At 33.1% G+C, this 72,089-nt stretch overlaps 2 protein-coding genes across 2 annotated transcripts in view; both read left to right on the top strand.

Annotated features, from left to right (window-relative positions):
- Positions 1–5,013, top strand: part of LOC126880640 (spermine oxidase-like) — a 13,243-nt gene extending 8,230 nt beyond the window's left edge. The window contains exon 4 of the mRNA XM_050644667.1: positions 3,916–5,013. Coding sequence (XP_050500624.1) covers positions 3,916–4,255 — 340 coding nt within the window. The 3' untranslated portion in view covers positions 4,256–5,013. The remainder of the gene's footprint in view (positions 1–3,915) is intronic.
- A 12,098-nt stretch (positions 5,014–17,111) lies between these two features.
- On the top strand, positions 17,112–67,381 carry LOC126880633 (spermine oxidase-like). Its single transcript, XM_050644657.1, has 4 exons — positions 17,112–17,602; positions 49,948–50,539; positions 61,758–61,957; positions 67,090–67,381. The coding sequence occupies exons 1-4, from the start codon at positions 17,142–17,144 to the stop codon at positions 67,322–67,324; spliced, it is 1,488 nt and encodes a 495-aa protein (XP_050500614.1). The 5' UTR covers positions 17,112–17,141; the 3' UTR covers positions 67,325–67,381.
- Positions 67,382–72,089: the final 4,708 nt, after the last annotated feature.

The raw sequence follows: 72,089 nt of genomic DNA, 5'->3' as shown, positions 1-72,089 counted from the left end.
GGCCTAGTTCTGTGGCCTGCTTCTAGTATTCCAGTGGTTTGTTTTTTATTTGTACGTTTCAATAAATGCCATCACTTTTTCTTGTTCCCATCCCATTTTGCCGACAAGTACAAAACACGAGACTTCGGACGAGGCTGAAACTACGCCGCGCTTATCAATGTCGAAGGTCGAATTCACGTCCACACTTCGGATTCGACTCGACTACCCTTTGATTTTACCGACAGAGCATGGAAAACCAGTCGACAGGTCGAACAACATCTTTTGTAGATCGACAAAGTCGATCGCCACGTACACATTCAGTCGAGAGTGTCGATAGACATAGTCGATCGACAATGTCGACTCAATGAGGACGCGGCTTAACTGAGCTCAAACTTTCTGTTTTGAACTGACTTTTAACGTTGCATGTTGCAATATTTAAGTTGCCGTTTAAAATAATTTAGACTATTTCCCGGAGATTCTTCGCCCTGATATGTTCTTTGGAGATATAATGGCGGCTGTTCATGCACTACTAGGGCAGTTTACCCGTCAACGACATTCACGGATAGCTCGAACAGTCGTAGATAATTGGAGAGGTTGATTGCTGACTGCTAAAGCTGTCGCTTACAACTGCTCTAGCAGTTGATTTCTGTTGCAATCTAATCACGAATTCTGACAGTCAATAGCTCGAGCAGTCAGTATATGAATTGCAACCGTGCGCGAGCTGTCGACAGCATGATGGATTTTCATTAATGAATTTTCAAACACTTGATCCCAACTGATTGAAGCTGTCCCCGCACGACTGACTTAATACTTTCCGGGACTAGTGGCCGTTTCTGTTTGTGTTTTTATTGTAGTTTCCTTGGTAAATATTGACAGAGTGATTTATCTGCTATCTCTGGTTTTCATTTTAGCCGATCCTCTAGACACTGACGCTCTTTGCAGCTGCCCACTCTGGTTCAAACGCTGAGTGCTATTTTTGGTCCATCCCGAGTATTTTATTTCCACAGTATTACCCATACCTAGAAGGTGTTCCCCTATGCGCCACCTGGGGAGGCACCCGATGAAGGCCTAGCGATCCCTACACGAAATATACACGAGAATGCTTTAGACCAGATTACTCCAGTTATATTGATAAAAAAATGATGACTGGGAATCTTTTTCGAAAGAAATGGAACATGGTTCTTATAGTCTGCAAAAGGAAATATGCACTTTCTAAGAGGTCACAGGACAAAGGTGTAGAGACTAATAGAACCAAAACACATAGAAAGTGACACATGGATTGACTATCTAAAAAAGTTCTATGCAGAGGAAGAATAAATGACGTTAAAACCAGAAACAACAAAAATTACCACATATGAAGAATTTAATATAAGTACACAGGAAGTTCTAACAACACTTGAAAAGCTTAAGAAGAGAAAAGCTGCAGGTAAGTACGAAATACCAAACGAATTACTGAAATATTGTGGATCCACAATACCAGAACAATCAACAACAATAATTAACAAAATTATAAAATACAAAAAAAGAGTTTAAAAACAGCAAGAGAACTACAGAGGAATCAACTTGTTAAATAATACCCTAAAATTACAACTAAAATTCTACAAGAATTAATGAATCAGAGAATAAGTTTAGCAGATGAAAAACAGGGTTTTCGTACTGGAAGATCGTGTACAGAGGCAATATTCGTCATAAACCAAATTACTGAGACATAAATAGAGTATAACATACCAGCATTTGTATGTCTAATTGACTTGAAGGAAATCACAAATATGTAATCTTCTGTATAATAGAGAAGCTTCTTTAGATGTCATAAAACCAATTGAAATCATCGACCAAAACAACAAAATGGAAGTCTGAAAAGATGAACAACTTACAGAACACACTTATACATATTCTAATGTTTTTATCTTATTGCATTGTAGAAATTCTTGAAGAAGGAAATAAACGTTTCCGAAAGCTCGAATATTAGATAATAATGTACTTTAAAGCACCAGTTTGACTTTTATAAATAAATCATGTACATTATATCTTTATAAAATACGTCCAACGATAATAGCCACTTCCTGTACCTATTACATTGCCAGTAGGTACAAATTTTTGCCTATAATTTTTCGGTAACCAAAATAAGTTGAACTGACTATTTCTTGTTGTATTTTTTACAATACTTCTTCTTCTTCAAATGCAAATCCACTAATGGATGTTAGCGATCACATTTTCCATTAACTCTCTGTTTCTTGCAATGCGTATCAGAGTTTGTATGTAATTTTGGCAGAGTTTCTGTCATTAGAAGGCTATGAAGGCTTCTAATCTGTTTATATCCCTCGTTTTAAGTGTCCAGCCCTCTATGCCATATAGCAGCACCGACCACACGTAGCATTTAGTACACATTAGCCTCAGTGTAAGGTCGAACTCTGAGCAGGTCAGTTCCTTGCTGAATTTTAAGAAAGCTTGTCGAGCTTGCTCAATGCGACATTTTACTTCCCTGTCCGATGCCCAGTCTTCAAACAGCCACGTTCCCAGGTATTTAAATTTGCTCACTCTTTAAATGGACTTAGTATTCAGTGTTATGGTGGAGTTTTCAAATGCATCCAAGTTTCTGGAGATGATCATGAATTTGATCTTTTTGGTATTAATCTCTGATCCCATTCGCTTACTGTATTCTTCGATTATAGTGACAAGTTGTTGAAGATCTGCTATGTTGTCACAAATTAAGACAGCATCATCAACATATCGTATGTTGTTGATTAATAGTCCATTCATTTTATTCCTATCTCTGCACCTACCAAAGACTCTTGAAATATGGCTTCCAAATAAATGTTAAATAAAAGAGGGGAAAGCCCACATCCCTGCAGAACACCCCTTCTTATATGTATGGGTTTAGATATAGAATCGTCTATTTTTAATTGTGCTGCCTGATACCAGTACAAGTTTTCAATGCATCTTATGTCTTTTTGGTCTATATCAAGCTTCTTGAGGATCTGCATTAACTTGTGATGTTGGACACGATCAAACTCTTTCTCGTAATCTAAAAAGCACAGTAATACATCTTTCCTCTGATCGTAACAATTTTGGACCAACATCTGTGTTGCTACTATTGCTTGTCTTGTTATTAAACCTTGCCTAAACCCAAACTGAGAATAATTGATGTCCCATTCACATTTTTTGTATAATGTTTGATGTAGTATTTTCAAGAATATTTTTAAAGTGTGACTCATCAGGCTAATGATTCTGTGATCCTCACATCTTTTTGCATTGACTTTTTTGGGTAGGGGAATAAATGTAAAGAGCAACCACTGTTGAGGATAGCAACACTGTTTTACAATACACAAGACATTATTTCTAACGTGCTATGTACTAAGAGTATAAGTCATAAAAAATATTTTTCGGGATTCTTCTATATTTTGAATTATATAATTAATAAGGTATTACCAAAGTAGAAAGTAAAATAGTTAATTACTAATTGATTAATCATATTTCGTCACCATTTTCATATTTAGTTGTAATAGTTATTTAATCAGTGGTAAAAAATACTTTGAAAAGTCCTAATAAAAAAAATTTCATTTTTGACTTATACTCTTAATACATAGCACTCTAGATTTGCTAATAGTAGGCAACTAATTATTCAAGCGTGTACTACTGGTAAACAAAATTTATTTTTGTAAATTTTAATTTTAATCTCGAGTAGTTGATAATTATAATTTTTTACTAATTAAAATAAAAAAGGTCGTAGAAAAAGTATAGTATTCTACTCGCATGTAATGACTATTACTCACTCTGATGAATTACGACAGTCGCCTTTGGCTCGTAACTCAAACTTCATCATCGTTAGTAATAGTCATCAATACATGCTCGTTGAATAATATACTATTTTTATATTTTGAATATACAGAAATACATTACACTTTTACATTTTTTTACCTTTATCTTTAATTTTAGAACCACCTGGTACACAAATCCACACTTTAGAGGCACCTATTCCTTTGCTTCAGTGAACTCAACTGGACATGAGGTCGAAGTTCTTCAACAACCTATTTCTGATTTTTTGGGCGTGCCTCTTTTACAGTTTGCTGGTGAAGCAACCAACCCAACACACCACTCTACCGTCCATGGTGCTGTTGAATCCGGATTTAGAGAAGCAAATAGAATAATTGAGCTTTATAATAAAACTTGTAACCTCGGAGACCTTTTTTGGATGGCGCTCGAAAGGTCACCAAGGGAGACGCTGCAAATGGCAGCCAGATGGTTGAAGCAGAGAGAGCCATGTGTTCGAAACTAGTTTTTGAAAGGGGGAATGGGTCCAGCAGAAGATATAAGTAAAGATAAGACAATATAAGGTAGACTAGAAAAGAGAGAGAAATAGATAAAAAGATAGTTGGTAAAATTACCATAGATAAGTAAAGATAGAAAAAGGGCACCACTTAACTTTTTGGGGTTACAAAGGGAAAATTAAGAAACCTTAGAAACGCAAACATGCAAGGAAAGATAATTAGGTTCTGCGACCAAATACAAAAAAGATAGGAACGGTTAATTATTAAAAATAAATGTTGCCAACACACTACATAAACACATTATAATAAATATATTCGGTGGAATTCGTCCACTTACTTACCTACAAAATATATTCAGCTGATCTTTCTCCTGGTCGAAGATATAGTGATAGATTATGCTAATCTTAGCAAATATTCAGAGATAATATTTTATCAGGGAACTTAATAATATTAGGAGTAGATAAATAAAATTCGGTAATAAACAAAAAAATAATATATTCAACAAATGATTCACCAGAAGGATGAACCCAAAAACAAGAAATGAACAGTAAACTTCAACCAAAAGGTTGAATACATACACAAATAAAAAATTGCACCAACAATTATTAATGTGTAGTTGTATACATGTGGAAATAAACAAGATGATAAAAGAAATGCCTTTACATATATCATATTATAGTAAAATCATGCACAAATAAATGATCAATAAAGAAAGGCTGGTAATATGTATAAGTTAAAAAAATTCAATAAAGCATATAAAAAATTATCTCTTTTATATTTAGGGCTTATCTCGAGATAACGGGTATTGTAAATTTATCAATGGTTCGGAAATACACAAAACAAAAGTAATTAAATTTAAATTATTCAAAGAATACAAGTAGGTTAAAAAAATTCTGTAGTACAAATACCAAAAACCAACCCGCACTTGGTTTAACAACTGTTTTTACTGAATGTTGAATGTTCTTAATTATTATTTAAGAATAGTTCTTAATAAATGAGTAAATGAAATAAATGTCGACACGAATCAAGTTCTCTGTTAACCCAGATATGAAAATATTAAATATCAAAAGGCGCCGCTAGCAAAATACTCTAACATGAGATCATAGAGAACCCATATGAAACTAGTCTTCTATACTCTAATACAGAGTATGGTATAAATGAAAATAGACGGATTCGTTTTAATCTAAAACGAAACCGTCTATTTTGATTTATACCATACTCTGTATTAGAGTACAAAAGACCCGTTTCATTTGAGTTCTCTGAGGTCGCATGTTGAAATATTTTCCTAGCGGCGCCTTTTGATATTTTCATATCTGGGTTAACAGAGAACTTGATTCGTGTCGACATTTATTTCACTTATTCCCCGTTAGAGGTCGTTCTAACCTTACTAAGATATAAATAGTTTATTTTATACCGAGAAGATCCGAAGTTTTTAACTTGGATTTGTTTTCTTGCATAGTCTTCTTGACAACGGGTAGACCTAGAAATAGCTATCGAAGGATGGCAAGAGACAGATTTAAAACAAAACGAATCCGTCTATTTTCAAATGAGTCAATGTTTATATTGAAGAATTAAATGTTCTTTTAATTGAACTGATGAATCGGTAGTTAGCCTTAACTACAGGTGAAGAAAGGTTGACTTTGAGATCCCGGAGATTAAACCCAAGATTTATCTACTTCTTGAGATAACTAAAGGTAGTATGAAGGCATGATACAATAACACAAGATATGATATGGAGCGTTCCTAATTTCGTTAAGGTCGCGCATGACGTCACGTTGTGAGTAAATCCTTTAAATTTCGAATGCATTGCCATTATGATTTTAAGATTTTAGCTTTTAATATCAGTTGTGAAACTTTCTAGAAGTGCTGTTTTCTTTAGTATGATTAAATATAATTATTGAGAACATATTCTAATAATAAAAATCAATCAGAAACATGATTTTTTTATTATACGTCTAATTATACAGTGTGGAAGGCACTTGAAGAACAAAATGATTTCTGTCCTTGTTTCGAAAAATTATAAAAAACGCTGATACTCGTCGATTTTTAAATAAATATCTGCACTTTTTAAACACAAATTTAAATTTACAAGGTGATTCATAAAAGTCAAACAGAGTCCATAAGCTTTTTTTTAATAGAACACCCTGTATATTTTTATATTATTAAAAGCTGCTTAACAACCTGATTTCAACTAACTATATCATGTAGGGTGAATTATGAACAGTACAGGATGAAATTTTGAAATTATTAACTATGGAATCCACTTATGGAATAAAATTGTTTGTGTCCTTATTTTAAAAATTATAAAAAATGCCGGAAGAGGTCAACTTTTAAATTTGAATGGGCGCTTTACAAACATAGATTTAAATTTACAGGGTGATTTACGCAAGTACAGCATAGTCCATGATCTTTAGTTTTATTAGATCACCCTGTATATTTTTATGTGCTTAGAAGCTACTTTATAAATTCATCTCAAAAAAATGTAATATTCGGGTCTATTATGAATAATACAAAGTGAAATTTTGAAAAGGTGAAATTTTTAAATTATTCATAAATTTCGTCAAGACATTATAGATACAAAACTAAAAAAAAATAAATATTATTTATACTTACTTTAAAAAATATATGTCTTTATTTAGCTAAAATACCATTATTATATAGATACTTTACTATTATTTAAAGTATCATAAATTATTAGATAATTTCAAAATTTTATGTAAGTACCTATTTAATATCTTGACGAAAATTTAACCTATATAATTTTAAAATTTCATCTTGTATTATTCATAATAGGCCCTATACAATACACTTTTTTGTGATGAAGTTGTTTAGCAAATTCGAAAAACATAAAAATATACAGGCTGTTTCATTACAATAAAGATCATGGATTATGATATACTTGTGTGGATCACCCCGTATATTTTAATTAATGTTTAAAGAGAGCATATCTAAATTTAAAAGTTGACGTCTCCTAGCGTTTTTTATAATTTTCTAAAATAAGGACACAAACAATTTTATTCCATAAGTGGATTCCATACACTGTAATTTCAAAATTTCACCCTATATTATTCATAATACACCATACATGATATGGGTCGTTGAAATCAGGCCGTTAAGTAGCTTTTAATAATATAAAAATATATAGGGTGTTCGATTAAAAATAAAGCTTATGAACTATACCAGGTTTGCGTGAATCACCCTGTTTAAATTTCAATTTAGGTTTAAAAAGCCTACATTTATATATAAAAATGAACGGGTTTCAGCGTTTTTTAAAATTTTTTAACACAAGGAAAGAAATAATTTTATTCCATAAGTGCCTTCCACCCTGTATATAATACATGTTTTATACACCAATACACCCTGTATAATACATGTACTGACGATGAAATAAAGGTAACAATAAAATTGTAATGTGTTAAATGATAAAAAAAGTTAAAGCTGCGATAGTCATGAAGCCCATCAGTTATATTTTTTTTATTACTTAAGTTCTCTTATTCATTAATTATATTTATGATCACACCTCCTAAGGACTATTCAAAATCTAACTATGAATATAATATTTTTGATAAAAGTGTAACAAATTATAAGTAAAATTCACCTTAAACACAAAAATAAACAGTGTTTACTATACGACAACACTGAATATAATGCTGATCTACTCACAGAGTGACGTAGCTACGTTGGCCCCGCCTACCTGCTCCATGTCATATCTTCTGTTATTGTATCATGGTATGAAGGTAATAAATAACTTACAATACATCTCGATACTGCTGCACTTAATTTTGACTGGTTCTAACTTGACTTTACTGTACTAACTAGGATCAAGGAAACTGAAGTATATATTTAATCGAATATGGTATTAGATTAAGATATTTCAAAGATATAAGTGTATTAAACTTAGAGAAAAATTCAATCAGAAGCTAAACGTCAAACCTCAGAGACACTCCCACCCCAAGTCCTTTCGTCTTAACAATCTTTTGGACTCTTTTTCTATAAAAAAAAGGGTGGGGATATTTCCCTTCTCAAAAAAATGACAACTTTGCTTTTAAAAAAACCAGGCTGTTTCTGGGTAATCTAAACAATATAACGGAACATCAAAAAAGGCTAAAACGGAACCTAACTGTAGTTTTCAGAAAGGAAACGAATGATCAAAAAGGAATGAAATAAGTTAAGCCGATATCGGTGGATCAAATAGAACTTAAACGGAAAATAGCTATAAAATATTGCAATAGAGATCCCCGTTTTAAAATAGAGTACCTAACGGGATTTTAGTAATAAATTTGTTGAGAGGTTTTTAACAGCTATTTCGGTACCTCTTGTACAAAACAGATTACAATAACAAGACCTATGTAAAATATGAGACTCTAGGTCTCTTTTCAAAACATCGTTGTTTCGGCAAGGCTGCAATAAAAAATGGTGTCCTTTATAGGACCGACCACATAGGCCCGTTATTCTTCCATGAACTAATTCCGACACCGAAATCGCCAGGAAAGTTAGACCATAGGCGTAGCATCAGATAGGGTGTAACCTATTCATTAATTTAATTATAAAAAAAATTTACAATCTTGATTTTTGTTTAGTATAAAAATGTATAATAAGTAAAAATAATTTTATGATTATATTATTTTGCTTTTCTTTCCCTACTGAGACAAAGAAATAAAGAATGTGAAACTTATATACCTAGACACAAACATTTTTTCCTTGTCCATCAAATGTGAACAAATTTTTTATTTTCGATTATACTAATTTTAAACTTACTGCTAAAATATCAAAACTGTGATACAAAGAATAATCTTTATTGTGTTAAACTGATTAATAGAATGCAAATTGCATATTTTGCATAAAAAATGCAAAATAGTCAAGTTATATTAATTATAATATATAGATTTGTATATTTTTATAAAATAGTGCATAAAGTGCATATAATTTGAAATTTTGGTTGTATATATACATATTTTTATATGCATGTAATAGCTTGGAAATCCCAATATTTAATTTTGTTATTCTACAACCGTGTTAAAAATGTAATTTTTAGCACTCCATAGGAGCGTTAAAAATGCTACTTTAAAGCACTAGTGCTTTAAAAATTTTAAGGCACTGCAGTTAAAAGTGAATTGCCAAATTGTGAAACGTCAAAATATTTATATTTCATTTATTAACATTAATATTAATATTACAACTTGCGCAATTTGAAAAAGGTGGTTTAACCTGCGGATGACCAAGCGGGGGAAATTGTGACCCCAGCGTATGTTTTTCTTTAATAAATTCAAAAGTATTCCTAATTTTTAACTCATTATTTTTTTATTTGACTTTAATATCATTCTAGATATCCTCATATTTTGAAATAAAAAAAATTCCCTATATTTTACGAATAAAAAATATATTCTGAAGTTGATGTTTAGTAAAATAACGTCTATTATGTGTAATTCCAAGTAGTTTTACGCTAATGACGTCGACTTTGCAAAGTAACAAGACACTTACTCAACATACATACTACACATGACACTAGTACTCATGTTGTGACTGGCTGAATGACATAAAGTCCATGCCATAAAAAAAATAAAAAAAAATTAAAAAAAAAGAAGAAAAAAACTTTATTTTTTTGTTAATTGTTATTTTTGACATTTTTGAGCTGGGGTCATTTCCCCCCCCCCCTTGGTCATCCGTGTAACAAAAAAAGGTTAGTCATCGGAAGGTTAAAAGGTTTTTAAAATTTAATTTAAACTATATTATTGCATTTTTAGCACGTTTGTAGAAAAAAACTATTAAATTTGTTAGAATATACAACAATAAAAGTAGATGTTATTATTCTATAGTTGTTATGATTTACGTATTGACAGTGTAGGTAATGACAGTATAGGTAATTGACAGTTTTAATGTAATGTCAAGAAAAATATGAAAATGGAATGTCAGTCAAGTTCAAGTAAAAGTTTTTGTAGATATGGTCCTGTAATTGAGAATGAATAAATTATAATTGTTGATATATAAGACATTTGTAGAAAAAATATTGTATGATATACGTGTTAAAAAGTACATTTTTAAGGCACTCATGTGTATTGCAGAATTCGCTTCGCTCATTCTGCAAACTTTCACATGCGTGCCTTAAAATTGTACTTTTAACACTTATATCATAAAAATAACTATGTATTATAATCTCTTGGTATTCAAATTTTTGGCATCTAGACCAGTGTATTTAGCACAAAATAAATTGATGTTTGAATACAGCACCTAGAGACTTGCAAATGTTTGCATTGTGTTCAGGATGATGTTAGGAAAAAAGTCTACTATAGAAAAATGAGTGGATACAAGAATACGCCATAAGAAGCGACCCCCGGTTCACCGGGTGCCTAAAAACCATCCAAACTTCATAAGATAACATATTTATCTTAGCAGTGACCTTGGGTACCAGGCCATGGTGTGTCCCGAAGGTCTGTTGTGATGGCGGTATTCCTATTCAGCGACCCCAAAAATAGCCTAGTACTTAATCTATTTGCATGCATTCAAGGCCGTAACCCTTCGAAACTCCAGAAGATGACGTGCCATAGCAGTGGCCGTAGGCACAAGGTGCTTCGGGGGTCAGTTCTGATGACATACTCGTATTCAGTAACCCAAAAACCCCTCGTGTAACCTGTTTGCATAAATTTAGTGCTGAAATTCCTCGAAATTCCAAAAGATGACGTGACCCTAGACACTAGGTGCTCCGGGTGTCGGTTCAGATGACGTATTCGTTTTCAGTAATCCTAAAAACCGCTTGAGTAATCTATTTTCCTTAATTTAATACCTAAAATTCTCAAAACTCCAGAAAATGACGTCCCTTCGCAGCTACACTGGGCACCAGGTGCTCCGGCAGTCGGTTCTGATGATGTATTCGTGTTCAGCGACTATCTTCGTCTTTGGGTACCGTCTTCTTAGCGAAGGTTGGCGATGACTTCTGCAAAATCTTCTCTATTTTGGGCTTTTCTTATTAGACTTTGAAAGTCTAATCCTGTCCATTCTTTGATGTTGCGCAGCCAGGTCATTTGTCGACTACCCGGACCGCGTCTTCCTTCTATTTTCCCTTCCATAATAAGTTGAAGGAAGTTATACCTGTCGTGTCTAAATATATGTCCAAGATAAGATGTTATACGTCTCTTGACAATTTCTGTGAGTTCACGTTCTCTACTCATACGCCTTAAAACTTCTTCATTTCTAACGCGGTCGGTCCATGGAATTTTCAGCATACGACGAAATACCCACATCTCAAAGCTCTCTAAACGTCGCGCGTCGTAACGAGCTGACTGTTAACGTCCAAGCTTCACGCCGTGCAACAGTACACTGTATACATAACACTTTATCATGCGGTATCATAGGGACAGACCAAGATTGCGGGCAGTGAGTAACTGTCGCATCTTTAAGAAGGTGTTTCTTGCCTGTTCTATTCTACATTTAATCTCTTGTTCTTGGTCTAAGGTTTCATGTATCCAACATCCTAGGTACTTAAACTTTTTCACTTGTTCAACGAGATTGTTTTTGACTAGGATGTTTATAACTGGTGTGTGCTTTTTTGAAATTACCATTGTTCTAGTTTTTTTACGTTCGCCTTGAGACCATATAGTTCTCCTTCTCGCACTACTTTGGTTAACAGAATTTGTAGTTCTTCTTCACTGCCAGCAATCAGTACTATATCATCGGCGTATCTGATGTTGTTCACAATTTTTCCATTGACTTTTATGCCTTCTTGTGCTTCATCTAGAGCTCATGCAAAAATTTCCTCTGAGCACAAGTTGAATAATATACAACCTTGTCTTACTCCTCTTTGGATGCTTATGGTTTCAGTATCACCCATTTCGGTTCTAACAGAGGCGTTTTAATTCCAGTAGAGTTCACGTATTGTATTAATGTCGTTTGGATCCAGGTTCTTTTTTGCAAGCATCCCATTAGCTGATAATGTTTGACTTTGTCAAAAGCCTTTTCATAGTCTATAAAGCATAAGTAGACATCTATAGAACCTATGCCGAGTAATACCAAGCATTTCCTCTATGGTGACGACCTATATTACTTGGAGTAACTCTGGACCGGTCCCTCACCTACAACAGACCACATTGCATTAAAACGAGAGGGAAAGTAACAACTAAGAACAGCATACTAAGAAAGTTTACGGGAAGTAAATGGGGTGCATCTCCTTGCGTCTTAAGAACAACGGCACGGGAATTGTGTTTCTCAACTCAAACGGGGCAATACACGTGCCCCGTTTGGGGCAGATCTTCCCGCGCCAAAAAAGTTGATACTGCGCTAAATGAGACATGCAGGATAGCAACGGGGTGCATGAAACCAACACCCCTTTCATATTGGTCTTATAAAGCCGAAAACGTTCTGATCAAATTGTAATCCGTTCGGAAAATTTTAATTTTTTATAACAAGAATTTACAGGAACCAATAATGAATAAAATAATAAAGAGATCATTAAACTGGTATGGATATCTGATGAGAATGAAACCTAGTAGACTAACAAGGATAATTCACGAAACAAGGAATATTACAAAAAAGAAAAAAGGCAGACCGAGGAAAAAATGGATACAGCAAATAGTAGAAGCAGGAAAAATTAAACAGAAAACGCTAGAAGAAATGAAACTAATAGCCAAGAGAGTAAAGAATGGAAGAGATGGGTGAATATGTAGGTAAACTAAACCCAAATCCGACACCTGAAAGGGTATAAGGAAGGGGAGAAAGAAAGAACAATTCCTCACGCAGTTAGAAAAGTCGGCCATTGCAGTGAGAAATATTTTTACTCACGAGTTCTTCTACGGTCTTCCATACTATGATCGCCGTTTCAATGGTAACATGCACAATACAAACACAATTAATGTTGTCAAATATAATATATTGAAGCAAAACTTACCAGGAATTACGTTTTAAAACTGTTCAAAAATAACTGTTAATTAGAATTTAAAAAAATAAGGTATGTAAATTTAAAGAATATTAAATACCTACATGTACCTATATGTATTTTATTTCAATTTATGCATATAGTATACCTAAAAGCACCTAAATTATTTAATTTTGAAGTTTGAACTCTTAACAAAACCACATCCATAGAAAAAGTACAGTGTACAAAACATGAGAAAATGACATATATTATTTCTCCCTCGCTTGATTTACGGCCCTCGCCTCGTGCCTCGTCTGTCAACAAAACTTCTGCGCTCGTGAGAAATATGTCTTTTTTCTCACTTGTTGTACAATCCTTCTATTTTTTCGCTAGAACGTTTTTACTTCACTGTAAATTTTTTTTAATCATGGTTTATAGTCAATCACAGGTATTTTCCCGTTTACTAGTTAATGTGAACTTATTTTTAAATGCATAATAATTTGAACCCAGCTATCAGTAGATACAAAATATTAGTAAATAATTAAAGCGTACATAACAGATAATGATTAATTTTTTTTGTACCAGATATAATTATTATCTCAAACAGCAGTTTTGAATATTTACATGTTTAGTATTTTGTAACAAGTCATCATTATTTATAACATTCAAGTCATGATACAATAAGAACGATCTGTATTCTTTGTATCATGCATTCAAGCTATATTTAGATTTAGTAATATTCTAGCAAACTTGTTTAAACAATATCCATACATATTTTTTCCACATATTTCTCGAATTTTATTATTAATTGAACAATAATTGGAGTATGTATTATTATTTTTATTTTTATGACTTCTCTTGAAACATAAATGCATTAATATTTACACAAATGTGATTCAAACAGATTTTATTAAAGAAAAACACAATGTTATTGAGAAAGTTGGGGGTCTTTTTGTGGGTTTACACGTATTTCTCCCATTTTTTTAATGTCCCAAAGAACTGAGTTACTTTAAATTATATATAGCCTATAAAAATCCTTAATTAGGTCTATTTTTAAGTCTATAAAATGGGAGAAATCCCCAAAAACTTCCTAAAAACCAGTTTATCAGTTTTTTTTTAATTGCGCACCATATGGAAAAATCTGAAAAAAAATGGGGAACATAGTTTTAATAAAATACATATAGTACAAAAAATAGACCTGCAGCCATCTCCAAAAAAAAGTTATACTTATTTAACAGAAATAAAATTAAAATGTATTTTGAGGTTACGTACACTCAACCTACGGGTCTATAAAGAATAGACATGTTTTGTCAAAGCCTTAACTATGCCTGTGATTTTTTTGAAATTTTAAAATTAATTACATCCCATCTAAAAAAATAAAAACGACAAAAAGGCATTTTTGGTGATTGGGTGGTCAGGGTGAAGAGGGAGGGGGTTAAAACTTCGCAAAACCTTATTTTTTAATCATATACAACGTAAAAAATAAAAAATTTAATTCTGGGAATGAGGGCATATTGTCTATCTTAACTGGGGTTGCCGTTTGACGTGTTTTCGCATATTTTTAGATTTTATATTGTTACGTTTTAAAAATTCCATTTTTTAATTTAATTTTCCATTTCGAACAATCGTTTTTCCGATTATAGCGCCATCTATCCATAATTCTAAAAAGTGTCTCGAATAAAATTTGATTATTTTTACGTAAAGAATCCAAATATGCAATAATAATTTGGTGGTCCCATTTAAGATTTTAAAGTAACCCCCCACCCCACCTCCGTGGAGGGGTCGTGTTTGGTACCATTCGATAGATTTTTGAAAATCATTTTTAAAGTGTATTTTACAGTTTTTCGATCTGATGTTCATTTTGGGAAATATCGCGGGGCTTAGGGGAGAATGGGGGAATGGGAGCCATCGGGTAATAAGAGCCACCCAGTTTTATTTAAATTACGCGCTTTTAAATACTTGCTGACACTGGCGACACGTTACCGACAATGCAGAAATGCAGCGACACTGTTGCAGATGTTTCAGTGTTGTTTGATTCTTGTGGGAACATAGTAGACTTTTTGCAGTAATCGTTATAATACAAGTGGTTTACGAAATTCACGGTAAGTTGGTCCCAATATGTTTTTCTCTAAAATTATTTTAGGCAAACTAAACTTAACTACTTAAAGAATAATTACATGTGATTTCTTTTTTTAATCACCTGATTTTGGTAATTGTTTTCATAGGTTAAAATTTTCTAAACAAAACGGGTAATGGGAACCATTAGGCATTAGGCGGTTAGTGGCTCCCATTACCCCATTAGTGAAAAATCAGTCTCCGGATTTCGAGCAACTGGAATTTTTCCCTTGCACCCCAACATTTTCCAGACGAAGATTTTTTGGTGAATATCACTATCCCTATGCAAGTTGTACAAGAAGCATCGCAGCAAATATGAAAAGAAATTAAAGGTCCTGATAAATCTCCTCGAGCACAGTCACCTATGGCAGGATGTTCCACACGGTCAAATGAAAATGGAGGTTGTCGTCCAACTTCATTGCCCGCAGTAAGAATGTCATCACTATCAGAGAGCGAGGGAGATTCTGTTAGCCATCAGCGAGTTCAATCTTCTAAACCAGATTGCTCCAAACAACAAAACGTATTGACTGATATTTTTAACAAATCTTCGCCGTTACCAGAAACACGAGTGCCTGCAAAGAAAAGGGCAAGAGCGAAACAACATTCTGAAATTCTTACAGTAACACCAATGAAAACAGTATTGGAAGAAAAATAATAAAATAAGCAGGATAAAAAGGAAAAACAATAAAATACTGAAAAAAAAGTAAAAACACAAATAAGAAAGCCAAAAAACCCACAAATAAAACCGATAATCGATCAAGGGTAAAACATCAAGTTTTTGAAGACTCATCGGGTGAAGAAAATGTCAGTGATAAAGACCTTTGTGATGATAACTCGGATAATGAAGATGAAACAGATGTATGTTTTATCTGCTATGATTCTGGGAAAAGTGACGAACTGTGGTATCGCTGTACAGATTGTGGTCGACGGGTACATGCAGATTGCTCGGGGGTTGACACAGCTGAAAGCTGAAGGTTATCTCTGTGACTTTTGTTTAAACAAAATGAGTTGAAAACAATTTAATACTATTTTTGTTATGAAAATTAAAAATTTAATGCAGATAAAACTTAAAATAAATTGCTGTTCCTATTACCCGACCTATTGGGGCAATTGGAGCCATTCACTATTTTTAGTAATTTTAAAAAAACTTTAACATAACTAAATAACTTGACGCAATAATAATAGCGAAGGATAAGTAATATCTTAAACTAGCTCTTAACCTGGACCGATTTTTCATATAACCTAAAATTTGTTTTTTATTAAAAAATATAGTTAAGTGGTTCCCATTCCCCCATTCTCCCCTATATTTGAAATTTTAAATTTACCCCCATTCCTCTCCGTGGGGGGTCATGTTTAGTACCACTCGATAGATTTTTGAAATATATTGAAAACGTATTTTTTAGTTTTTCGATCTGACGTTTATTTCGCGAAATATTCGCATTTTTTTGTAAAAATTTTTGACTCGCCCATTTCCTTACGTCCCGCTCAAATCGTCAGATTTTTAAAATAATCACTCTTTTGCATATACTTAATTTACCTTATCTTAACCTGACAATTTCAAGTATTTTTAGGGATAGATTCTTTTCTTCGGGTCCCCCTTAATTAACGTCCCTGTGGTAAGAGCCAATATATGACATTGGTACATCTGCAGGGTACCAGGTTTCTCCCCATATGATAACCTGACGCGCTCGAGTAACTGCAAATATCGGCTTGGGCTCCCCTACCATTATTTTTTTTTAGTTTAGCATGAATGCTACATAATTTTTTACGTGAATTATTCGTTCTTGCTCTATCTTGTTCCCATGATTATCCACCCCACATATTGGGAATCGCTGGTGTAATTTACAAAAGAGTATTTATCAAATTAGTGTTAAAGAAGCAACTTATTTATTACTTATATCAAAATTTATACTATTATATACGTGAGTTTCAAGATGCACTTGTTTTTACCAATTATTATTGTGGTATGCACCTTGATAAATATAGTGACCTGCGCAGAACAAACAAAAGTGATTATTGTTGGATCAGGACCAGCTGGTATTGCCGCTGCTAGCAAATTGTTGGAAAATGGAATCGAAGATATTTTAATATTAGAAGCCGAAAATCGGGTGGGTGGAAGGATCGACACAGAGAAATGGAATGGTAGAAATATTGACTTGGGTGCCGAATGGTGCCATGGCGAAAAAAATAATAGTGTCTGGGAAATATTGGAACAGAAAGGGCTGCTGAATCTATTAGAACGCGAAGATCTGTCTGGTGACATGTTTTTGTCTTCTCGGAAAAATATAAGCAAGGAATTTTCAAATGAACTGTCGGATCTTGTGTTACTTTACTATCAAATTAATGAAAACGTTACTCAGACAAATGTTAGTTTGGGAGAGATCATGGTTCCAAGGTAAGATCTTTTTTGCATTATTTAACATTAGTTAGCTCTTACTTCTGTAGAACTTCTTAATATCGATGAATAAATATTTTGACCCTTTATATTAAATATATTATAATTATTTTAAGATGGATGAAAACTCTATAGCTCAGAGAAATAAGGAAAAAAAATATCCTGTTGGTGACACAACCCCCTCCAGGCCGAAAACAAATTTTTTTAGTAGTATGAACATCTATAATAATAACCTATATGTTTCCTGCAGCCGATTTTGATGATATACATAGTTATAAACAAATAAATATCAAAAAACGGTAAATTTTCGCTTTTTTCGTATATTACCAAAAAAGTTAAGCATTCTAAACAAATTTGAGAGTAAGAAACTCATAAATCGTATAAAAACTTCAATAAGGCTTTTGCTGAATATGTCTGTCCTTATTGGTTGCTTATAAAATTGCAAAATAAATAATAAATTTTGAGTTTTTATAAATATTCATAACTTATGTAGAAATTAACTTAGAACCTTCTTGTTTCACGCAATGCGGAGACTTCTTGGTGCTTAAATCATACCCTAAATTTCAAAGCAGTAGGTCTAATAGTTCAAAAGTTATTTAATTTGTTTATCCCAAATTAATTTTTTTTGCAACACTTTAAGTCAGAAAATGATGAAGTTACAGTAATACTTTGGATAGTTTATGAGAAAAGTAGGTAGATTTGCACTATTAATGTAATTAAAAAAATGCCAAAAAATAATTCTAAATATTGCAAAATTATTTTTTAAGAACATGTAAATGAAAAAAGTGGGAGGGGGGCTAACTTCGCCCCTAATTGTCCTAGGCCAATTGTTTTTCTTTCTAAATGTGTATAAAAACTCAGTCTTTCTAAATATGAAAAAATAATTTTTCTACGAGTAACGGTTCAAAAGTTATTCGAATTGTTTATAAGTAAGCAAAAAATCGACATGTTTTACCAAAATAATTTTACACTGTTTTTAATAATTACTATTTGTCATTTTTTTTTAAATTAAGTTAATAATATAAATATGTTCTCTTTCATAAACTGTCCGAAGTATTACTGTCACGTCATATTTTTCTGACTTATAGTGTAGCAAAAAAAATTAATTTGGGATAAACAAATTAAATAACTTTTAAACTATTTAACCCACTGCTTTGAAATTTAAAATATAATTTAAGCACAAGAAGTCTTAGCAGTCCGTGGAATAAGAAGGTTCTAACCTAATTTTTACACAAGTTATGAACATTTATAAAATATAAAAATTTATTACTTATTTTGCAATTTTCTAAGCAACAAATAAGGATAGACATAATCAGCGAATGCCATATTGAAGTTTTTTATAATGATTTATGAGTTACTTATTCTCAAATTTGTTTAGAATGCTTCACTTTTTGGTAATAGACGAAAAAACGAAAATTTACCGTTTTTTGATCGTTATTTGTTTATAACTATGTATATCATCCAAATTGGCTGCAAATATAGATGTCCATACTATTCAAAAAATTTGGTTTCGGCCTGGAGGGGGATATGTCACGAGAAAATCTCATTTCTCTGGACTACTAGTTTTATGTTAATATTTGAAAATGTCTTTTTAATGTTTGACTACAAGAATTTTAAACAATAATAATCAAAGACTATCAATAATTCACAAATCCTCTGAAGGTGTCCAGCATTGACTTATCAGAGGTGGCAGATCCTGGAATCTTCCTCTATGCGCCCGACCCAGGTGAGGGAGTTGTCTTTGAAAAGACTTTTCGCTTTCTGTGAGGCCATAATATTGTTAATAGGTTAGCCCAGGGGTTCCCAACTGGTGGTGCGCGGGAAGATTTCAGGTGGTACGCGTCGCGTGAGCGAAATAAGCGATTACGCTTGGCCACTATCTGCGGAAGTGCCAGAGCGCTACTCGTATTTGTACGATTTGATTTTCATGAAGAAGTTATAGAAGAGTTTTTGTTCTGCAAACCAGTTATCACTGCACACATAGGAATCAAACACTACAATTTTTAATACAAGAAATGAGTATGTGCTCAAATTAGGCGTTTCTTCGTCAAAGTGTATTGGTTTACGTACAGATGGAGCAAAAATTATGTCAGGAAAATTGAGAGGGCTAGCAGCAAAAATAAAGAAGTACACATTGGGTCTACATCGAGAAGAATAAGCTGCTAACAGTGTGCCAGAAAATATGATACCCGTTTTATCACATACTTTATACTCGTAAATTCAAGCTCTTAATTCAAGATTATTCTCCTTGATGTGTGACGATATGGGTGGCAAGTTCAAAACTCTTCTGTTGCAAATATAAGTGGTTATCTCGAGAAAAAATTTTCACCCGTCTCTTTGAACTTGGACACAATAACGTATGGAAGCGAAACCTGGACTCTGAATCAGCGGGAAACAACAAAATTACTGGTACTTGAAAGAAAGATACTGCGGACTATCTATGAGCCTTGCAGAGAAGAGACAACAGGAGAATGGAGAAGAAGACACAATGATGAACTCCAGACAATATACGGAGATGAAACATAGTACGCTACATTAAATCAAACAGAATACGATGGGCGGGTCACGTACTAAGATCAAGTGACGAAAGACTTCTAAACGCCACATTCTGGGAAAGGCCCGATGGAAAAAGGTCAGTTGGTCGCCCAAGAAAGAGATGGAAGGACGCAGTAGCCAGCGATCTACGCAAAATGGGAGTACAGCAATGGGAAATAGCTGCTCAGGACCGAGAACAATGGAGGGAAATAGTAAACGCGGCCAAGACTCACATAGAGTTGTAGAGCCAAATTATGATGATGATGATGTCTCTTTGAACTGAGGTCAGAAGTTAATGCTTTTAACTGAAAAAAATAATGACGTGAACAAATTGTCATCTTATAAAGAATGTTTGAATGACAGACACAACATGCTAAACATGGGTTTTCAGGGAGTAAACACCTTCACAGTCAATGAGATTTTTTAAAGAAAACGAAATATCTCCAATACCAGATGTGCTTGCTGATATAATAATTCTTCACAGGGAATCTCTTCAAGAAAGTTTTAATAAATACGTATCTGAAGATTATTCCACACTTGACTGGATAAGAAATTCTTTTCCAAGAATCTCACCAAATGTGTTGGAATTACAGAGATCATTAATCTATCTAACAGAAAACAGTTCTATGAAAAACATTTTTAAGGAGAGATCATTAATTGACTCCTAGATCCGGTATAAATCGGGAGTATCCAATGCTCTTTCGGCAAGCTATGATATTTTTGATGCCATTTGTTACTAGTTACTTCTGTGAGACTGGTTCTCTCCATTTCATGATCCCCCCACCCAATGTTTGGTGGTACATAAAAATATTACAATATTTCAGGTGGTACGCAGTTGCTGCAAGGTTGGTAACCCCTGGATTAGACGTTCGGGGTGACATTGGCAGGAGGAGCTCAGATTTGTAGACCCTGCTGATTTTGATAGACATGGAAGCCCGGTGCAGCCTGGTCCCCAGAAACTCCGAAGACCAGGTTCTTATGAACCTGGTTCGTAAGATAGGGGTGATACAATGGACACGCCGTAGGAGGTCTAAGCGTTTGAAGGGCTCACAAATGGATTCTGCCCAGATGTACCATACCACACCATCAATATAATTAAATAATATAAATATTCCAAATGAAATATAGCGCGACATCATATCAACCTATTTTTTGCATCGCAAACAGATCATTCAAGCAAAATAATCTTTGAAAAAAATTCAGAGTTAATCTAGATTTAACTCTACTGGATTTATCTCCATATATTTTTTCATTACTATGTAATATCGAATTAGTGGTCATTCTGGCTATAATGTTTTGTTTACTTATTCTTTCAATATAGTAGTGATTAGGGTGAGTGTTGGTGAAACCATTTTTTTAGGTTTCTTCCATGATAGTCTTCTTCTCCTAATTGTTTGCCTTGAAATTTAGCAATCTAAACTTTATCCTTTCAATCTTGTAATATTTGTACACACATTCTTCGTAATATGGTCTCGTTGGATATCTTAATTATCTATCATATCCCTATGATTCGCCTATGGAGCCACATCTTAAAGGCTTTAAGTTCCATCCTGGCTTTGTTTATTAGGTCTGCTATAAATTTTTTAGAATGTTCTGTAAAAAACGGTTTCACCTGTCTTTGCTCTGGTGAATTCCTTCACTATTACAGAGATTTCTGAATTACCCATTTTCTTGTAGACGTTGTTATGACTGCCTTTGCAACGCTCCAGAAGGGTTCCGTTCCAATGAACGACACTGATGAGCTCTGCTTGATGATATGTCATAACTAGGGAGCGGATTTTATGCTAAATGCATATTGCATGCATATTTCGCATATTTGAGCACTTAACGAAATTTTGCATATTTTTAAAGAAACATGCATATTTTGTGCATATTTAAAAACATTTAAATCAAAAAAAAATTTAATTTTTTAATTCGACACAAAATATTTCCCCACACAGGCTGTCGTATCTATTAATTCGAGAACTACCTGAAGAGAGACAGTTCATTCACTGCCTTTTCATTTTTTCTTAGAAAATACCCGATCTTTACACAAAGTACTTATAGTGCTTATAGAACGCCGTTATAAAATGATTGTAGGATGTTAAAATGAATGAAGGATGGTTTACCGGGAAATCCGAATTTTATTTACTTTTATTATATTTAGTACAATTTGTATCCCAATTTAGTAGGTACCTATAATTCTGGTGATTCTTTTAAATCCCCGATTGTCAAGAGAATTTACACATTTAACCATAGATTTACGATTTTCTAACGGAAATTGAAATATTCATGCTTTAGATCAGATCCCGTCTTTAAACGGCTTTAAAACTTTGGAGGACATATTATATGCGAAATTTTTAATAGAAATTTTGAAATTTATTTTGGTGCAGAATTTTCGTCTTTAACAAGTTATTTTAATGCGCCCCAATTACTTCTGTTGCTATTAAAAGGAGTTTTTCAAGTTATAAAAATATTTTATCTGATCAAAGAAAATGTTTCCTCGTGCAAAATTTGGAAAAACACATTGTAGTGAATTATAATCGAAGATATATATATATATATATATATATATATATATATATATATATATATATATATATATATATATATATACATCCTACTATCAATTTGGCATCGATACATTATGCATTTACCATCGATTTGGCATCGTCTTGCAAAGTGGCATCTGTATATTGATGCCACTTTACACTACCTTAATAACTTTTTTCCTGCACTTGTTACCAGAAGTCTAATCAACCCGGTAGTTAGAGATTTGATTTCTTGATGTTACTTTAATATATCAGCTTTCTTTGTTTATCCCTTACTAAGTTATGTAAGTTTATTCCATAAAATGTTTGAGTCCAAAATGACGGTACAGTGAAAATATTATATACATTTAGTTCAGTGTTTTACCGTTTTGTCGCTGCCGCTATATACATGAAAACGTATATCCCACTTTCATTATCAATCATTTTGGCATCAGAAATTTGGCATCACTGTTGAATACAATATTATCCACACCGAAAAATAGGCAATTTGAGAATGTATATATTATTTTCATCAACAAATCATTCTGGCATCATGTTGTTTTCACCCAATTTTGAAAAAATGTGAAAACTTTGTATTATCCACGTCCGTCTGTCCGTCCGTCTGTCTGTAATCACAACTCCTCCGTCAATATACCAGCTAGAATGACAAATGAGGTGTCAACGGAAAGCTGATATTACAAGGATGGTACTAAAGGTGATATATTTGACCTTGGCGGTCTGTCCGTCGGTCTGTCCGACCGCGAATATACCTCCTCCATCATTATACCAGGTAGAATGACAAATGAGGTGTCAAATGAAAGCTTATAATCCAAGGATGGTACTAAAGGTGAGATATTTGACCTAGGCTGTCTTTCCGTCGGTCCGTACGACCGCGAATATAACTCCTCCGTCATTATACCAGGTAGAATGGCAAATGAGGTGTCAAATGAAAGCTTATAATCCAAGGATGGTACTGAAGGTGAGATATTTGACCTAGGCTGTCTTTCCGTCGGTCCGTCCGACCGCGAATATAACTCCTCCATCATTATACCAGCTAGAATAATAAATGAGGCGTCAAATGAAAGCTTATGATCCAAGGATGGTACTAAAGGTGAGATATTTGACCTAGGCTGTCTTTCCGTCGGTCCGTACGACCGCGAGTAGAACTTCTCCGTCATTATACCAGGTAGAATGACAAATGAGGTGTCAAATGAAAGCTTATGATTCAAGGATGGTACTAAAGGTGAGATCTTTGACCTAGGTTGTTTTTCCGTCGGTCCGTACGACCGCGAATATAACTTCTCCGTCATTATACCAGGTAGAATTACAAATGAGGTGTCAAATGAAAGCTGATCATCCAAGGATGGTACTGAAGGTGAGATATTTGACCTAGGCTGTCTTTCCGTCGGTCCGTCCGACCGCGAATATAACTCCTCCATCATTATACCAGCTAGAATAACAAATGAGGCGTCAAATGAAAGCTTATGATCCAAGGATGGTACTAAAGGTGAGATATTTGACCTAGGCTGTCTTTCCGTCGGTCCGTAAGACCGCGAATATAACTTCTCTGTCATTATACCAGGTAGAATGACAAAGGAGGTGTCAAATGAAAGCTGATAATCCCAGGATGGTACTAAAGGTGAGATATTTGACCTAGGCGGTCTGTCCGTCGGTCCGTCCGACCGCGTATATAACTCCTCCATCATTATACCAGCTAGAATGATAAATGAGGCGTCAAATGAAAGCTTATGATCCAAGGATGGTACTAAAGGTGAGATATTTGACCTAGGCTTTCTTTCCGTCGGTCCGTACGACCGCAAATATAACTTCTACGTCTTTATACCAGGTAGAATGACAAATGAGGTGTCAAATGAAAGCTTATAATCCAAGGATGGTACTAAAGGTGAGATATTTGACCTAGGCTGTCTTTCCGTCGGTCCGTACGACCGCGAATATAACTCCTCCATCATTATACCAGCTTGAATGATAAATGAGGTGTCAAATGAAAGCTTATGATCCAAGGATCTTACTAAAGGTGAGATATTTGACCTAGGCTGTCTTTCCGTCGGTCCGTACGACCGCGAATATAACTTCTCTGTCATTATACCAGGTAGAATGACAAACGAGGTGTCCAATGAAAGCTAAAAATCCAAGGATGGTACTAAATGTGAGATCTTTGACCTTGGCGGTCTGTCCGACCGCGAATATAACTCCTCCATCATTATACCAGGTAGAATGACAAATGAGGTCAAATGAAAGCTTATAATCCAAGGATGGTACTAAAGGTGAGATATTTGACCTAGGCTGTCTTTCCGTCGGTCCGTACGACCGCGAATATAACTCCTCCATCATTATAACAGCTTGAATGATAAATGAGGTGTCAAATGAAAGCTTATGATCCAAGGATGGTACTAAAGGTGAGATATTTGACCTAGGCCGTCTTTCCGTCGGTCCGTACGACCGCGAATATAACTTCTCCGTCATTATACCAGGTAGAATGACAAATGAGGTGTCAAATGAAAGCTGATAATCCAAGGATGGTACTAAAGGTGAGATATTTGACCTAGGCGGTCTGTCCGTCGGTCCGTCCGACCGCGAATATAACTCTTCCATCATTATACCAGCTAGAATGATAAATGAGGTGTCAAATGAAAGCTTATAATCCAAGGATGGTACTAAAGGTGAGATATTTGACCTAGGCAATCTTTCTGTCGGTCCGTACGACCGCCAATATAACTCCTCCGCCATTATACCGGGTAGAATTACAAATGAGGTGACAAATGTGAAAGTTTAGTAAAAATGACTCAAAATTAGTAAATTCGTATATCAATCCACGCAAAGTTACACGTAAAATTCAAATATTGTCTTCCAGTTCTACTTTCGATTACTTTGGGTGAAAACCTAGGACTTACGAAGTCCAATTACTTGTTTTATTTAAAAATAAGGCATATCATAGACATGCCTTAGGCATCATAGAAGACAATGACACAGAAAAATCAAACACAGCAGCATGTCAAAAGGGCCTTAGTTATGTATCTTCGGTCCTGTTAGACCAAACGTGATATATAGCACCTCAAATGATAGGATTTGACAAACAGAATACAATGACATAGAAAAATCAAATACAACAGCATGTAAAAAGGGCCTTAGTAGCGTATCTTCGGTCCTATTAGTCCAATCGTGACGTACGGCATCTTAAGTAATAGGACTTGACCAATAGAATCAAATTTGACACAAAGAAATCAAATACAGCAACAAGTCAAAAGGGCCTTTGTTATGTATCTTCGGTCCTATTGGTCCAATAGTGACATACAGCACCTCAAATGATAGGGTTTAACGAACAGAATACAATGACACAGATTAATCAAATACAGCAACATGAAAAAAGGGCCTTATTTACGTATCTTCGCTCCTATTGGTCCAATCGTGTAGTACAGCACCTCAAATAACTGGATTTGTCAAATAGAATACAATGACATAGAAAAATCAAGTACAGCAGCATGTCAAAAGGGCCTTAGTCTTGTATCTACGGTCCTATTGGTCCAATCGTGATGTACAGCAACTCAAATAATAGTATTTGACAAATAATATAAAATGGCACAGAAAAATCAAATACAGCAACATGTTAAAAGGGCCTTAGTCATGTAGCTTCGCTACAATTGATCCAGTCGTGACGTACAGCGATTCAAACGATGGGATTTAACGGGCAGAATGCGACTGTAGACAAATCAAAATGGCGGCATGTAAAGCACCTTAAAATTGTAGAAATAAAATGGATTAACGCACAGAGGTGTATGACATATTATGTGACAGTATTTAACAAAGTGAATACGATTACATACGTCCAGTTTTTGACAGGTGACTTCTCTACATGATAAACGCGAAAAGGCCCCCTTCGTTCACTGTTCGACATAGGCCTCCCGTTCACTGCATATATCCACTTCTTCCTGAAGCCGTGACATAAGAGGATAGAATTTAACGAATTAAACGACAAAGAAGAGTAAACAAGGCAGCGTGCGGGAAAAACAGGACCATCCTTTGTACACTCCACAGGAAAGCATTATATATTCAACGTTAGAATTATGTTATAGTATAAGGGTATATATTTTTAAATGATAAATATATTTTTTTATTTAGTACATTCCGTACGTTTTTTAAACATGATCAGGAGAATTTGTTGCCTGAAGTCTATAAAAGAATTTCCTAACAATCCTTGCGTTATGGATTATTTTTGAGCATGTGTTTAAAAGGTAGCTTACAGGCTTATTGTTCAATGGTCTTATCACTTTTAAGCGCTTGTCTTTTTGTAGGGCTATTAATTGTGATTTCAACCATTCTTGCGGGACAATGCCTTTTCAGTAAATGAAGTGAATATTGTTATACATTTAATTTTTTTCACTCAATTAATTGGATGCCCCCTACTGGTGTTTGGTCTAAGCTTACAGCTTTTCCCCATTTAAGCTATTTTATAACTAATTATAATTAGGGGTATGGAATTTTCGCAAATAAAAAACATGAATTTCGCATTTACTTTTTTTATAATTACAAAATTTTGCATTTATTTGTAACTACGAGTAAAACAACAGAAAACATTAATTAAAAGCTAACATCGTTGTAATTTCGACATTCGACTCTTTAAGAGCTGTTCTTCGAATCTGTCACTGTCACTACAATATTATATGTGCTGAAGAATCGTTCTGCGTCTACGCTGTTCGTTGGACTCCAAATGCTTTGTAATGCTGCTTTAGCAAATGACGAAAAACTGCACTGTGTAGCAATTATGTCTTGTGTCACACAGATATAGGTCATCTGTTGAAAATTCTTTGACTCGATCACTCAAAATTGTTTTAGGGCGTCCCATTTTAGGGGATACTTTAAGTAACTTTATGTTACTATGAAAACTTTTTTGATAGACCATGTTCTTAGTAAAAATTGACGGAATGAGCACTGATTGTCAGTGGTGTCATGGTGTGGGAACGCGTGGGAACGCCGTTCCCGCACTGGTTAAGAAAAGAAAAAATAATAATAGAGAATTTAGGTTTTGTAAACAAAAATTAGCAGTGCGTTCCGGCACTGCGTTCCCACACTGCTAATTTTACCATGACACCACTGCTGATTGTCCTGTTTGACTAATTTATATGTTTAGAAAATAAGAATTAGCCGACTTTTATTCCTACTTAGATTTTTACCAATACAAAAGACCGAAATGCAGATAACAACAGTCGGATTATTTATATTTCTCAAAGAATCAACATTGAAAAATATCAATTCCTTATCTTATCTTTATCTATTTAATGAGGAACAATGAAAGTTCCTTCTGTTTCAACACGTGTTAGAAAAATAAACACCTTTTAAAAATAATGTACAATAGAAAAATTTCCGACTTCCGTAAAATCTTTCCATTCCTTATTTACTACGTGACTAAGTACCTACTTATTTACGGACGAGTTGAGCACCTGCAGGTACTTTGCGGAAATAAACAAAAACTCCATATTTCACATTTATCTCATTTTTGTTAAAAATTTCGCCGAATTCGCATCTATTCCGTACCCCTAATTATAATAAAACAGTTGGTAAAGAATCATTATCTCGTTGACTTTTTCTTGTTTATCGTTGATAATTCTGCCGTTTGAACCTTCTGATAATCCATATATTTTCTCTATCTGCTCTTAAAGTGTGTTTATTATATTATTTTCTTTCTCATTTAATTTACACCGATCCAGACTAGTATAGCTCCATATAACAGTTCTAGTTCTGCAGTAACGAATCAATACTTTTATTTAGCACATTAATTTTTGTTTTTTTTTGTCTTCGGGTCTTGCAGTGTTTCTCGCAATTTTTAATTATCCATTTATTACTCTACTTATCTTATTTTTTGAATATACGACTTGAATAAAGACTATGTTTTGCCAGTCGTTATTGTTTAGTAGACCGGAATATTGAGATATTAATTCTTTACATTACATATTTGTCTTTCGGTGATTTTCTATTATTAATATGAAGCTGGAAGTGTTAGGTTACACTGGTTTTTGATATTTGGTCCAGAGTTCCCTCTCAATTTTTTGTCGGATTTCTCTTTAATATTATCGCAGCTGCATGTACTGGTACTAGGTTCTGAGTGCTCAGGTGACCTTTGAAGGACTCCCAATTACTCTATTTCGTCCACTTCTTCTGAGGTGGGTTCAGAAGTGGATATCAACTTCTGTTCCATATCTATTTATATGCCATCTAATGATTTTACTTTAAATTTAGCTGCTTGATCTTCTTCATGAGTAATAAAATTTTTGTTATTTTTGCTATTTAGCAAACAGCATTAGAAAGTCTGTAAGCTTTTTTTATGAACTGCTGAAGTGCGTCCTATAAAAGTAGACATATTTTCATGAAAAACATGTTTTCATGAAAATTCCTTAATTTTATTCAATATGTTCAATACAGCGATTTTAACGGTTTTACAAATTTTTTATGTCGATGCCGTGCGCATAATACGATTCTGGAAGCTCTGAAAAATAGTTATTTTTTTCTTCAATTATCTCAGCTGATTTTTTTATTTACGAGTCATTTCTTCAGATTTGGGAACACTTAATAATCGGAGGGGGCCAAGTCAGGAGAGTAAGCCGTATGAGAAAGTAATTCGAACCCCAACACGAATTTCTGCTACTGTCACAACGCTCTTGTGAGTCGATGTATTGTCTTAGGTTTTGAGAACACTTTAAAGAACACTTTTTTCTTCTGCTTATGGAGTCGTTTTTCATTCATCACATACTGGAACTCACCACATAAATTTTGAAGACCCTGACATCAAAACTGTATTAAATTATATGTGATCCAAGTAAGTTATAGAAAAAGTCAGAATAGATAGAGTAGAACACTTATAAAAAAATTGTAACAAGCAATTGGACATCGTAAGTTCTAATTTTTCACCCAAAGTGGCCGGAAGTTGAACCGGCAGTCGATATTTGAACTCTTCGTGTAACTTTTTGTCAGTTGATATGACGGATGAATTTTGTTCACCGACAGACATGGACGAACAGACAGGCATGAAACCGGAAGTATGTATTTGTTCTGGTCTTTCTAGTCGCGTTGAATAATAGTTTGTACTATTTCGACGAATTTAAAACAGTACTTTCGGTTGCAACTCTGGAACAGGCAGTCCGAGGTCAAACTTCTCACATGTAATATCATATTTTGGTTATAGGCTTTCATTTGACACCTTATTTGTCATTCTTTCTGTCCTACTAACAGAGGAGTTGTGTTTATTGACGCACAGACATGGATAATTCTAGGTTTTCACATTTAATGATAAAAACAATAATTATATAATTCAGTTAACCTGACTATGTCATTGTGATAATGACTTCTTATCTAAAAGTGACAACGGCAATTATTCCATTCACTCACGGTAAAATATCGCAAAACCTCCAGATTTTAAAGAACCGCTTGGATTGACATGAAATTTGGCACACACGTAGCTAAAATGAAAAAGAAAAAAGTGAGATTATGCCGATATGTTCTCTTGTCCTGGATGTGAATTTCACCCCTTCTTGGGGGTGAAAAAACATACGTTCAAAATAAGTCCGGGAGTGGATAAACTAACTAATTCTAATTCTAAGCAAATTTTGTTCTATAAAAGTTTTAAACGGCTGAAAATGTTATAAGAATTTTTTGCTCTACATTGTGCTTTCTATCTATACCTTTAAGGAACGCACTATTTTCGGGGACACCCTGTATATGATCTGTAAGTTGCATTGGTTAAAAATGCTTATTTTTGAAAGGGGGTTTGTTGAAAGGGCTCGAACGAATCACTAGTCACGAGTATGTATATGCAAATTTTAAACAGCCATATCTTAACCAATTTTTGTCTTCCAGAAAATCAAAAAATCCCAAATATTTAAAAAAGCAAAACCTACATTTTTTACTCTTTAAGATATTTGGTATCACTAATAATTTTTAAGTTATTTTGAAAAAAGTCTTTTTTTTCAAAATTAAAGATTTAAAATTTACTTTAAAACCAAATTTTTTCACAAATAAGCACTTTGAACTGATGAAACTTACAAACACAAACAATACATAAAGTTACTTGTGAAGTGGTAACGATTAATTCCATTTGGGCTGTTAATTAGAGGGAGATTTTTACGATATTTTTAACCAAAAAAAAAAGAAACAACTGTATTTTGAGCGTAACTTGCTTACTCTTGCTGCTAGAATCTTTTTAAAAAAATAAAAATAAACGTTTTCTTAAACACTTCAAAAAAGTTGTAATAAGTTTTCCTAAAAAGTGTTTCATTTTTTTTTATTTCACGTTAAAATATTCGATTTGGAATTTGACATATAAGAGGTTATTTTTAATTATAGTCTGTTTTTAAACTAAGAGTAATTCAAATTTCCCGCGCCGTAAACCTTGTTTGTAATTGGTACAACCTCAGGCAATTTTACTCATATCAAATTTTGACAATAATGACATTTATAAAATTTTAACCCTATTGGCATTTCATAGGTTAGTTTATTTATTTTATCAGCGATTTTTGTATTTTCTGCGTTATTCCTTTTAGTTTTAGATTTTTAGTCAATATTACCGTCAAAGGCCGATATGATCAACCAAAAAAGAAGATGTATCTGAAGATATTTCTAGTGACTTTCTTGGGTGTGAATCTGTCTTTTTAGTTTACCTACTCCTCTTGGTTTTAAAACAAAGCTTAGCAATAACTCTGCTTCTACTGGGTCTACAGACCTGACACATATACCATTTTTACACTTTTCTATAAGCTATATTTGCTATTTGCTAATTTTTTTTCAATAAAGTAGGTACCTACTTTTTGAGTTATTTGCGAAAAACCGTCTAAAAACGTGTTTTTTTGTTGTTGAAAAATGAACATATTCACTCGCAAATATCTCTAAAATTATTGACTTAGTGAAAAAACTCTATAAAATAGAAGTTGTTTAGAATTAGTCAGTTTATCCAATTCCGGACTTATTTGAACGTATTTGTTTTCATCCCCGATAACGTACGAAACTCACCTCCAGATCAAAAGCACATATCGGCACAATATCACTTTTTTTCTTTAACATATTAGCTATGCGTGTCCCAAATTTTATGTCAAACCAAGCGTTTCTTCAAAATTCTGAACAAAAACCGTAAGTAAATTAAACGAAAATGTAAAAGGTACATTCCATGTCAAATCACTTAGGCGAAAAAATTTGGATCTCCGATTTGTCTGAAAATTGGTATATAGCTTCTGCGGGACGTAAAAAGAAGACATTTAAGGTCTCCTTCTTCTTTTTTCTCAAAATGTTATTTTATGCGATTTTACAGTGATTTGGTGTTTATTTAAACAAATTTGCATTTTCTGTCGTAAAGTCCATTCCCAAAATACATCATCATCGATTTGGCTAAAAATTTGCCCGCAGATAGCTAAAAGATAGGACTTTAAGTGGTTAGAAGGATTTGAAATATATTATAATACCAAAAAAGTTACATGCAGTAATATCATACTCAAAAGTATGTATTAGTCCAGTCGGGATAGCATTTGACCTTGAATGCCAAGCTGCACAAAAATTTATTTTTCTGATCTTTAGGGGAGTCAATAGTAGCCTAAATTTAAAATCGCGACTGAATTCCTCCGTTACGTTAGCGGCCATCTTGATTTTAAAGGAGAACCTGTTTTGCTCAATATCTCCGCCATTTTTAACTTTTCGACAAAAATGGAAGGAACCGAAATTGTTCCAAATAAATCGTATTTACAATTATTACAATTTCTTTTTAACAATTTTTGTCGTGAGGTCGATATTTTCGAGTTAATTTTACTTACAGTAGACGCCTATATTTTTGACTATAATATTGCATGTAACTTTTTGGGTATTGTAATATAATTCAAATCCTTATGACCACTTAAAGTCCTATGTTTTGTCTATCTGTGGGCAAATTTTCAGCCAAATCGATTATGATGCATTTTGGGAATGGTGAAAAATGTAAAAAAAAAACGGTATTTTAACGTTTTCTATACTATAAAATTTGATCAAAAGCTTGTTTTGAATCAAAGTAACTTGTTATAATGCCATATAATGACATTTTTGAGTCCCTTCTATTAAAATATTATGTTTTCCATTGATACTTTACGAGAGAAAATGGAAATTTGTATAAATAAACACCAAATCACTGTAAAATCGAATAAAATAACATTTTGAGAAAAAAAGAAGAAGAAGATTTTTTGACCTTAAATATCTTATTTTTACGTCCCGCAGAAGCTATATACCAATTTTCAGACAAATCAGAGGTCCAAATTTTTTTTTGCTCCAAAATTGAGTGATTTGAAATGGAATGACCCAAAATTAATTTTTCAAACAAATATTTTAAGTCGTTATGAAAAAATTATAATTTAGCAGATGAAATAAAATAAACACAATTCAACTCGTAAAATATTTGGACCCTTACCAGCCGAACTAGCCGAACAGGTAGATAAAGAACCCACCTTCTATATGGTTTATAATATACCTTTTCTACCTGGCCTCAAACGATTGATATTTTTAACTCGTGGCAACATCGATTGACGGCAAATACACCGCAAATACACATTTTTATGTGGTGGAAGTCAAAATGGCTGTGAAGTGTAAAAATTTTTGTATATAATTTAAATTTTTAAAATCAACATTTTAGAAAACTGAGAATGATACAGGGCATTAAAAAATGCGCTCAACAAACATACACGAATTAAAATTCGAAAATTATAGTATTTCTTAGTGATGCCAAATGACTGCAACATGAAAAGATGACATAATGATAGCGGGATGTATATATATATATATATATATATATATATATATATATATATATATATATATATATATATATACATCCCGCTATCATTATGTCATCTTTTCATGTTGCAGTCATTTGGCATCACCAAGAAATACTATCATTTTCGAATTTTAATTCGTGTATGTTTGTTGAGCGCATTTTTTAACGCCCTGTATCGTTCTCAGTTTTCTAAAATTTTAATTTTAAAAATTTAAATTATATACAAAAATTTTTACACTTCATAACCATTTTGACTTCCACCACATAAAAATGTGTATTTCCCATCATTTTGCCGCTTTTCGACGTTGCGACGAGTTAAAAATACCGATCTTTTGAGGACAGGTAGAAAAGGTCTATTGTAAACTTAGAGGATGGAATATTTTGGTAAAATATTCCATCCTCTCAGATTATAAACTACATAAAAGGTAGGTTCTTTACCTGTTCAGCTGGATTACCAAGCAAGGGTCTAAATATTTTACGAGTTGAATTGTGTTTATTTGATTTCATCTGTTAAATTAAAATTTCTCATACCGACTTAAAATATTTGTTTGAAAAATTCATTTTATATTTTCGTTTAATTTACTTAGGGTTTTTGGTCAGAATTTTGAAGAAACGCTTGGTTTGACATAAAATTTGGGACACGTACCTATAGCTAATATGTTAAAGAAAAAAAGTGATATTGTGCCGATATGTGCTTTTGATCTGGAGGTGAGTTTCGTCGGTTATAGGGTATGAAAACAAATACGTTCAAATAAGTCCGGAATTGGATAAACTGACTAATTCTAAGCAACTTCTATTTTATAGCGTTTTTCACTAAGTCAATACTTTTAGAGATATTTGCGAGTGAATATGTTCATTTTTCAACAAAAAAAAAACGTTTTTATACGGTTTTTCGCAAATAACTCAAAAAGTAGGTACTTTATTGAAAAAAAATTAGCAAATAGTAAATATAGCTTATAAAAAAGTGAAAAAATGGTATATGTGTCAGGTCTGTAGACCCAGTAGAAGCAGAGTTATTGCTAAGCTTTGTTTTAAAACCAAGAGGAGTAGGTAAACTAAATGGCAGATTCACACCCAAGAAAGTCACTAGAAATATCATCAGATAAATCTTCTTTTTTGGTTGATCATATCGGCCTTTGACGGTAATCTTGACTAAAAATCTAAAAATAAAAGGAAGAACGCAGAAAATACAAAAATTGCTGATAAAATAAATAAACTGACCTATGAAATGCCAATAGTGTCAAAATTTGATATGAGTAAAATTGCCTGAGGTTGTACCAATTACAAACAAGGTGTACGGCGCGGGAAATTTGAATGACTCCTCTTGTTTAAAAACAGACTATAGTGAAAAATAAGCTCTTATATCTCAAATTCCAAATCGAATATTTTAACGTGAAATAAAAAAAATGAAACACTTTTCTGGGAAAACTTATTACAACTTTCTTAAAGTGTTTAAGAAAACGTTTATTTTTATTTTTTTTTTAAGTTTCCAGCAGCAAGAGTAAGCAGGTTACGCTCAAAATACAGTTGTTCCTTTTTTTTTGGTTAAAAATATTCTAAAAACTCCCTCTAATTAACAGCCCAAATGGAATTAATCGTTACCACTTCACAAGTAACTTTATGTATTGTTTGTGTTTGTAAGTTTCATCAGTTCAAAGTGCTTATTTGTGGAAAAATTTGGTTTTAAAGTAAATTTTTTTAAATCTTTAATTTTGAAAAAAAGACTTTTGTCAAAATAACTTAAAAATTATTAGTGATACCAAATATCTTAAAGAGTAAAAAATGTAGGTGTTGCTTTTTTAAATATTGGAATTTTTTGATTTTCTGGAAGACAAAAATTGGTTAAGATATGGCTGTTCAAAATTTGCATATACATACTCGTGACTAATGATTCGTTCGAGGCCTTTCAACAAAACCCCTTTCAAAAATAAGCATTTTGAACCAATGCAACTTACAGATCATATACAGGGTTTCCCCGAAAATAGTGCGTTCCTTAAAGGTATAGATAGAAAGCACAATGTAGAGCAAAAAAGTCTTATAACATTTTATTCTAAATTCAGCCGTTTGACCAAAAAACGAAAATACATTTTGATATGCAAATTGATACTCAATTAGTAAATAAACAAGGGGTCCCATTAGATTAAATTTCACAGTCACAGGTTCTTCTACGCCATGTTGCCAGGTCATATAAATTTATGAAAATAAAAATTTACTCTTATGGAGAACAACGTAATTTTTGTTGAAACGGTTAACTTTAGGAAAAAATGTTACAACACCTTTTTGTTCTAAATTGTGTATTATATCCACACCTTAAAGGAACGCACTATTTTCGGAGACACCCTGTATAAACAATACATTTATCTAAAGTAACGTGTGAAGCGGTAACAATTAATTTTCATGACTTTCTTTTGCCAAAAAAAAAGGGAACGATTTTATTTTCAGCGTAACTTGCTTACTTTTCACGCTAGAAACTGTTTTAAAAACACCAAAAAAAATTTTTTTTAAACACTTTAAAAGAGTTATGATGAGTGTTTCCCGAAAAGTGCTTTATTTTTTTGGTTATTTTACGTTGAAATATTCGATTTGGTATTTGACGAATAAGAACCTATTTTTCATTAGCTGCAACCCTGCTTCTACTGGGTCTACAGACCTTATACTGACACCTCTTTTTCATAAGCTATATTATTGCTAGGAATATTTTCTTCGATAAAATATGTACATACTTACTTTTTGAGTTATTTGCGAAAATCCGTCCAAAACGTGTTTTTCTATGAAAAATAAACATATTCACTCGCACATACCTCGAAAAGTATTGACCTAAAACTTTTATAGAACAAAATTTGCTTAGAATTAGAATTAGTCAGTTTATCCACTTCCGGACTTATTTTGCACGTATGTTTTTTCACCTCCAAGAAGGGGTGAAAGTCACATCCAGGACAAGAGAACATATCGGCATAATCTCACTTTTTTCTTTGGCATTTTAGCTATGTGTGTGCCAAATTTTATGTCAATCCAAGCGGTTCTTTAAAATCTGGAGGTTTTGCGATATTTTATCGTGAGTGAATGGAATAATAATTATTACAACGGCAATTATTGCCGTTGTCACTTTTAGATAAGAAGTCATTATCACAATGATATAGTCAGGTTAACTGAATTGTATAATTATTGTTTTTATCATTAAATGTGAAAACCTAGAATTATCCATGTCTGTCCGTCAATAAACACAACTCGTCTATTAGTAGGACAGAAAGAATGACAAATAAGGTGTCAAATGAAAGCCTATAACCAAAATATGATATTACATGTGAGAAGTTTGACCTCGGACTGCCTGTTCCAGAGTTGCAACCGAAAGTACTGTTTTAAATTCGTCGAAATAGTACAAACTATTGGTCAACACGACTAAGAAAGACCAGAACAAATACATACTTCCGGTTTCATGCCTGTCTGTTCGTCCATATCTGTAGGTGAACAAAATTCATCCGTCATATCAGCTGACAAAAAGTTACACGAAGGGTTCAAATATCGACTGCCGGTTCAACTTCCGGTCACTTTTTGTGAAAAATTAGAACTTACGATGTCCAATTGCTTGTTACAATTTTTTTTATAAGTGTTCTACTCTATCTATTCTGACTTTTCATTAACTTACTTAGATCACATATAATTTAATACAGTTTTGATGTCAGGGTCTTCAAAATTTATGTGGTGAGTTCCGGTATGTGATGAATGAAAAACGACTCCATAAGCAGAAGAAAAAAGTGTTCTCAAGACCTAAGACAATACATCGACTCACAAGAGCGTTGTGACAGTAGCAAAAATTCGAGTTGGGGTTCTAATTACTTTCTCATGCGGCTTACTCTCCTGACTTGGCCCCCTCCGATTATTAAGTGTTCCCAAATCTGAAGAAATGATGGGCGAGTCACAAAGTTTCACAAAAAAGCGAATATTTCGCGAAATGAACGTCAGATCGAAAAACTAAAAAATGCGTGTTCAATATTTTTCAAAAGTCTATCGAATGATACCAAAAACGAACCCCCACGGAAAGGGGTGAGGAGTAAATTAAAAATTTTAAATACGAACCCTGCGATATTTCGCGAAATGAACATCAGAGTGCCAGTGTGTGCTTTTTTTCTGGGGATGAGTACCACCCCCTTCTCGAGTGTGAAAAAATATAGGTCCAAATAAGTCCGTAAGTGGATAAACTAATTAAATTCCTTGTAACTTTTGTTTTTAGATGGTTTTTCGCAAATAAATCAAAAAGTAAGTATTTGATCGAAAAACTATTCCTAGCAAATATAAAGCTTATAAAACAGTAAAAAAAATGATGTATGTATGAAGTCTGGACACACAATAAAAACAGAGTTGGAGCTAATCAAAAGTTGGTTGTTATTCGTCAAATTCCAAATCGACTAGTTCAACGTAAAATGTCCAAAAAATAACGCACTTTTCGGGGAAAACCCGCCACAAATTTTTTAAAGAGTTTAAAAAAAGTTTTATTTTTGTTATATAAAAAGTATCTATTCTACCACCATCAGCATCAAAAGTAGACCGGGCAGTATCGTCGCCCCCGCTAGCGAAATTATTCCGATTCGATTTTTTTGCACAAACTTACTCAAAAAGAGGTCCTTATAACATATCCAAAGGGTGCCGGGCGGTGCATTGGTCGAAAAATTGTTTAAAAAATTTTTTTGAAACAAATTCACAAAAACAATTTTTTCATTTCGAACAATTTTTTTTAGATAACTTGTGTCATTCTGGGCAAAAAAGGTGTCTTGCCATTTTTGTTTAAAATTGATTGTTGTCGAGTTATATGCGATTAAAAATTTGAAAAATGCGAAAATGGCCATTTTTAAGTCTTAATAACTCGATTAAAAGTTATTATTATGAAATTAAAAAGTGAGCAGATCAAGTTTCAAACCCTTGCTTCAAGGTCCTTAAGAGATTTTTGTCATTATTTTATTACAAAGCTGTTATTTTTAATTATTAATAATTAGCGCTATAGTCCCGGATTTATCGTCGCCCCTGTTAGTGAAATTATTCCGATTCGATTTTTTTGCACAAAGTTACTCAAAAAGAGGTCCTTATAACATATTCACAAGGTGCCGTGGTCGAAAAATTGTTTAAACAATTTTTTAAACAAATCCACAAAAATAATTTTTTCACTTTGAACAATTTTTTTTTAGATAATTTTGGACATTCTGAACAAAAAAGGTCTCTTGTCAATTTTCTCTAAAATTGATTGTTGTCGAGTTATACGCGATTTAAAACCTGAAAAATGCGAAAATTGCCATATAACTCGACAAAAATCAATTTTAGAGAAAAATCTCAAGATACCTTTTTTGCTCAGAATAACCCAACTTATCTAAAAAATCGTTCGTAATGAAAAAATTATTTTTGTGAATTTGTTTAAAAAATTGTTTAAGGTGATACAGTAGCGATCAACAGGTAGCCAAAACGCGTTCCAAGATTGCGGCTGTAATTTTGAATATTTTTTCAAGATATTTGGCACACGTATCCGTAATATAATAAAGAATGGCGGTACAGAGCCCAATTTGAAAAATATATTAGGTAATATTTGAAAATTATTCTGTAATTAAATACAATATTAAAAAAACGAGCCTGTACCGCCATTAAGAAGAACAAAAAAATACACTTTCTTCAAATAAACTTTTTTATCCGATGCCTAGATTTTGTGTCATGTTGGAACTACTAAAATGTTTTATTTCATTAGTCCAAAACAAAATTTAAATTTTTTAATTCGACAAAATATTTCCACGCACAGGCTGTGGTCTGTATTAATTCGAGAACCAAGAGAGACAGCTCATTAACCGCCTTTCATTTTTTCTTAGAAAATAAACGATCTCTACACAAAGTACTTATAGGATAATACGCCGCCGTTATGAAATGATTGTAGGATGTTAAAATGACGAAGGATGTTTTACCCGGAAATCCGAATTTTATATACTTTTGTTATATTTAATACCCTAATAGCACACGACGTCCTTTGGACGTCCAAAATAGGTCAATTTTTGGTCCTAACGTCCATGGACCATAAACGGACGTCCTTTGGACGTCCGACGCTGGACGTACTTCGGGTGTACTAAATATGTACGTCCTTTGGACGTCCGGCGTTGGACGTCCGGCGTTGGATGTCCGGCGTTGGACGTCCTTCAGGTGGACTAAATATGTACGTCCTTTGGACGTCCGGCGTTGGACGTCCTTCGGGTGGACTAAATATGTACGTCCTTCGGACGTCCGGTGTTGGACGTCCTTCGGGTGGAATAAATATGAACGTCCTTTGGACGTCCGTACTCGGACGAAATACGGACCTTTTCCAATCGTCCATATTGGATATATTCTACCAATAAGGGGATTAAACAGCAAAATTATTTAATAAAATATTAACTTAATTATGTTAATAAAATAGTTTAAATGGAAAAGATTATAAATCATATTTAATTCAAAACTGTATATGTAGTTTAATATCTAATACATGTTTTTGTTTTTATGTAAAGTGTGAAAATCTGATCGGTAAATTATTCGTTATGTCCACTCTACATCAACAATAAATTGAACAAGAAATTGACTAAGTTATTCAAGGCCAAATTTGACGAGTACAAAATGTATGATTTGTAAAAGAAAATGAAGGAATTTGATGAAATAGAACAATTGGATATGTTTTATTTTGTCAAATTTCTTTATTTTCTGTTTATTCACGGCAAAATTGGAAGTAAAATTGTGTTTTGTATAAGCCAAATTTGACCTTGAATAACTTGTCGTCAATTTCTTGTTCAATTATTGTTGATGTAAAGTGGACTTTATAATGTTTTATTATTCCCGTTACCAAGATGATAGAAGTTTGGTGGTTAATTCTAATAAGCAAAAATATAATTTTTATCAATGTATCCTTACTACAGATGAATATTGAGAGCATCTTTTTGAAGTTGAGCGTACGTGTGCCCAAAATAGGTCCAGTTTTAGTCCTAATGCGGATGGACTATAAATGAACGTCCTTCGGACGTCCGACGTTGGACGTACTTACGTGTTGAATAAATATGAACGTCCTTTGGACGTCCATTGGACGTCCGTGCTCGGACGTCCGTTGGACATTGACATCGATCCGTGAGCGTCATCTGCAAAGAAGAAAATCACAAGCCAGGACAACCAATCCAAATAGTGAGTGTTTCAAACTTTTGTGTTGTGTTGTCAAAAGTTTATTTAATTATTTATGTTTTTCCTTACATACTTACATATTTTTTCAAGCTTTTTGGTATATTTTTCATATTTTTTACTATATTTCGATAAAAAAATTCTTTGCAGTTTTATCCTAATCAACATCATCATCATTCTATCCAAAAAGGCAAATCGCCAAAATCGCAATTTTATCATAATATGATATGTATATTTGCATTTTACCACATTTTGTCGATGTTTTGAAACATTTTTGTATATCTTTTGTGTATCTATCTATATTTTGTATATCACCCCTCCTCGGGGTGAAACTCACCCCCCAAATTCACATACTAATTTGTAAGTACACATACTTTGTAAGTATGGAATAAAGGTTGCTTAATATTAATCAGTTTATCGAAGTCCGGACTTATTTTGAACGTTTTTCACCCCAGAGAAAGAGTGAAACTCACCCCAGGGCAATAGCACACATTGGCACAATATCACTTTTTTTCTTTGGCATGTTAGCTACGCGTATGCCAAATTTCATGTCAATCCTTTAAAATTTACAGCAAAAACCATCAAAGAATGTAGTAATACTTGTTTTCATGAAGTCGGTGATAGAGTTTGACAAATCTTTATGGTTGTTAAATATCTTTTAATTTGTGTATTCGATTTTTAAAGGTAGGTACTATATACGTCCATTTGGCACAATAAAAAATAACCTTCGACCGGTACATATTGCTTGTATCGATGCTCGGTGCATTGTTCAGTCATAAATTTTACCTGTCCCTATAGCGTCGGCCGTCGGGTCCTATTGTAAATTATTATAATAATAGTCCGTCTCGGTATTTTATTATTTCTGTCATAAGTATCTCTGTGGAAATGCAAATGCTGCTTGTAACATCCCAAAAACCAGCTCTACTATTAATTGTACTCGTATAAATAAGTGTATAATATGTACCTACCTACTTATTTATTGTATTCATTTATAGACCTGGATCCCGCGTAATAAAAAAAGTTGATTAACAGCAAGCTGAAAATTTGTTAATAGCTTCACGGTGTCTAGTCGGACAAACTTTGATGTACGGGAATACTGGAACCGGGGAAGTTTTAATTGTGGAACAGGTTAAAAACTTGGAACATCAGACTACCGAAAACGTTCCATGTATTTTGTCGGACAGAACTTCCAATTGATTTGTTACCATTTCATTAAACTCTTATGCAAAAATCAGACTGCGTACCAGTCTACTTTTATTCTCTTAATATTTTTACTTAAAAAAAGTGTACTACAATCATCTCGCTAAACTTAATATAACTGTTTTCGAGATAAACCCATTTTAAATCTGCGATATAACATAATTTTTTGCATAATATTGTAGTTAAATCCGAAAAATCAACTTAAAACCATAATAATAATTGTGCCAATTCTCATTTATGTCATTTATATTTTTGGAGATTTTTATGGTTTATAAGTTATTTTTCGAGTTTAGCGAGACGAATGTAGTATATATTTTTTAAGTAATAATATTAAGAGAATAAAAGTTTTGATTCGAAAAGTATATGTAATGTAGAGTTCCCTCAGCGATGTGATATAATATTATTACAGTATAGCTCCCCGTGCATGACAAGCTTATGGAGGTAGCCCATATAGCCTAGGCTATAATATTATTAAAAAAATCACTTAGATGGGACAATGGCTTTAGGAAATTCGAGACATCAAAAATGGCCCATTTTTAAGGTGGTGCGTTAATTTCTTGGAGAAATGTAATTATAATTTAATGTAAATAATCTAATATCCAATAATTGTAAATTAATATAAGATGTAATATAAGTTCCTTAAAAAATATATTTTTTATTTCCCACCATACATTCTCCACAGGTATAAATATCGTCTCTAGACGTCCACCGAACGTCCTCCCAGGACGTTAGATGGATGATCGGCAGCAATACATTGGACCAAACTGGGACGTCCTATGAAGGCCCAATTGACGTCCACCGAACGTCCCTTCGGACGTTAGGTGGACCTCCATTGGGCGTTTGGCAACGTGGAATTTGGACCAAAATTGGACGTCCTGTTAAGGTCCAATTCACGTCCCCTAAGACGTCCGATTAAGATCCAATTTACTCCGATTAAGGTCCAATTTACGTCCAATTAAGGTCCCATTTACGTCCGATTAAGGTCCAATTTACGTCCGATTAAAGTCCAATTTACGTCCGATTAAGGTTTAATTTACGTCCGATTAAGGTCCAATTTACGTCCGATTAAGGTTCAATTTACGTCCGATTAAGGTCCAATTTACGTCCGATTAGGGTCCAATTTACGTCCCCTAGGACGTCCGATTAAGGTCCAATTTACGTCCGATTAAGATCCAATATATGTCCCCTCGGACATTAGATGGACGTCCAATGGACGTTCGGTAGCGCGACATTTGGACCAAAATAGGACGTATAAAGGACGTTCCTCGGACGAAAACGGACGTCCAATGGACGTCCCTAAAGTCCGTGAAGGACGTCCATTGGACGTCCTTGTGCTATTAGGGTAGGTACCTACCTATAATTCTGGTGATTTTTTAAATCCTCTATTGTTAAGAGAATTTACACCTTTAGCCAAAGTTTTACGATTTTCTAACGGAAATTAACAAGTTATTTTAAATACGCACCAATTATCGATGTTGAAAGGAGTTTTTCAAGTTATAAAAATATTTTGTCTGATCAAAGAATATGTTTCCTCGTAAAGAATTTGGAAAAACACATTGTAGTGAATTATAATCGAAGATATATTTATAGTGATATTGTTGTTTTATTTTAAATAGGTAACTATTGGTAGCAGTTTTTGTAAAAACTGTGAATAAATTGCATATATAAAAAATGATTTTATTTGAAAAATAATAAATAAGATTACTAAATAAGACAGAAAATTTGTGGTTTCCCGAAATGCGCATTTTTTGAATTTTTGTGCATATCTTGCGCATATTTCGTAATTTTTTACCGCATATATATGCGAATATTTCATCAAAATTGATCGCATATAAATCCGCTCCCTAGTCATTGTATTCTGTTGGCTGATTCCAATGATTTGAGCCGCCGTACGACACGTTGGGACCAATGGGAGTGAAGATACGTAACTAATACCTATCAAGAGGTTTACTCAAACTTCTTTTCTGTACTTATACCTACCACTCGGTATAAGTACAAAAAAGAAGTTTGTGTAAACCTTTGCACAACTGTGTAAATACTAAAGAAAAATCTAAAATATAAAAAAAAATAGTGGAATCCGTTAATCTGTTCTCGAAAAAATTAGCTATGAAAATGAGCATAATTTTCTATATCCCTAAATTTTGACGAGCAGTTTAGCTTAAATGGGGAAAAGCGGTAAGCTTAGACCAAACACCAGTAGGAGGCATTCAATTAATTGAGGAAAAAAATTAAATGGATAACAATATTCATTTCAGTTATAGAAAAGGCATTGCCCCGCTAGAATGGTTGAAATCACAAGTAACAATTAATAGTCCTACAAAAAAGACAGGCGCTTGAAAGTGATAAGACCATTGAACAATAAGCCTGCGAACTGCCTTTTAAACACATTCTTAAAAATAATCCATAACACAATTAAAAAAAGGTTTGTTAAGAAATTCTTTTATAGACTTCAGAAATTCAACAACTTCTCCTGATTATGTTTAAAAAACGTACGGAATGCACTAAATGAAAAAAAAGAAGAAAAAGATTTATCATACCGTTATACTCTAATATATTCTTACGTTGAATATTTGATGCTTCCCTGTAGAGTATAAAACGGACAGTTGTGTTTTTCCCGTGAGCTGCCTTGTTTAGTCTTCTTTGTCGTTCTATTCGTTAAATCCTATCCTCTCAAGTCACAGCGTCAGAAAGCAGTGGGTATATGCAGTGAACGGGAGGCCTATGTCGAGCAGTGAACGTTGGGGCCCTTTCGCGTTTATCATATGTAGAGAAGTCGCTTGTCAAAAACTGGACGTATGTAATCGTATTCTATTTGTTAAATACTCTCACTTAATATGTCATACCATGTGTGTTAATCCATTTTATTTCTACAATTTTAAAGTGTTATTACATGCCGTCATTTTCATTTGTCTACACCATCTTATTCTGCCAGTTAAATCCCATCATTTCAGACGCTGTACGTCACGATTGAACCAATAGAACCGTAGATACAAGACTAAGGCCCTTTTGACATGATGCTGTAATTGATTTTCATACGTCATTGTATTATATTAGTCAAATCCAGTTATTTTAGGTGCTGTACGCCACGATTGGACCAATAGGAGCGAAGATACGTAAATAAGGCCCTTTTGACATATTGCTGTATTTGATTTTTCTGTGTCATTGTATTCTGTTCATTAAACCCTACCATTTGAGCTGCTGTACGTCACAATTGGACCAATAGGACTAGATATACATAACTAGGGCCCTTTTGACTTGTTGCTGTATTTGATTTTTCTGTGTCATTGTATTTTATTTGTCAAGTCCTATTATTTGAGATGCCGTACGTCACGATTGGTCTTATAGGACCGAAGATACGCGACTAAGGCCCTTTTGACATAAGGTTGTATTTGATTTTTCTCTCATTGTATTCTGTTTGTCAAATCCTATAATTTGAGGTGCTATACATCACGATTGGACCAACAGGACCGAAGATACATAACTAAGGCCCTTTTGACATATTTCTTGTTTGATTTTTCTGTGTCATTGTCTTCTATGATGTCTAAGGCATATCTCTGATATGCCCTATTTTTAAATTGGACTTCGTAAGTCCTAGGTTTTCACCCACAAGCTTTTATTTGACACCTCATTTGTCATTCTACCCGGTATAATGGCGGAGGAGTTATATTGGCGGTCGTACGGACCGACAGAAAGAGTACCCAGCTCAAATATCTCACCTTTAGTACCATCCTTGGATTATAAGCTTTCATTTGACACCTCATTTATTATTATAGCTGGTATAATGATAGAGGAGTTACATTCGCGGTCGGACGGACCCACCGACAGACCGCCTAGGTCAAATATCTCACCTTTAGTACCATCCTTGTATTACCAGCTTACATTTGACACCTTATTTGTCGTTCTACCTGGTATAATGACGGAGAAGTTATATTCGCGGTCGTACGGACCGACAGAAAGATTGTCTAGGCCAAATATCTCACTTTTAGTACCATCCTTGGATTATAAGCTTTCATTTGACACCTTATTTATCATTCTACTTGGTATAAAGACGCAGAAGTTATAGTCGCGGTCGTACGGACCGGCGGAAAGACAGCTTAGGTCAAATCGCTCACCTGTAGTACCATCATTGGATTATCAGCTTTCATTTGACACCTCATTTGTCATTCTACTTGGTATAAAGACGCAGAAGTTATAGTCGCGGTCGTACGGACCGGCGGAAAGACAGCCTAGGTCAAATCGCTCACCTGTAGTACTATCATTGGATTATCAGCTTTCATTTGACACCTCGTTTGTCATTCTACCTGGTATAACGACGGAGGAGTTATATGCGCGGTCGAACGGACCGACGGAAAGACAGCCTGGGTCAAATATCTCACCTTTAGTACCATCCTTGGAATATAAGCTTTCATTTGACACCTCATTTGTCATTCTACCTGGTATAATGACGGAGAAGTTATATTCGCGGTCGTACGGACCGACAGAAAGATTGCCTAGGCCAAATATCTCACCTTTAGTACCATCCTTGGATTATAAGCTTTCATTTGACACCTCATTTATCATTCTACCTGGTATAATGATTGAGGAGTTATACTCGCGGTCGGACGGACCGACGGACAGACCATGTAGGTCAAATATCTCACCTTTAGTACCATCCTTGGAATATCAGCCTTCATTTGACACCTCATTTCTCATTCTACATGGTATAATGACGGAGGAGTTATATTCCCGGTCGTACGGACCGTCGGAAAGACAGACTAGGTCAAATATCTCACCTTTATTACCATCCTTGGAATATAAGCTTTCATTTGACACCTCATTTGTCATTCTACCTGGTATAATGATGGAGGAGTTATATTGGCGGTCGGAGGGACCGGCGCACAGATCGCCTAAGTTAAATATCTCACCTTTAGTACCATCCTTGTATTATAAGCTTTCTTTTGACACCTCATTTGTCATTCTACCTGGTATAATGACGGAGGAGTTATATTCGCGGTCGGAGGGACCGACGGAAAGACAGCCTAGGTCAAATATCTCACCTTTAGTACCATCCTAGGATTATCAGCTTTCATTTGACACCTCATTTGTCATTCTACCTGGTATAATGACGGATAAGTTATATTCGCGGTAGGAGGGACCGAGTCACAGACCGCCTAAGTCAAATATCTCACCTTTAGTACCATCCTTGTATTATAAGCTTTCTTTTGACACCTCATTTGTCATTCTACCTGGTATAATGACGGAGGAGTTATATTTGCGGTCGGAGAGACCGACGGAAAGACAGCCTAGGTCAAATATCTCACCGTTAGTACCATCCTTGGATTATATGCTTTCATTTGACACCTCATTTGTCATTCTACCTGGTATAATGATGGAGGAGTTATATTCGCGGTCGTAAAGACCGACGGACAGACCGCCAAGGTCAAATATCTCACCTTTAGTACCATCCTTGGATTATCAGCTTTCATTTGATACCTCATTTGTCATTCTAGCTGGTATATTGACGGAGGAGTTGTGGTTACAGACAGACGGACAGACGGACGTGGATAATACAAAGTTTTCACATTTTTTCAAAATTGGGTGAAAACAATAAAACATGATGCCAGACTGATTTCTTTATGAAAATAATATATACATTCTCAAATTGTCTATTTTTCGTTGTGAATAATATTGTATTCAACAGTGATGCCAAATTTCTGATGCCAAAATGATTGATAATGAAAGTGGGATATACGTTTTCATGTATATAACGGCAGCGACAAAACGGTAAAACACTGAACTAAATGTATATAATATTTTCACTGTACGATCATTTTGGACTCAAACATTTTATGGAATAAACTTATATAACTTAGTAAGAGGTAAACAAGGAAAGCTGATATATTAAAGTAACATCAAATGCGCATTTTTTGAATTTTTGTGCATATCTTGCGCATATTTCGTAATTTTTTACTGCATATATATGCGCATATTTCATCAAAATTGGTCGCATATAAATCCGCTCCCTAGTCATAACCCTCGTAGGGGGCTCGTAGGAGAATTTTTCACATATTTTGTAAAAAAATATTTATCACACCACAATATTTGTAATTTTTAAAAATTTTTCTATAACATTTGAACAACTACCAATTTTAGGAAAGACATCTTTAGATTTAATTCGATTCAGGGGCCACCGTCATAGGTTGACATATATGTTTCTTCTTTTTAGAGAATTTAGAACCGCCTGTGGTGTACCCTGAATTGAACTAAATCTGGCTATCTTACTAAGTAAAATAATTAATTACCAATTTATTAAATATTAAACATTCAAATAGAAAAAAAATTAATATTAGACGAAACATTTGCTATTAGTCCAAGTAATGAAGTTTACAATAGAACAAAACCTCGCAATTTTTACAGAATGGATCGATTTGCTTGATAATTTAAGAATAAGTAGTGGATAGTCCAAGGATTAAAATCTATATGATGTCGAAAGGCTGTTTTACCATGCGGGTGTTTGCCACCCCATCTCGGGGGTGAAAATTTTATATTATATTTAGACCGCAAAAGTTAGTAAAAACATTTATATTAAGCAAAAAACGTTCTATACATTTTTTTGATAAAATCAATATTTTTCGATTTATTCGCTATCGAAAGTGTTAGTTTTATATCGAAAAAATTATAACTCAAAAAGTTTTCGTTTTGTCGAAACATCTTTGCTTCATAAAAATGTACCTTTTGAAAAAATAAACAAATCTGTTTTTTTTTTAAATTTTTTTTAAGACTAATAGTAACCGAGCTATACTTTTTTATATGTTAGCTCTTCTTCGTCAAATGCTAAATATTGTAGATTCAAAGTCAAACGACGGGAAAACTATGAATTTTTCGAGGATAAATTGTTGAAGCTAATTTAAAGTATTTAAAAATACCTATCTTTAGAAACAGAAAAAGTCTCTAGCTCAAAAATTAAGTGACTTATAATGGAAAGAATGTCAGTCCCTATGTTTTTTAGCAAAAAATTTATGGGAAGCAACCCCCTTCACCAGCCTAATTAAAATTAGTCATTTGCCCTATTTGATCTTCTTTATTTATGTTTTATTAATAGGTTCTAGAAGTTTGACCAGCTTAATTATTAGTTTTTAATAAAATGGAGTTAAAAGCGAATAACTAAATTTTGTAGTTTGGTAAAAAATGCCTTTTTCTTCGGAATAGAAAGATTAGAATCAAAGATACTAAAAAATGTTTAAATATGAAATTGTAATTTATTTAATTTATTATAAAATTAAGTGAGCTATTGACAAATAAAACTTGTAATAACATGCAAAAACCATCTTTACCAACCTTCACCCCTTCTTGAGAATGAGGACTTTAGAAGGATTTAGTATTAATAGCCTTATAGATCTTATAAAAACCTATAAAATTCTTTTTTACCAAACTTTCTAAGATAATAATAAAAAAGTTACGGTTAAAAAATCAATATATCTTTTTGAAAAAAAAAAGAGAAATCCAATTGGAAGCATATTTATGTAAGTTAGCGGGGTTTTTAGTCGTTAGCCTTATTCATTGTTCTTTATTTATGTATTATTAATATATTCTAAAAGTTTGACTGGTTTATAATGAATAATTTTCAAAAAACTGGAGTTAAAAGCGAATAATAAATTTTTGTAGTTTGGAAAAAATGCCAATTCCTTCAGAATAGAAAGATTAGCATCAGAGATACGAAAAAATGTCTAAATATGAAATTGTAGATTATTTCATTTCCAAGAACATGGTTTGAAAAAATTTTTTCTGCGGCACAAATTGAGAGATTTGTAAATGAGTAGGTATAATACCTACACAGAAAAACATTGATTTCTTAAATATAAAACTAACACTTTCGATAGCGAATAAATCAAAAACAATTAATTTCACAAAAAATGTATAGAACATTTTTTGCTTAGAATGAATGTTTTTATCAACTTGTGCGGTCAAAATATAATAAAAAATTTCCACCCCCTAGATAGGGTGGCAACCACCCCCATGGTAACAGCGCCTTTCGGCATCATATATATTTTGATCCTTGGAATATCTACTACTTATTATCAAACTTTCAAACAAATCGATCCATTCTGTATAAATTGTGAGGTGAAAAGCTTCAGTTCCTGGACTATATTTATAATTTTTAGCTTTTATAAAGAAATTCAAAGAAAATTTGGAAACGACAAAGAAAAATATGATATTGCCAAAAGTATGTTAGATTGGTTGGAAAATATGGTTTTGGGTGTTGAAGGTGCCTTTTCCTGGAATGATGCTTCTTATCTCAGTCAATATACAGATTGTGAAGGAGATTTACATTGGGGGTGGGGAAATCGGGGATACAAAATTTTTCTAGATGTCTTAACAAAAAAGTATCCCAATCCTAAAGAGCAGCTTCCCATCGTTAATAGAATTTTGCTGAATAAAGAAGTCAAACAGATTATAACAAATGATAGTGGGAACAAACTTATATGCACCGATGGCACATCGTATGAAGCAAAACATGTTATATTCACACCTTCCTTGGGAGTACTAAAACACGATGCTAAGTCTATATTTACTCCGAAGCTAGCAGACGAAAAATTAGAAGCCATTGACAAAATTGGATTTGGTGCTCTGATTAAGGTATTTGTTAAATATGATAGGATTTGGTGGGGAAATGCAACTGGAATGAATTTAATTTGGACCGAAGAAGATAGGAAAGCTGCAACAGAGACATTTTCACAGCAGCCTCGAAATTCTGTAAGTAGAATTTTTTATATTATTATCGTTCTTCCAATATAATGATCAACTTGATATAGTACGTACAGTATGTTTAAGATATGAAGTAATAAAAAAATATATAAAAAAAATTTTTAGGAAACGCTTTTCTTTAGTTAAGAGTGATTAAAGTTAAAAATATGATAAAAAAATCAACTAAAAAGCAAAAAATAAAAAAAAATTCAAACACATTCGTTAAATCGTTAAAGAAAAGCGTGGGGCGCATCTTCATCGAATATACGGTTTTCGCCCCACGCTTTTCTTTGACGAATGTGTTTGAATTTTTTTTATTTTTTGCTTTTTAGTTGATTTTTTTATCATATTTTTAACTTTAGTCACTCGTAACTAAAGAAAAGCGTTTCCTAAAAATTTTTTTTTATATTTTTTTATGTTTTACTTTTAAGTCTTACAGTTTTCAAACATTAAAATATATCATCATGTTTATTAAAATATATGTATAAAACATAACATGATTAACAAACATGAAAATTAGTCGGAATCGGCAAAAAAAAAATTAATCTCTATTGTCTATTTATGAAGCATAATGTAAACAATTAACGTAAAAAGTGAAATTATGTATAGTTCATATAACTAGCTACATTCTCTAAAACTTTCAAGTTTCTTCATTGTAAAAAACAAGGGAATTTAAGCATTTTCCATTAAAATCGTGTTTTTTTATTTAAACAATTAATAAACATAAAAAATTTTTTTTTGACTATTCGTGTATCGTTCCTGCGAATGCATGTCTGCAAATTTTCATTCATTTTCATTGAAGAAAAGGCAGTCAAATTAACGTCTAAACATTTGACACAAACGATTGAACTAAAGATAAGTGTTTAATAATAAATTACATACATTCTTCTTTTTTGTCAAATAATTTAATAAAAAAATTATTTTTGGACACCCTGTACAAATAATTATATAGATTTTTATATTACTAAATAAAGAATTGAATGATCTTTCAAATGAGCTATCGCATGTCCCCTATTCTCATTTAAAAAATCATCGATTACGTCATCGCGCCCAGATGGATGACGTCACTAGTATGACATATATGTCAAAATATCGTAATTTAAAAATAAAAATCGACCTCTTTCGGGATTTTTCCTTAGAGTCGCCTTTTTACGAAATAACGAATTTATTCCTTTCATTTGCATCGTATTATTCTACTGTAAGTATAAACAAATATATGAGTGTTCAAAATTTAAAACTTTATTGTTTATTTATGACGCATAACGTAAACAATTAACGTAAAAAGTGAAATTATGTATAGGTTATATCATTAGCTACAATCCGTAAAAGTTTCAAATTTCTACATTGTAAAAAGACAAGTGAATTTAGGCCTTTTTCCAATAAAATCGTTTTTTTTTTATTTAAACAATTAATAAACATAAACAAACATTTTTGTTGTCTATTCGTGTATTGTTCCCGCGAATGCATATGTCTGCAAATTTTCATTCATTTGCATGGAAGAAAAGGTAGTCAAATTAACATCCAAAGATTTGACGCAATCTATTGAACTAAATAAAAGCGTTTAAAAAATTGTTTTTGGACACCCTGTACAAATAATTATATAAATTTTTATATTACTGAATAAAGAATTTAATGACCTTTCAAATGAGCTATCGCATGTCCCCTATTCTCATTTAAAAAAATGATCGATTACGTCATCGCGCCCAGAAGGATGACGTCACTAGTATGACATATATGCCAAAATATCGTAATTTAAAAATAAAATCGACCTCTTTCGGGATTTTGCCTTAACCCTGGATTGCTACACTTATTTTCTAAACTCAATCTGCTACATCGAGGTACAGTGGTACCCCAAGAAAATCGACCTAAAATATTTATATATGTATGTTTTAAGAACTTACTTAATAACAAAAACAATCTTAAGATAACATGCTAAGAATTTATTTCGTATACAAAAATATTTTATTATATTATTATTCACAAGTTTATTTTCATATTTTCTACACCCACTACTGCAAATCGGTGTAACTAACAAACAAGGTTGGGGTACAAGTGTACCCCAGGTAGCATTCCAGGGTTCAAGTCGCCTTTTTACGAAATAACGAATTTATTCCTTTTACTGACTTGCATCGTACTGTATAAACAAATATATGAGTGTTCAAAATTTAAAACTTTATTGTTTATTTATGACGCATAACGTAAACAATTAACGTAAAAAGTGAAATTATGTATAGGTTATATCATTAGCTACCATCCGTAAAAGTTTCAAGTTTCTACATTGTAAAAAACAAGAGAATTTAGGCCTTTTTCCATTAAAATTGTTTTTTTTTTATTTAAACGATTAATAAACATAAACAAAAATTTTTTGTTGTCTATTCGTGTATTGTCACCGTAAATGCATATGTCTGCAAATTTTCATTCATTTGCATGGAAGAAAAGGTAGTCAAATTAACATCCAAAGATTTGACGCAATCTATTGAACTAAATATAAAAGCGTTTAATAAAAATAAATACAATTGTTTGCAGGGAATTATATTATTTTTATAGGTCAATCAGGAATATAGTACTTTTAAAAATATACTCATAAAAAATTCTTCTTCTTCTTCTTCCTGCTTCCTTAATAGGCTCGCGCCTGTTCCATCTTCGGATGCCTCTTCATCAGATATCCCTCTTCCTTGGCCTTCCTATACTCTTTCGGCCGTTTAATGATTTGTCTCGTGCTTCCTTTGCCTGCTTTATCCTTCTCCCATTTTGCTTATATGGCTATACCATTCTTTAACTATTTTTATTGGGAAATAAGCCACAATTAAATTGAAAAAATAATTTTATTAACGTTTCGAGACCCAAATCGGATGTCGTTGTCAAAATACAAAATATTATTAAATTAAACAAAAATGTTGTTGCTTAGTAAAGAATTCTTCTAATAATTTATTTAATCTGACTCATTTACATCGGCAATGCAGACATATATTATACATTTTAAAGTAGAAGACTTTAAAATGATATTGTCAATATTTATGAGTTGCATTCCTGGGACGACTTTACTGAAAGATAGTTCATTCGATTACATGAGATCAACCCTAACTCAAGAATATCCGCCACAAAAAAATCATAGCATGTCATTTGTCTTTAAAAAGACAACCAAATGCAATGGTCACAGTAAAATTCTCGTGTTAGAGATTCCATGGTAAATCACGAGGGAAAACCAGGAAAAACCCCTGGTGATACTATCCCGACATCGTAAGTATTTGACCATTAAACGTTAGAATAAGTGAACATCAGTCTTATATTAAAAATAGAGAATGAAGTAAAAAACATACGTACTCTCAATCATTTATTTTAACGCACCCAAATATTGGCAAATATTAGTTTAAAGTCTTCTACTTTAAAATGTATAATACATGTCTGGATTGCCGATGCAAATGAGTCAGATTAAATAAATTATTAAAATAATTTTTACCAAGCAACAACATTTTTGTTCAATTTAGTAATATTTTGGATTTTGACGACATTCGATTTGGGCATCGAAATGTTAATAAAATAATTTTTTTAATTTAATTGTGGCGTATTTCCCAATCAAAATAGTAAATTAAAAAAATGTCACAAGGAAATAGCTTCAGAACAACATACCATTATTTTTTTTTCTTTTTAGTGTCCAGTAATTTATGTTCTCTATATTACAAGTCTGCCAGAGGTATGTGGACGTTGTCTGTCCATTATGATTTTCCTGTGATATCTCGGACTATTTTCATTTCATACGTTTCCATCAGTCTTTTGTCCTTGTCGTGTCAGGTCTTGTTTTCGCAGTGTAGGTCATAATTATTGGCTCAACTACTGTCATATAAATCTTGGCTTGTTTCTGTGCGTAGATGTGTGTTGCGCCAGATAGTGTGTTTAAGACATCCTGCTATTCTGTTTACTTTGTTTATTTGTTGCGCAACTTCTGCTTCTGTGTCTCCATAACTGTGAATTAGTACTCCCAGGTAGCTGATATTTCTTTCTTGCTGGATTATTTTGCTGTCCACTTCCAGCTTGCATCTTATTGGATATTTAGAGATTACCATACTTTTTGTTTTATTTGGTGATACTAATAGTCTAAGAGCTAGTGAACCCTCCGACTAACGGTCGTCCTGTAAGGCTAGAAATTTTTCTAGTGATAATTCATAGCACATCAAGGCTAAAAACCATGACCTGGCAGGCCTCAGCGGTGCACGTGTATCTACCAGGTGAATCGAAAAGTGCAAATTTAGGGGGTAAAATAAACTTTCTCCTGTAAGGTTTAAATTTAAGTATGTGTTTGAGTAAGTCATTTAGAAGAAATGTGTACAATGACAGGCGATTCTGAAGAGCATAACTCCTTGCCAGGCGAGGGGAAAGATTAGGGGTTTTTCCTAAAATTATTCTTTTTGCATCGAACAATTTTTTAGGTTTTTTGAATAATTCTAAACAGAAAAGGTCTTTAGTGATTTTTCTCTTAAGTTAATAGTTTTTGTTATAGAAGCGATTGAAAATTTTGAAAATTGCGAAATCGGCCATTTTTAACCCTAAATCGGACATTTATCTAAAAATTTCAAAGTTGCCAAGGTAGAATAGAATAGAAATATGCTTTATTGTCACTGAAAATTTTTACAATTTTATGGACAAAGCTTACATACAGTCAAAAGAAAAATAATATCAACAAGAAATAACAAATAACAACTACAATTCAATAAAATTAGATAAATCGTCAATATACAGTAAATAAGATATAAAACCAAAGACACAAAACAATTAATTGCAAAATTTATATACATTGCAAATTGAAAGTTGAACATACTTACAACAACTAAAATACAACATTAGGAATTGACAGTTTAAGCTACTGCGTATGAAACCCAATTTTCTTAGTTATTCATTAAGAAATTCTTCTATTGAATAATATGGTCTTTCAAATAGATAGGCTTTTATCAGTTTACGGAATTTTGGGAAAGATGTTGCAGATTTAAGTTGTAAAGGCAGATGGATGTAAAGTTTTTTTGCGAAATATAATATAGATTTCTTTACTAACTCAGTGCATGGGATCGGTAAATAAATATCAAAGATTGAATTTCTGGTGGAGTAAAGATGATTGGGCCTTGCTGGAAAAGCATGAAGGTGTTGACGAATTAAACAAACCGTTTCTAGAATATATAAAGATGGAAGTGTTAAAATTCCGTGATTCCTGAAGTAACTTCTGCAATGTGTAGATCTTCTGAGGCCAAAGAGATACCTTATTGCTCTTTTTTGCAATTTAAAAATAACCTCAAATTGAGCAGCTGTACTAGAACCCCAAAAAGGAAGACCATATCGAAGATGAGACTCAAATAATGAAAAATATGTTATTTTAGAAGATGCTAAATTGAGTTCCCTTGAGACAGATCTTATTGCAAAGCAAGCTGAGGCGAGTTTCTTACTTAACGAATATGAAGGGACCATTTGAGGTTGCTGTCTAAAAAAATACCAAGAAATTTTACAGAATCAACGGTACTGATCTGACTGTTATTAAGAGGCAAAGGTTGAAGAGCTCCTTTATAGGATAATGCTACTGTTTTATCTTCATTAAAAGAGAGTAAATTAGAGTCAGACCAGGTCTTTATCGTCAGTAGATCCGAAGTTATAGTTTCATGAAGAGATGCTATAGTTGAGTTGCTCCAAGTGATACTGGTATCATCAGCAAAAAGAAAAATTTTCCCATCGATTTTTAAATAAGTGATGTCATTTATAAAGATAAGGAACAGAAGAGGACCCAATACTGAACCTTGCGGTACTCCACATACAATGTTTTTGAGACTAGAGTCAGTATCATTTGCTCTAACTAGTTGTTTCCTATTATTCAAGTAGGATTGGAACCAATTCAAAGAAATACCTCTAATTCCATAGAAATTTAGTTTTTTAATCAAGATGTTGTCATTTACACAATCAAAAGCTTTGGAATAGTCACAGAAAACAGTGGCAGTATAAAAATTATTGTTTAGTGCTTGATAAACCTCATGTAGTACAGAAAACATGGCATCAGTGGTACATTTATTAGTTAAAAAGCCGAATTGATTTTGAGATAAAATGTTGTTATCAACGATAAAAGACATAAGTCGAGTTTTAATGAGTCTCTCAATAATTTTGGAGAGTACCGGTAGTAAGGCAATAGGTCTATAGTTGCAGGCATTAGATTTTTCGCCACCCTTATGAAGAGGAATAATAATGGCTGTCTTTAGGCACTCTGGAAATTGACCTTTTTCGAAGGAATCATTAATTAGTGAGACGAGGATTTCCAACACATTTTCTGTGAGATTAGAGAAAATTTTTATAGATAGTCCATCAGTACTACAGGATGATTTGCTTTTGATACTATTGATTGTTTGGGTCAGTTCAGAGTTATCGACTGGTTTTAAAAAGAATGAATTCGAGACCTTTCTTGAATTAGAGAGATAGGAAATGGGATCTTTTTGCGGCAAAATAGTTGATGTTATATTTTTACTGACATTAACGAAGTAATCGTTTAGATTCTCAGGATTTGGAAGGGAAAATAATTGAGCTGTGTGAGTTTTATTTCGAAGATCGTTTATTATAGACCAGGTTTCTTTTGCAACACTTTTAAAGCTTCCCAGACGATTTTGATAATAGGCTTTTTTAGCTGATTTGAAAAGTTTTAGGTATGTTGTCCTGTACTTCGTGATATATTCAGTGACAGAAACATTGGTAGTAAATTTCTTGATGTATAGAAGTGAACGCATATTCTTGGCTGATATGCGGATACCTTTCGTAACCCAAGGTTTTCGATGTTTTGGCTTAATAGGAATTAAAGGAAAAGCTTTATTGAAGATGCGGATAAGCTTATCTAGAAAAACACTGAAATTATAGTCCACGTCCATAGAAGGAAACTGTCACTCATGAGTTAAGCATAAATTTTGGAATTTACGAAAATTCTGGGCGGAAAAAATCCTACCTAAACGTCTGGGTTCTGAGGAGGGTTTGCTGAAGATGTTAAACTTCGTATACACTGCTTCATGATCAGATAGTCCCGCATTAATAACTGTAGAGCAGACATCAAGGGGTGAGAAATCTGAGACAATATAATCGATTATGGTAGATGTAGTTTTTGTAATACTTGTAGGAGAATTAACGTGTATTGAGAGACCATACGATTCAAATATGTTGACCAGGGATACTTGGGTAGCACAAGCAGCAGCATAATTAATGTTAAAGTCACCGCATAGAATTTTTCTGCTTTTATGAGGCAGGTCATCTAACAAATTTAGCAGGTTCTGAAAAAATAGTTCCACGGCAGAGTCAGGTGATCTATAAATGCAAATAATGTAAAGATTAAGATTTTTATTATAAACTAAGGAAAACTCAAAGACGGATTCACTTAACAAAAAGTCGTATTCTGTTACCGGAGAAAAATCATTATTTCTAGAGAGAATTAGGGTGCCTCCATGAGCCGAACTTGGGCGATCATACCTGGTAGGTAGGTAGATATTCTTTAAACATTGATTGATTAAATCCCAAAGAGTTTTTTTTAATACAATATCGGAAACGCCTTTGTTTTTTAATTATTAATCAAGCGGGCGCGACACTGTGGTATAAGTGAGGACGTTTAAGTTAGCATAAATTCATTATCTCGAGAATGGACAAATTTCGAGAGAAATCCTCAGACAGGTCGATTTTTATTTTTAAATTAGAACTTTTTGGCATATATGTAATACTAGTGACGTCATCCATCTGAGCGTGATGACGTAATCGATGATTTTTTTTAAATAAGTGTAGGAGTTGTGTGTCTACGGTGTTGAGTCATGGACTCTTAAACAGAGGAATATTAAAAATCTTGAAAGCTTTGAGATGTGGTGCTACCGCCGTATACTACGAATAAGTTGGGTGGATAAAATTACAAATGAAGAAGTAATACGCAGAATAAATAACGAGCCAGAAGTTCTACGGAGTATAAAAAAGAGAAAACTTGAATACTTAGGCCACCTGATGAGAGGACAAAAGTACACATTCCTACAAAATATAATGCAAGGAAAAATCCAAGGACGAAGAAATCCAGGCCGTAGAAGAATGTCCTGGATGAGAAATTTGAGAGAGTGGTTTGGCTGTACCACTAACGAATTGTTCAAAACAGCAGTAAATAAAATTAGAATCGCCCTAATGATATCCAATCTCCGATAGGAGAGGCACTCAAAGAAGAAGAAGGAGTTGTGTGATAGCTCATTTGAAAGGTTATTTAATTCTCTATTCACTAATATAGACATTAACATAATTATTTATACAGGGTGTACAAAAAATTTTTTTTTATTAAATTAACTTTGATTCAATTTGACAAATAGAAGAATTTTTTTTGTACACCCTGTATAAATAATTATGTTAATGTTTATATTACTGAATAGAGAATTAAATAGCCTTTCAAATGAGCTATCACGCAACCCCTACTCTTATTTAAAAAAATCATCAATTACGTCATCACGCCCAGATGGATGACGTCACTAGTATTATATATATGCCAAAAAGTCCTAATTCAAAAATAAAAATCGACCTATCTGAGGATTTCTCTTGAAATTTGCCCATTCTCGAGATAATGAATTTATGCAAACTCAAACGTCCTCACTTATAATACTACAGTGACGCGCCCGCTTGAATAGCAATTAAAAAACAAAGGGGTTTTCGATATTTTATTGTAAATAACTCTTCGGGATTTCATCAATCAATGTTTAAAGAATATCTACTTACCTTGGCAACATTGAAATTTTTAGATAAATGTCCGATTTAGGGTTAAAAATAGCCGATTTCGCAATTTTCAAAATTTTCAATCGCTTATATAACAAAAACTATTAACTTAAGAGAAAAATCACTAAAGACGTTTTCTGTTTGGAATGTATCAAAAAACCTAAAAAAAATTTGTTCGATGCAAAAAGAATAATTTTAGGAAACACCCCTAATCTTTCCCCTCGCCTGGCAAGGTTTTATGCTCTTCAGAATCGCCTGTCATTGTACACATTTCTTCTAAATGACTTACTTAAACACATACTTAAATTTAAACCTTACAGGAGAAAGTTTATTTTACCCCCTAATTTGCACTTTTCGATTCACCTGGTAGATACACGTGCACCGCTGAGGCCTGCCAGGTCATGGTTTTTAGCCTTGCTGTGCTATGAATTATCACTAGAAAGATTTCTAGCCTTACAGGACGACCGTTAGTCGGAGGCTTCACTAGCTCTTAGACTATACATGTTGCATGACAATTATATACAAATAAAATCAAATAAGGGAAGTACAGGCAGACTTCATATGGATTGATGCTGGTCACGAATGGATGCAAAAAAGACACAGATCTGAAAGGACACACGTCAGCGAGTAAAAAAAATATTTACAGTCACTGGAATCTACAACTCCAGCACAGCCAAATTTTCAAAATATTATCCTATCTGTTTAACTAATATACAGTGGGTGATCATATTATTAGAGCCACCTCAGAAAATTTGACTTTTGTGTAATAATGGTATGTAAGTTTTTTCTTTATACTGAGACAAGTAGACGATGAACTACCTCAACTGAATGAAATACCATTCGAAAATAATATTTCAATCAGCCAAAATAGCTATCGTTCACCCGAGACTAACTCAATCTCTCTGGGTGTGTGTTTGTCTTGTCCTAATCTTAGATATGAACTCTGAAAATTTAGAATGAAAGCAAACACAGTATTTTTAAACAATCATGTTTATTGTTCAATAAAGATAAAATAAGAATGTGACTTATGGAATGCATTAACAAATATATTCAAATTATTGCCAAAAACTAATAACTCTGGATTATACTTACGGCTTTTGGTATCTGGTTCGATGGTAACTTCTTGATGTAGAATGGTACTGCTGTAGACTTCGTGTAAACCAGGGCAGATGTTGTGGCCCTAGGTCCCTGCAGCTGAAGATGTTCGTCGTTGCAGTCTAGATGGCATGGTCTTCATTCTTGTCAGCCTTAGTTCCATCACCGGTGATAGGCTTTATGCTGGAGGCTCCCGAAGGGAGAAAGATTTGAGTTCTTTCCAAAAACTATAAGATAAAAACACATATCAAACATCAAGAAGAAAAACCAAAAACGAGCCTTTGCCAAATAGTTTTCAAAAACTAGTAGATGGCAAGGGTAAATTAAATGGAATTAAGATGAGGGGAATATTTAAATTTTTATTTATTCGTGCATATATGAAAACTAGAAAGAAATAGGTATTTAAAACTGACCATGTGCTCGCAGACATGGAAGGTTAGGTACAAGAAAAAATGACTATAAGAAATTATTATAAAAAGCTCTATGAAAAACCCACCCAAGAGAATATTAAGGGCTGATGGAAAATGTTTTAATTGTGAAGCTTCTTCGGTTTTTATACCGAAATTAATTTTTCACCACCATACTGAGAATTGAGAGACGAAGTGTCACTGCCATGACAGTGGGACGTAGGAGGTGGCAGGCATGTTTCGTATTAAAAGACAGATATTTACAGAGTAAGGATATATGGGGTACGTTCAGTATGTTCAGTTGATGATTTAAATTAAAAGAGATATAGTAAATAGAAGATAATAAAGGAGGGCGCCAAACAAGCTTTTAACGAAAAAGCAAGTTAAAACGAATAGAAGAAAATTATAAATGAAATATTAAAGAAAATAGAGTAAAATAATTATTTAAAAATAAAATGTTAAAAATGTAACGTTTCTAACGTTACAATAAGGTCCACGTTGCCTTTGAAATTTTAGAAATGTTTCTGTTGGAGTGACTATTGTTGAATAATCTGCTATTTTTCTTAACGAGATGTCTTTGACTGTTGCCATGATGTTCTGGTACCACTAGTGTAACGAACGTGCAATGTTTACTAAATTCACAAAAAATAGTATAGCACTGTCAGAATATCACTAAAGAGCAATGGAAACTCCCAAACTTTATTATAACTGTAAACACCAAGAATACAAAATAATAGGTACACGAGTTGCAAGCTATGTTGGACAGCACTAAAAAACAAGGGCATCTGAGTCACGCATTGCCACACACGGGTGTTGCCACTATTGTCAGACTATTTATTGCACCTTCATAAAGTGTAACAAGACAGCCACATGGAAACAGACGCATTAATATTTTATACAGATCAATTATATACCCTTTTTCTAAAATATTGAATTTTACTAGGTGACTCTAATAATTTGATCACCCACTGTATTTTCTGTTCCAGAAATCTCAATCTTGGGTCGTAGAAATGCACAACGTCTTTGTGCTACCTCATTCAAGCATTTTACTGGTATGGTTCACTGGAGAATTGGTGCCTACTATAGAAAAAATGGACGACGCAACTTTACAAAGAGGGATCGACTTTACATTTCTTAAATTTTTTGGACATATAGTCGATGTTGCTAAATCACAACAAATATTAAAGTAAGTAAATTTATTGTTTCAATGATGGACCAAATGCAATTCTGCAAAACTTCAACGTCTGTTTCAACATGTTTTCAACCTGGTCTATCTTTCACCGCTTTCATCCAGTTTTAACTTAGCCTTCTTAAAGGCCATCGCCCATCTGTCACTCCAGCTACGTGTCATAACCATCTACATTCAGTGACGGTTTAAGGCATCATGGGACCCTAGGCGGCCATAAGAAGTAGGCCCCTTTATATCGACCATTTACTTAAAACAAATTTACAGATATTTATGTTGTTTTGGGAAGTAGTTACTCCAAAAATAAATTACGACAATTTAAAAAAGATCATTTTTCTCTGTTTTTTACATTTCGCAACAGCTCCTCATTAATATTCCATAGCTGATATGCCAAAGAAAAAAAGGGATATCGTGTCGATAGGTGAAAAAACATACATTCAAAATAATGGATAACTGATTAATTCTAAGTAACTTTTGTTCTATCGAGTTTTTTCACTAAATCAATACTTTTTGAGTTATTTGCGAGTAAATATGTATGTTCATTTTTCAACAAAAAAAAACACCTTTTTAGACGGTTTTTCGCAAATAACTCCAAAATTAAGTATTTTATCGAAAAAATATTCTTAGAAAAAATATTGCTTATACCGTTGATTGAAGTATAACGTAAATTACCAAAAAATAAAGCACTTTTCGGTGAAAAATCATCACAACTTATTTAAAGTGTTAAAAAAGTTTAATTTTTGTTTTTTAAAACAAGTTTCAATTATCAAAATTAAGCAAGTAAAGCTTAAAATAGTTTATTCCTTTTTTGGCACAAAAATCTTGAAAATTTATGAAAATCTTGAAAAAATTTATAAGTATATTATTTATATGATCTGTAAGTTTCACCGGTTCACAGTGATTATATTTCAAAACATTGGGATTTAAAGTGAAACAAATTTTTTAAAATTTTGATAAAAAAATGTCTTTTTTTTTCAAAATAACTTAAAAATTATTAGGGTACCAAAAATCTCAAAGAGTAAAAAATATAGGTATTGATTTTCTGAATATTTCACATTTTTGCTTTTTTGGAAGATAAAAATTGGTTAGATATGACTGTTCAAAATTTGCATACCCTGGGTAAAAAATTTTTCATTTATTAAAAATTAATAAATGAAAATAGTTTCTATCCTTGTGTGATTGTTACTCACCCGAGGGACCGCAGACGTTCGGATACAATTAGCGACTCTCTGCAAAAACAATGACGACTTTGCTAAGTAACAAGATATTTACTCAACACACACACTATCCACTACACTAGGTGTGACTGGCCATTAGTTGTCGAGGCATTAAGCTAAATAAACAAAATTGCATACACTCGTGATTAGTGACTTGTTCAAGCCCTTTCTACTACAGCCCTTTTATAAAAAAGCACTTTATACCGAAAAAACTTACAGAGCATAAAAACAATACATAAGTAAAGTAGCTTGTGAAGCGGTAAACATTAATTTCATTTGGGATGATAATTAGGGGGTTATTTTCACCAGTTTTTTTTACCCAAAAAATGGGATCAACTTTTATGATAGAAATTTTTTTAAAAAACAAAAATAATGCTTTTTTAAAACATTTAAACAAATTATGATGAGTTTTCCATGAAAATTGCTTCATTTGTTGATTATTTCACATTGAAATATTCGATTTGGAATTTGACGAATAAGAACCAACTTTTCATTAGCTACAACTCTGCCTCTACTGGGTCTACAGACTGCACACATACACCATTTTTTCAATTTTTTAAAAGCTAGATTTTTGCTAAGAACGTTTTTTCGATAAAATACTTACTTTTTGAGTTATTTGCGAAAAACCGTCTAAAAATGTGTTATTTTTTGTTGAAAAATGAAGATATTCACTTGCAAATAACTCGAAATGTATTGACTTGATGAAAAAACTCTATTGAACAAAAGTTGCTTAGAACTAGTCAGTTTATCCACTTCCGGACGTATTTTGTCGGTATATTTTTTCACACCCGAGGAGGGGTGGACTCAACCGTAGAGCAAAAACACACATTGGCACAATATCACTTTTTTATTTGACATGTTAGCTATGCTTATACCAAATTTCATGTCAATCCAAGCTCTTGTTTGAAATCCAAAGGTTTTTTAAAATCCGGAGGTTTTGCAATATTTTACCGTGAGTGAATGGACTATAAGGCCCATCGGTGGGTAGAACATTAAAAAAACGTACCATACCAAAATAATTACCAGTTCTCAAAATTTGCTTGCAAAATTGATTACCAAATTGAGGGAATGATTAGAACAGTGAACATAAAAATGCCTTTGAAGATAACTGCTTAATTTGTCTTGAAGTCAGTTGTATTTTTCTGATATTTGACAAACGACAAAGTAAAAAACTGAATTTGGTTGGAAATCATAAATTAATCATTTTTTTTGTCTCAGTTAGTCCTATTTGATTTTTATAACATTTAAATTTTTTTTAATAACTGCTTTAATAATTAAATATTACCTAATTAATGCATTTGTGTGGGATGCGGGCCCCATCAAGTGCCCGGGCCCTAGGCGGCCGCCTAGTCCGCCTAATGGTTAATCCAGCACTGTCTACATTTTAGTCTGGCTATCCTTTCGATGACGTCAGTCTCCTTGGTTCTTATCCTGATATAGAGTTCTTTTTAACATGGATCCTTCTATTCTTCTCTGTGTGCCTCTTAATTTTGTATCCGAGGTGTAAGGGTTTATCAACATCCAAAATTAAGATCAAGACATATTCATTTAATTCTTAAATGTCCTAGAAAACAAAACCAAAACATACACATTTGTTTACAATTAAGGAGGTCACCTAGATTGTTAGAAACACCAGTCGGCAAGAATGCCTTGTCAGCTAATCAATATTATCTTAAGTCATGGCCAAGCTGAATGGACAATATAAACATACTACATGTTACAAGTTTGTTTATATATACAGCAAGGCATCGTAATTTATTCTATTTCATTCGTTTATCAATTATCATTCTTAATTCAGATGTATGTACCAGTAGATGGTTTTACCGTGAGCACATCAACTATTAACTGTGGTTCTTATAGTTGGTAATAAACAAGTAGTCATCAATAGTGTTTACTTCATCAACCCCTATTGGTAGGGGGTAACTACCCCTAAACTACCCTAAGATGTTCCTGAGGGTGGAGAACCCGCATAGAGGGTTTTTTAAGGTTGTTGTTTCTGCTGTGTATTTCAACACTGCGGGACGCAATAATAATAGTATATTACATACCTAGCGGGAAAGTATTCTATTTCAGCCGAGCGGCAAAGTAGTTTACCGAGGTGCGAAGCACCGAGGTAAACTACAGACGCGAGGCTAGAATGAGTTCCCGCGAGGTTTGTATACTATTTTACTCACAATCGGTTAGTATTTTATGGATTTCTAATACTCACAATCTACCAATAATAATTTCGTTTCAAATATCTGTATCCAAGCTACCCGCAGTTTTGGTGGCGTACATTCAAATTCACTATCAGACATTTTTGTAAAATAAACACAATTTGATTATATGTACAATTAATGGCGTCGTGTATCGCCTAAATGTCAGATTCAGTTGTTGTCTTACTTTAACCGTTAATAGTAATCATAATTCCAATGTAACTATTAATATTTATAATTCCAAATAGTTTTCTTTTTGTTATTGTTGTTGTTGTTCCTTAATTAAATAAATGTTGAGTGGATTCTATTCTTTCTAAACCATTTTTTTATCAAAAATGACATTGACATTTGCAGGTAGAAAAGTGACAGATGCTAGCCGGGAAAGTACTTTCCCGGCTAGCTGGGAAAGTAAAGTAAGTAATAAGTCGCTTGCTGATTACTTCAAAGGTTAGAAATCCATAAATTACTAACCGATTGTGAGTAGAATACATTTACCTTCTGGCAACTTGGCATTATGCAGGTTACCTTTAAAAGTTTCCCTTAGTTTTCCATATGCTGCCTACCCCAGAGCGATACGTATCTTAAGTTCATGGGTCTGAATTTCCCTGCCAGGCATATTTCATGTCCTAGGTATTTATATTTATCTTTAAGTTCTATTTTGTTCCCACCAACACTGAGGTTCTGGTTGGGTATCAAATTTGTCAAAATTTTTGTTTTATAGACGTTTGTATTTAAACCTTCATTTTCTGTAGCCACAACTAGTTTCTGTGCAATCTATCTTGCCATTCCAAGATCCTCAGCTAAAATGACTAAAGCATTGGCGAAAAGTAAGTTTAGATATTTTGCATCTATTTTTATTACATTTGTCAGCCAATCAAAGTTCTTAAAAGCATGTTTCAGCACCGTATTAAAAAGTTTAGGTGACATTGTTTAGGTGATATTAGTAAGTAATTTACAGTGGTTCTTGCTTACAGGTATATATTGTATATCTCCTCCAATTTTTACTACCTTTGACACTATTTCATCTTCCCCTAAGGTTCGCTTATTTTTCATTTTCTTTAAGGCCTCTCTTACATTAAAGAAGTATAAAAATATCACAAGGAAAAATTCCTGTGCTGGCTGTATACCATAAATCACAAAAAATAAAAACCTTATTTTGTAAAAGGTATAGGTATTTAAAATTCCTAAAAAGGGCTGTATCACAAAACGTTTTCGGAATCAATATTCCATTATCAGTGTTATCACAGGATTACATGCTTTAAGCCACCAAAATGTACGGGTTAAAAAAACCCTTAAATTGATTTTAAACAATTGGGGTTACATTATGTTATCTGATTTTGAAGGATGTTAAAAATATTTCCGGATTAACCCCTGGAATCACATGACATCAACCATATTGCTTGGAAAATTGTAGTTACATGGCAGAGTTTAGGTGACAAGATTGTTTAAAGAAGTATAGTTGTGATAAAAACCTGCACACAAGCCGTACCTTGTTTGGTGTGGTGGAGAACTCCCTTGCTTTAATTCAAGTGCAAAAGGAAGATTCCATATTATAATTACCTGCCCCTCCTCGAATAAGTAGTTTGCAAAAACCATTCTTATAACATTTGGAAAAATTTGTTTTAAGGAACCATCATCAATAAATTCAATAAACCTTTGGAAGCAGTTTTTTTTGCTTCTTCAATTACTTTTGAATTTTCACCTATTTCTTTAATTTTAGAACAACATGGTACACAAATCCGCACTTTAGAGGTACCTATTCCTTTGCATCAGTGAACTCGACTGTTCATGATGTCGAAATTCTTCAACAGCCTATCACTAATTCTGTGGGTGTGCCAACATTACAATTTGCTGGAGAAGCAACTCATCGAATATATCACTCCACTGTCCATGGAGCTGTAGAAAGCGGATTTAGGGAAGCTAATAGAATAATTCAGCATTATAAGAAATCTTAGTGTTTTTAGGTGAAATATTTCGAACTGATTAATAAATTAAAAAAATGTTTTAACGTTTTCTTTTTTTTTTAATTTCATGGTGTATTTTGTGACTTTTGACCACCCATAGGCCAGCTATAGGACCTGGTAGGTACAAAACGGCATATTTTTTGGGGGTATATATCTTCGGTTCAAGAAGAGACAGGAGAACCGCAAACACACCAAATCAATAGTGTTGAGTTAAGATTGTATGCGCCACTCATTTTGACGACGTTTAGCGTTTTTTATTCTTGTGTTAAAAAATACTGTGATAGAGGGATACTAAATGGCTTGTAAACAAAGAAAGGATTGACAGATTGAAATGAAACACTTCACACACGTTCATATAACGAGTGTACCCACATAAAATAATAAAATTAGGCTAGTAGCCTTCTCTTATAGAACCGCAAAACTTATTGAATAGTCTAGTACATTTAGCCCGGTAAATGAACATGAAATACGGCGAAGCCGTGTAATTTTCAGGGTCAGTACCGAATTGCATGGAAATTTGGATTAAATTTCTTCTTACACTCCACTTCAAAGTTTAGCTTGTGCCGTTGATGGATTTTACTTGGGGTGTCAAAAAACCTTCTCGGGCGTGAAAAAACATACCTTTAAAATAAGTCAGAAAATGGATAAATTGACTAATTAGGTATATACAATTAAGTTAGTTTTTTAACTAAGGCAACACTTTTTAGTCATTTGCGAGTGAAAATTATTAATTTTCAAGAAATAATCACATTTTATGCTGTTTTTCGCAAATAACCAAAAAGTAATTATTTTCTCGAAAATAATTTCACCCCGAGAATGGGTGAAAGTCACCCCCGGGACAGAAGCGCATATCGGCAGAATACTACTTTTTTCTTTGACATGATAACTATGTGTATGTGTAGGCCAAATTTCATGTCAATTCAAGAGTTTCTTTAAAATTGGGAGCAAACACCGTAAGTAAAGGGACTATTTTGGGTGAATTATCTCAATACAGGAATTTGAGATAGTGTTTATAACTGCTTAATTCAAGCGAGAGTGATTACTCTAATTGTTACTTTTTATTTATTTTTGTTTTTTTATTTATTTATTTATTTATTTATTTATTGTTTATACATATGACCTGGCCTCTAGTGACTAATCCAGGTCGTTTTTTCCTGATGGGATTACAGATATTTTTTTATATTTTTACATTTTTTACTAAACTACTTAATCTTTTTTTACAATTTATTAATTAATTTGCCCTAATCTATTAATTACATTTAACAAATAAATTTAACAAATTTAAATAAACAATATACATTTGTTAAAATATTTTTGGTACTATCAACTACCTTCTAAGTTATAAAGACAGTGCCTCTATTTTCAGAAGGGGGTTGGTAGTCTTTTTTTTTAATTTAATGAATTATTTATTGAATTATTATTTTTATTTATTTATTTTATATTGAATTATTATTATTATAATCGTAAATATCTATTTTTGAATTTATATTTTATTTTATTTATTTTAACTTTATCTTACTCAACTTCATCAGGGTTGGATTATTTGTTGTCTTCTTCTATTATTATAGATTTCTTGTTGTTTTTTAGATATTATTTCTGTTAGATTGTTTAATATTCCAAAATATTTTTCATTTTGTAATATATCTTTTATTTCAATTCTTTCTAATCTTCTTCTCATTTCTCCATGTTCTTAATTTTCTATAGTATTTTCACAATGTAACACTATATGTTCTGGTGTACCTAGTTCTCCACATTCACAATATGCATCATCTTTTAAGTTAAATCTTTCCAAATATGTTGGGTACGGTCCATGTCCTGTTAAAAAGTGTACTAATCCTTGTTTTGGATTAAGATAATTTGGAATGTTTTCTAATATTGGTATAAAATTGTATAAAGGTCTAAATTTTGTTGAATTTTCCCATTCATTTTGTCTTTTTCTATTTAATATTTCTTTTAATTTTCTTTTATTTCTTATATCTAATCCTATTATTAGTAATATTTTTTCATATTTTTCTTTTTTTAGCCAATAATTACATGCTCTTTTTTGTGTTTCTAAATGCATTGGCATTACTCCAGTTAAAACTGTGAGTGCCTGTGTTGCAGTTGTTCCAAATGCTCCCGTTATTCTTACAAGAAATCCTCTCTGAGCTCTATTTAATTTTTCTGCATCTTTTTTATTTATTAATCTATGTGCCCATACACTTGAACCGTACCCTACAATTGATGCAAGTATTGTACTTAGGTATATTCTCACCTGTCGGAACGAAATTCTATATTCCTTCTGTGCTAGACTAGCAATGCTATGCATGATCTTTGTTGCCTTTTCACAGATACAACTCATGTGTTTTGTAAATAATTTTTGTTCGTCTATTATAATACCTAAATATCTTGTTTCCATTTTTTTTTATTGTTTTCCCTCTAATTTTTATAATTGAATCTCTTTCTAAATTTCCTTTTATTAAACTATATGTTGTTTTTGAATCTGATATTTTTAATTTTACTTTATTCATCCAATCATTTACTCTTATTAATACTTCATTTGATTTATTTTCTAATTCTCTTCTTGAGTTTGCATCTATGATCAACAACAAATCATCTGCAAATGCTATGCTTCCAAGCACTTCAGGATCTACAGTAAATTGTTCCAACAGTTCCTCTAGCATTACATCCCAGAACATAGGTCCACATACTGATCCTTGTGGACATCCTTTTGTGATATGTTTTGTCCTTTTCCTGTTGGACAGCTTAGGCTTGCATATTGGTCTTGACAGTAGTTTCTGAGACTTCCGTACAGATTCTTTGGACATCTCATTCTTCGAAGTCTTTCAAAGAATGACGGCCACCAAAGATTGTCAAAAGCCCCAGACACGTCTATAAAGATCATTAAAACATACTTTTTTATGCTTTCATTTACTATTTCAAATACTTTATTTATTGCATCTTCTGTTGATCTACCCTTCCTAAAACCATACTGACCAGGATGTAATCCAATTTCTGTTCTTATTTGATTTAATTTTTTACATAGTAATTTTTCTTGTAATTTTCCCATTGTATTCAATAAACATACCGGTCTATATGATTTCGGTAAGGCAGGAACTTTATCTTCCCCTTTATGTATTATTACAACTTCTGCTTGTTTAAAATTATTGGGAAACCTTCTTTGTCTAAGACATTTATTATATAATGATGTTAGTACTGGAATTATTTTTTGTTCCGACAATGCTTGAAGTATTTCAACATGAATATTATCCGGTCCAGGTGCCTTCTTTATTTTCATTTCTCTCATACTTTCATATACTTCTTCTTTTGTGAATTCCTCTATTTCTCTTTCTTCTTCTATTTGGTATCCTTGTATCATTTCTTCTCTTATATTTCTTTGTTCTAATGTTTCTCCTTCTAATTTATCTGGAGGTAATAATACATTAAGTAATGTTTCGGCCGATTCTTCCCAATTTTCTCTAAATGTTCCATCTTCTTTTTTTTAAGTAGAAAGCATTGTCTAATTGTTACTGTAACATACATTAATCGCAGTTCTAAATTAAATGTTACGCCCATGTTTGTTGAGAATATCATTCTAATTTCCTCCGTAGATAGTGGCCGGATAACAAATACTCTCACCGTACTTTCAGGGTACACTTGAAAGTTTGCTGTAGAGAATGTGGCTAGGATGACAAAAGCAGGATTGTTTAATGAATAAATTCAGTACGAATTAAAGTGTTTCTTTGGAATACAATGTAACAATTCAACTATTTAAATATTTCAGCGAAACAGCGAGACCATCAAGAAGCAGCCTGGTGAGTGACAATTAAATTCTCCCGAAACAATTAGTTTTAGTTTTGTGTCTAAGTAAATGTAAGGACATTTTAGAGCCAAGTAGCTCATTGTCTGTAGAAAACTCGCGATTCAGACAAATAAACAAAAATGTCATTAGTAAATTACTCGTAATTGTCTCTTTCCTTCAACAAAATTTATAGTCAGTAGATACCTTGAGAAGGCAAGAAGAGACAGGAAAAGAACTTATAGCGGCAATATCACCGAAGGAGTGGAAGGAGTATTTTAGCGACCTACTGACAGAAAAAAGAAAGAAATTGGAAACATCAGAAACATCCCAGGACACAGTAGAAGTAGAGATGCATCAAGTCAAACTAGTTTGATTTTATTCAACAAACTTGACTTGACTTGAAAACCAAACTTTTTTTGTAAAAAAGTTTGACTTGACTTGATTTCAATATCTTTAGGTTTGACTTTAAATAAAACTTCTTCAAACAGTTTGAAGTTTGAATATCATATTGTGCAACGTATTTATTTCCAATTCTACAGCGCTGGTTTCCTCGAAAGCGGTGCCGACAAACTGCAACCATAACACTGCGATGAATGACGTCATAAAAAACTGTACCATGCAAAATAATAGCGGCGGTTTTCAAGGACGCGTTGGAAGCCACCGCTTGCTGAGTTTGTACATTCCATTGCCGCAGTGAATAATCTTGAATTTTTCACCGTAATCTGACGTAATTCATTGCAGTGCTACGGTCGCAGTTTGTCGGTGCCGCTTTCAAGAAAACCAGCGCTTAATGTAGAGCGTACCGACTTTTGTTTTGCCTTTTTTTAATAGGTCTGAATCTACTACTCCGCAAATTAGTTTGTAGTTCATATTATTAAGAAGTATATGCTTGGCTTGTTCATTACGTTCGTTTTGAAGTGTGTGCTTTGAGAAATATTATGTGAACCTGAATATTTTTCGGCTCAGAATAAGTAC

Source organism: Diabrotica virgifera, chromosome 1 (genome assembly GCF_917563875.1).
Source record: "Diabrotica virgifera virgifera chromosome 1, PGI_DIABVI_V3a".
Lineage (NCBI taxonomy): Eukaryota > Metazoa > Arthropoda > Insecta > Coleoptera > Chrysomelidae > Diabrotica > Diabrotica virgifera.
The sequence above is the reverse complement of the archived record's forward strand: the minus strand, read 5'-3'. Positions and strand labels throughout refer to the sequence as shown.

Coding starts and splice junctions, on each gene's coding strand:
- LOC126880633 (XM_050644657.1), top strand. CDS start 17,142: ATGCACTTGTTTTTACCAATTATTATTGTGGTATGCACCTTGATAAAT. Junction 50,540..61,757: donor CACAGCAGCCTCGAAATTCT/GTAAGTAGAATT, acceptor TTTCTGTTCCAG/AAATCTCAATCTTGGGTCGT. Junction 61,958..67,089: donor AAATCACAACAAATATTAAA/GTAAGTAAATTT, acceptor CTTTAATTTTAG/AACAACATGGTACACAAATC.